This window comes from Ambystoma mexicanum, chromosome 8 (assembly GCF_040938575.1).
Source record: "Ambystoma mexicanum isolate Mex_15411 chromosome 8, UKY_AmexF1_1, whole genome shotgun sequence".
NCBI lineage: Eukaryota > Metazoa > Chordata > Amphibia > Caudata > Ambystomatidae > Ambystoma > Ambystoma mexicanum.
The window spans coordinates 807,012,822-807,084,910 of NC_090929.1; positions in this window are offsets into that span (position 1 = coordinate 807,012,822).

Below are 72,089 nucleotides of genomic sequence, written 5' to 3' on the forward strand. Positions count from 1 at the left end.
GACCATCTCCACGCTGTTATTACACAAGCCTTTAAAGAAGCAACCATCCATTTGGAAAAGGCTAAGGAAAAATACAAAAAGGATGCGGATCAGCACAGAAGTGAAGCTCCTCAATACCAAATAGGGGACCAAGTATGGTTAGCCACTAAGCACTTACCACTCAAGGGGACTCGGACCTTTAACCCCAGGTATTTGGGACCTTTTTCTGTCAAGGCAATTATTAACCCAGTGGCCGTCAAGTTGGACCTACCTGCTCATATGCGAATCCATCCCGTCTTCCACGTGTCTCTTTTGAAGCCAGTGCAATCAGGAACTAGGCTAACCACTCCACCTGAACCTATCCTCATAGACGGGGAGCCCGAGTTCGAAGTCAAGAATATTTTGGAATCAAAAAGAGTGAGATCAAAACTCTTTTACCTAATTGACTGGAAAGGTTATGGTCCGCAGGAAAGGTCTTGGGAACCTAGTGACCACGTGCATGCACCTCGTTTAGTGAAGAGGTTCCATCGGGAATTTCCAGACAAACCAAGGCCAAGGGGGAGAACGACTTTAGGAGGGGCCTTGAGGGAGAGTGCTGTCATGATGCCTGCACCCGGAAGACCAGACCAGGCCCAGCAGCCCCGGAAGCAGGCATCATGCCACTTGGAGCATGCCCAAAAGCCCCAGTTAGGGGCTGTTTGGGTACAGTCCTGGCGCCTATGGCGCCAGGCTCATAAAGATAAAGACAGTCCAGGCGCAATGGGCGCCAGGTTCATTATTGATAACTTACCTGAAGCAGACCATGCTGCATACTCACCTGAGGCAGACCATGCTGCATGAAGACTCAAGCCAAATGAGGCTTAGGTGGGACTATTTTACTGAAGGGACTATTTTGTTACTTAGGTGGGGCTGTGGAAGAATACTTACCTGGATCTGCTTCCAAGGTTATTTAAACCACGCCCGGACAGCCACACTTGCTTCGCGTTATTCTGCTTGCTGCAGCGTAACGCTCACCGTGTTTTCAGCAGCTCCAGTCTTCAGCCACGCCTGCTTCAGTCCTGGGACTCCTGAAACAAGAAGAAAAGAAGGATAAAGGTTAGAACAGGAGTTTTAACTTTAATCCTTACCTGAATCCTGATCCATTTCGCCACAGAACTGAAAGACAGAAGTCTTTGAAGCATCGCTTCGCATTCCTACGGCGCCGCGCTGAACTCACCTGCTTGGCGGTACTTCAGCATTCCATCACGCTCTCTCCATCTCGCGGCCGCCCTCCGACACCTAAGGAGACAAAGACAGCAAGGTGAGCAAGGGGAGAAAACAAAGACAATACCAGTTACCCCCCACAAAACTTACCTGATTTACCACGGGGGTCTCACCTCATCTCGGGTCGGCACAGTCAACTCTGCTTCATCGCCGTACCCCGGCCCCTAAGGGGAAAACCACAATAGACTTACCTGAATTTTACTGAGTGCCATTAGGAAATCTTCGAGTGGATTAATCGGCAACCTGCAAGGAATCGGACAGAGTGAAGAGCAGACATTTGAACTCTTATGAACAATTGGACTTTAGAGTCAATACTGGAACTCACCAATTCCTCTACGCCAGTGAAGTCACTGGTCATCAACGCGCCCCTGCGGTCGACATTCAAGGCCTGGAGACATTACCTTCTTGGGGCGAGACATATGGTCACTGTCATCACAGACCACCGTAACTTGCAATACTTGAAAACCGCCAAAGCACAATCCTTGCATCAACTTCGTTGGGCTCTCTTTTTTGTGGAATATGATTTTATTATCACTTATAGACCTGGAGTACTCAATGGGAAAGCAGACGCTCTATGACGCATGAGTGAAGAAAAAAGGCTTTTACAGCATCTGACCCCATGGCCATAATTCCGGAGGAAAGGATTCAAACCAGAATAGCTGCCACCACGTGTGTGGATGACCAAAGAACCAGTTTGTAATCCCCGATGGATCAATCAACACAACAGGAATGGCTGTTAAAAGGTGACCATCGAAGACAATCTACCGTATTTCCAAGGACGATTATTTGCCCAAGACGAAAAACTGCAAAAGCAAATCATTACAAATTACCATGATTCATTAGTGGAAGGACACCCAGGAATAGCCAAAACTCAGGCTAAGGTAAAACAAAACTACTGGTGGCCAACCTGGCGAAAAGACATCACCCAATTTATTGAAACCTGTGGTGTCTGTGCACAACAAAAGTCTCAGAAACAGAACCCCGCTGGCTTACTACATCCCCTAACAGTACAGCCAGCACCTTGGCATACCCTGTCGATGGACTTCATCACGGATCTTCCACCCTGCAATGGATACAACATCATATTAGTCGTTGTGGATTTATTCTCCAAAATGGCCCATTTCATCCCTCTGAAGGGACTCCCAACTGTGTCAACTCTCACGTCTGTGTTCCTAGAGCAAATTGTTCGATTGCATGGATTTCCATCAATATTAGTATCTTATTGCGGAACTCAATTTGTTTCTGCCTTTTGGAGAAAGTGTTGTATGATTGCCAAAATCGAACTCCGGTTCTCCACAAGCCATCACCCTCAAACTGAAGGGCAAACTGAACGAACCAACCAAACTTTAGAGCAATATCTCAGGTGTATGTTGCAACAGTCTGAGGATTCTTGGGAAAATATACTCTGGATAGCTGAGTATGCTTACAACAACTCAGTTCACACAAGCACAGGGCAAACTCCATTCTACACTGTGCACGGAAGATATCCGAGGACATAGGTATTTGATCCACCCAATACCCTGGAAATGCCAGCTATAGAAAAACTTTCATAAAACCATCACTCAGGTTCTTAAGGAGGTGACAGAGCATCTGACCAAGGGTAAGGAAAGACAAAAACTGTTTGCTGATCGACATCGGAAAGGAAGCTCCCGCCTACCAGATTGGGGAAAAGGTGTGGTTAGCATCCAAATATATTCCCCTGAAGGGGCCAAGAGCTTTCCGCCAAAGATACCTGGGCCCCTATACTATAAAGTCCATAATCCATCCTGTCGCAATGAAATTGGAGTTACCATCTCACATGAAAATTCACCCCGTATTTCATGTCTCTCTCCTCAAACCAATGAAATCCAATACATGGCTTAGTTCTCCGCCAGAGCCCGAAGTAATAGATGGAGAACCAAAATATGAAGTCATATCCATCCTGGACTCCGAGGTGGTTTGATCAAAGTTGTATTACCTAATTGATTGGAAAGGTTACGGACCTCAAGACCAAACTTGGGAACACAGTGAACACGTCAATGCTCCGCGTTTAATCAGACAGTTCCATCACAATAATCCCACCAAACCAGGAACAGGAGGAGAACCACCCTTGAGAGGGGCCTTGAGGGGGAGTGCTGTCATGGTCATGAAGTCAGGGGCACAGACATGCAGGGGTCGCATGCACAGGAGACCTGGGTGGACACTGTCCTGGCACCTTTGGCACCAGGCTCATGAACAAAAGTAAACAAGAACATCCATGTAACACCAAAAAGCTTTTACTAGGGACATAGCACTTCAGATGCATTAACCTTGAACATTCCATCCATTAAGGAGGATGCATTAACCTTGAACATTCCATCCATTAAGCAGCCCCAAGTGTATTCTTGGGTGTGGCTGCTAATGGATTGCCTTTGCACGTGCTCACTCTCTAGGAGTGGCATAGTGTGGCTGGTAAGCTGGACCTAATGGGCGTGCCCACGATTTCATCTATATAAGCTGCCCCAATCCTCAAGACAGACGCTTCGCGTTATTGTGCACTTGCAAGCAGCGTAACGCTCACCGTCGCCTGAGGTCAGACTTAACTTTGAAGATCCTGCTTCCTGGACATCCTGCTTTCTGCCAGCATACTTACCAACTGGGGGAAGCTGTTCGTACCTCTACATCTCTTCGGCGAACCAAGTATTCATCTTTACACTTTCCGTAACGCCGAAATCTTCATATTGGCACCGCAGCATGACACGCTCAATCGTCGACAGCAGCGCCTGCAAGGAAAAACAGAAGACAAGGTTAGACATTGAAAATACAGTCAGTTTAAGGATGCACTTCGCCATACTTCGTGCTTTTCCTTAAACCATCACTTACCTGCTGTCGAACATTGCGGTAGCATCCATCTTCCATCTGGAAGGACTGGACTAATCCTTATCAAGGATCAGTGAAGGAACTAGATCCCATTCGACGCGCCCCTGCCAGAAGTAGCAGGACGGAGAGTTTATCTTCGATAATTCACAGGTGAGCTTTATGGGCCGGCGTATGGTCACAGAAACCGTACTTTGGGGTGAAGGGTTCGATAGGTACAACAATCACAGATTGGCGCACTCACATACTCTGATCTCCACGCAGGAGCAGTATCACCGCGTACCACCGCTCACAGCTTTTCTACTGAGGGAGAGGCCTGAAGGGGGTGATTCAAGTTCAGGGAGGGCTGCAACCGTGCCCCAACGCCTCCGCAGAGACCAGGTGAGCGTAATAGGGTCCCTGGAGCCGGATATCCATGGAGGAAGCCTCGGGATAGAGGAAGGTAGAGTCCACAGGACCAAAAAGGGGGGGGAAAGGCAGAAAGAGACTTGCAAGCAAAAAAGAGAGCTCCAGATGACAGGAAGGAAATCTACAGTCTTGTGATGTACTTTGTTTGCCGGCGAGGCCTGTGTCCATGTCACAAACTATTTTCAAGCTGGGACCAGCATTAGGCCTTCTGATGGAAATGTCACCACCAAATCCCAAAGATGATTTTGATTTTTTTTCTCTATTCTTTCACTATGATTCTTGCATAGTAGTATTGTCATTTCTATTTCTATGTTTTCTGTTTTTCCTTTAATCTATGCACAATTGTTGCCAATTTCGATGAAAAAGTCATTTTATGACAATTCGATAATAAGCAAAACACATGCTTGATATGATATGAAATTTTATTTATATTGCGCTTGTACACAAGTGTTTCAGAGCACGATCAGGCAAAGGGAAGGGGACAGGGGAGAAAACAAAAACAACAATCTTACTAGGCCCAGGGACATTGAGGACATGCAAGTGCATGGGGAAGGGAAAAGGGGGGAAAGTGCATGGGAGGGGGGAGAAATTGGAAAGTGCAGAGCATAGGAGAGAAAAGATAAATAATAAGTAAATAAATAAGGTGATCAAAAACAGTGGTAGTGCAGCCAGTGAAAGCAAAGTGTAAGGTAAATCAGATAGGGTTTATCTGATAAGTGCAGAAGAAGAGTGGGGGGGGGGCTGTATGGGTACAGATACAGGCCCCGGTGCAAGGGGTGGCCAGGAGGCAGTGCAGGGGGGGCGGCAGGGTGAGCAGGTACCTGGGCCCAAAGGACAGAGGGTGGCCAGGTGCATCAGTGCCGAGAGAGGAAGAGGTCAGCAGTGGAGAAGAGGGGCAAAGGCAGAGGCAAAGAGGAAGGTCTTGATGAGCTTCCGGAACCATAGATGGTTCTCATCAAGTTTGAAGGTGGCAGGGAGGCAGTTCCAAAGGGAAGCCCCAGCCGAAGACAGGGATCTACCCCCAGCTCGTTTCTTTGAAAAACGACTGACCCTGTGGGAGGGAGAGGAGCGAAGGGCTCGAGAGGGGAGGTATTTACGGAGGGATAGTTGAAGGGATTTTTTACCCAGGCCCCAGAAAGCCTTGTGGACAATGCAAAGGGTTTTAAATGTAATCCTTGCATCCACTGGGAGCCAATGAAGGGATTTTAGAGCTGGAGAGATATGATCCCAGGGCTTAAGGCCAAGGACAAGCCTCGCTGTCCTGTTCTGGATTAGTTGTAAAGGGCGAAGAGTGGAGGCAGGTAGATTTTGAAAGGGGCTGTTACAGTAGTCCAACCTAGAGAGAATCAGAGCTTGGGAAACAGTGAGCTTCTGAGGGAAGGAGAGGAAAGGAAGAGTACCTCTAAGGAGGTGCAGTAAAAGGTTTGACTTTTTAGAGAAGTCAGAGATGTGTGCGCAGAAGGAAAGTGTGAAGATGACCCTGAGGTTCTTAGCTTCGCAGGTAAGGGCAGGAGGAGAGCCAAGGGAGGCTGGCCAGAGAGTGAGGGCAAAGGATGGAGAGGGTGTACCAATGAGGAGGATCTCAGTCTTGTTGGCATTTAAACAAAGATCATTGGCAGCACACCAATTTTGAATGGTGATTAGACATTCAGAAATGAGGGAAGGAGAGGAGGTGGCTGAAGGAAGCCTGAAAATGAGTTGGGTGTCGTCAACATAGTACTGGAAATTTGAGCAGAAAATTGAAATGCAGTAGGGGAGAGTTGCCAGGTATTGGTTGAAAAGCCAGGGTGAGAGGTTAGATCCCTGGAGAACACCACAGGTAGAGAGGGAGATAGAAGATAGGAAGGACCCAAGTTGTACCTGGGAGGGTCGATCAGAGAGAAAAGAGGTCAGCCAGGCCAGAGCCTGATCGGTGATACCCAGGTTGTCACAGAGAGGATTGAGCAGGGTGGTATGGTTGACCGTGTCGAAAGCAGAGGAGAGATCAAGTAGGATGAGGACAGAGGAAATGTTAGAGTCAAGGTTGGAGAGCAGGTCTTCACAGATGTTCAGGAGAGTAGTTTCCATACTTCTGGCAGCTCTGAAGCCGGATTGGTGGTCATGGAGAGAGGTAACAAAGTCAGAGTGAAGGTTAAGCTGAGAGATGCAAGCTTTTCCAGGAGCTTACCCAAAAATGGAGTAATGGAAATTGGGCGATAGTTAGCCGGACAAGAGGGATCAGCTGTGGGTTTCTTGAGGAGAGGATGCACAAGGGAGTGCTTCACAGGGGTAGTGTTACAGACTTGATGGTCGTGCAGAGTAAAGATACCTCCGTCCCCAAGTACCACACAGACAACACCAGAAATACTGCCTGTGTGGTCTTTGAGGCCACAGGTGAAGTGGTTCGTAGGCCTGGATTCGGGAACAGCCGGAAAAGGACCCCTCGAACGCTGTAAGGCAATAGGTTATAAGATAAGCACAGAGCAGTTGGCAAGAGTAGAACCCCAGGGAAATGATCCTAAATGGCTTACCTAATGTGTTGGCAAAGATGTTCAATGACAGCAGAGACGTTGGGAGTTCCCCAAGTGGTTGAGGGCAGATGGTGGGTATGCAGACAGGCAAGCGCCCAGTGTGAAGGCCAGAGGCCAAGAATCCAGGACAAGAAACAAAATCCGTAAGGCAAACCAGGGACAGTCCAAGGGTCAGGCAGCGAGAAAACAGTTCCAAAACGAGGTAACAAGAGGCAAAGGCACTAGGAATCCAATGTAGCAAAGGTAGTCCGGCAACTGGTGATCCAATGTCAATACTTGGGCAAGGCAAAGGCAATCCGTGGTACAGAAAAACGTGGTCGATAATATCCGTAGAGTCAGCATAAGAACGAGCGTCACGGGATCCAGGTTGAAACAGCTGTGAAGCGACGCTCATTGACTTCCGGACTCTTTTATCCATTGACGGCGTATCACGTGATGGGGAATGACAGAAATCACGTGATACGGAAGTATTGCTGCACTGGAGAGTCACGTGACGCGTGACGCGCGGATCCTCCGAGGTCCATTCAGGGCACCCTGGTGACATGGAAGCCTCCAGTGTAGCTGCCAGGAGCGGGAGGGAAGGTAAGTGCCAGGTGTATGAGTAGACCCCCGGGTATGATGACTGAATGGGCGCCTGAACATGCATGCAATCGGGTGTGTATGTGAGCGAGTGGGACGGCAAGAGGCCGAGGGTGGGGGCGTGGTACCCGCAGAGGGGTTGTTAGGTGTAGGAGACGTAACAGAGTCCCCCCTTAACGGCCCACGACCTCGTGGGCAGGCAGGGCAGTCCCTATGAAATCGAGCAACAAGGAGAGGGGCATGGACATCAGATGAGGGAACCCAGGAGCGATCCTCAGGGCCATAACCCACCCAGTCAACGAGATACTGAAGGCGCCCCCTGTGAAGGCGAGAACCCATGATGGCATTGACCTCGAACTCATCAGGAGTGGATAGGGAAACGGGAGCAGGAGGCGTAGTGATACGGGTAGGAGCAAGACAGGGCTTGAGGAGGGAAGTATGAAAAACCGGGTGGAGCCGCCAGGCAGAAGGGACCCCAAGGCGAAAAGCAACAGGGTTCAGGACGCGAGTGATTCTGTAGGGACCAATAAAGCGAGGCAACAGTTTGCGACAACCGGGGATGCGTAAATGCCGGGTCGACAACCATACCCGATCACCCACGTGATAATCAGGGGCCGCTGTCCGCTTCCTATCAGCCTTTGATTTCATAACTGCCTGTGCCTCATGAAGATGGACAAGGGTTTGAGCATGGACCTCGGCCAGATCGCGAACACAGGCATTAGCAGCAGGAGTGGCAGAAGTGAGGTCATGAAATGGGAGAGTGCGGGGATGCTGACCGTACATAGAATAAAAGGGAGAGAAACCCGTAGCAGAATGTCGGGCATTATTATATGCAAACTCAGCGAGATGGAGTAGGTTAAACCAGGAATCCTGATACTGGAGGGTCAAACAACGCAGTTATTGTTCCAGGGCCTGGTTTACTCTCTCCGTCTGCCCGTCGCTTTCTGGGTGATAGGCAGAAGAAAAGTGAGCATCAATGCCTAAGAGCTTGGTGAGGGCACGCCAGAAGCAGGACGTAAATTGTGACCCACGATCCGATACAATAACCTGCGGAAGACCGAAAAGACAAAAAACAGCCTTGAAAAACAGACGGGCAAGGGTCGGGGCTGAGGGAATGCGGTACAGGGGATGAAGCGGCCCATTTTGGTGTAGGAATCTACTATAACCCAAATGGTATCATAGCCCTGTCTGCGTGGTAGGTCTGTGATAAGATCCATGGAGATGGTATGCCAAGGCCTGGGGGGAACAGGTAGTGGTTGGAGTAACCCCAAGGGACGTCCTCTACGAGCCTTACATTGAGCACATACTGAGCAGGTGTTAACATAGTTATCTACGTCACGTCTCATGGATGGCCACCAACACCATCGGTGTAACAACTCATGAGTACGTTGCTGCCCTGGGTGGCCGTTGATAGCCGCGTCGTGGGACCAAGCAAGCGCCTGATTGCGGACGTCGCTCGTGGGAAGGTACAATCGACCCTGGACGAATGGCAACCCCTCCTGAAGTACGATATCCCATTCATTGAGTATGTGTGGATGTTGGGAAACCCATTGCTTGATGGCCGTAAGCATGGGTGGGGATGGTGTACATAGACATATGACATGGCCCTTTCCTAAAACCGTGTCTGGGAACAGAGGCAGCGTTTCCCCCCCAGGGGAGCGAGAAAGAGCGTCAGCTTTGCCATGGACTGAACCCGGCCTGTGCTTAACCACAAAGTCAAAAGCAGCGAAGAACAAGTGCCAACGCACCTGTCTGCTATTTGCGCATTTAAGCGAGGCCAAGTCCTGGAGGTTCTTATGGTCTGTGTATACTATCGTCTGGTGCCTTGCCCCCATGAGGTGGTGCCGCCATACCTGGAGGGCATCCTTTATGGCCAAGAGTTCCTTCTCGGTCACCGTGTAGTGGGATTCGGCTGCGGAGAACTTCCGTGAATGGTAAGCAACCGGATGTAAACAACCCGTGGCAGGGCATGGTTGGGACAGCACGGCACCTAGGGCAAACGAAGAGGCATCTGCTTCTAGTACATACGGTAGATCTGGATCGGGGTGCTGCAACACAGGGGCTGACACAAACCTAGATTTGAGCGTGTCAAACGCCATCTGGTGTACGGAGGTCCAGATAAAGGGGACAAGAGGGCTAGTTAACGCTGTCAAGGGAGATACAATGGAAGAAAACCCAACTATAAATCGTCGGTAGAAATTAGCAAAGCCGATAAAAGATTGTAATTGTTTGGTGTTGCCAGGGATTGGCCATTCCGTGACAGCATGGACCTTGGATAGATTCATCGATAGCCCCCCAGGAGAAATGTGGAAACCCAGGAAGTCCACCTCTCTGACATGGAACGAGCATTTTTCAGGTTTGGCAAACAATGCATTCTTCTTTAGGCGTGAGAGGACTTCCCTGACATGAGAGACATGGTCCTCCAAAGAGGAAGAAAAAATCAGGATGTCGTCTAGATAGACCACCACATATGTATCCAAGATATCAGAAAAGATGTCATCGATGAAACGCTGGAACGTTGCTGGTGCATTGCAAAGCCCGAAGGGCATCACGGTATACTCGAACAACCCCTGTCGGGAACAAAACACGGTTTTCCATTCGTCACCGCGTCGTATTCGGACCAGGTTATATGCCCCTCTTAGGTCTAGTTTGGTATAGATCGATGCTCTAGTTAGCCTATCCAGGAGCGTGGAAATAAGAGGGATAGGATATCTGTTCTTTATTGTGATGGAGTTCAGTCGCCTGTAATCAACGCATGGGCGCAAATCACCCTCTTTCTTTGGTACAAAGAATATAGGACTAGCAGCCGGAGAGCAGGACGGCCGGATATGACCCAAATGCAAGGCCTGTTGTATATAGTCCTTTAGGGTTTGTTCCTCGGATGGTGATAGCGAGTAAACCCTTCCCTTGGGTATGGGAGCTTCTGGAAGAAGGTCGATAGGGCAATCATAGGGCCTATGTGGAGGTAGGCCTTCCGCTACGGTCTTATCAAAGACCATGTGGTAATCTTGGTATTCCTTGGGAATGCCTGCCATAACGGCTCCCACGGTGTGTGCTGACGTACCGTCAGGTGCCGTGTCGCTGATGTGGGAGGAAGCCATAGCGCCGAGAACAGAGGCAGGAGATGAGGGTGACTCAGGTTCTATGAGACAGAAATGTTGGCATTCTTCTGACTCAAATAGTACTTGTCCCGTACCCCAGTTGATTAACGGGTTATGGTGTTTCAACCAGGGTATTCCCAATATGACCCCGAACTGGGGTGTGGTAATAAGGTCGAACGACAAGTTTTCCTTGTGGGTACCTTGTATGACCACCTCCAAAGGTGCGGTTTGATGTTTAATCGGGCCAGAGGCTAACGAAGTGCCATCAACAGCCTGTACCGGTTCGGGGTGATCCTTTTGGATCAGAGGTAGGTTAAGACGATGCGCTAGCGCAATGTCCATAAAACAACCCGTGGCTCCGGAGTCTATCACTATCTGGACAGCGTGAATGATGTCTCTAGTGGGTTTCAATAGGGCTTGTACTGTAACAGGTCTGATAGGACCAAATGCAGGGTCAGCGGGGGTCGTGAATGGGCTCGCCGGTGCCCCCGGTATCATGGGCGAGCCTTCTGAAAACCCGGCACCTTGTTTCTCGGTCGGCGGGGGCATTCTTTTACATAATGTCCGTTTAGACCACAATAGAAACAAGCATTGTTGGTTCTTCGACGTTCACGTTCTGACTGTGTTATGGGACTGCGGATTCCGCCTATTTGCATGGGCTCGGAACCGCCGGAAGGTGGCGCTGGAGATGGCTGCCCAAACGTGGATTCCATCCTTCGTTCGGATTTGCGGGCGTCCACCTGTAGGGCAAGGTCTACAAGGTCTGTGAAAACAGAAGGAAGGGCAGGGACCACTGAAAGGGCGTCCTTCATAGCACCACTGAGTCCTCGGTAGAACACGATCGCCTTCTTTTCCTCAGGCCAAGAGGTCTCAGCGGCGAGTTGGTTATACCGGGTGATGTACTCAATCAATGTTTGTTTACCCTGTGTAAGGTCCAATAGTTCCAGGTCCCTTGCCTGGGCCTTGTAGCGGGTATCAAACACTTTAGCCATTTCTGTGACCAGAAGCTCAAAATCATACAATACAGGATGGTTGCCCTCCAAGAACGGATTTGCCCAAGTGGCCGCTATGCCTGATAGATGAGATAAGAGAAAAGCGGCTTTCGTAACCGAATCAGGGAAGGCCTGAGGTCTGCACAAGAAATGGAGTCTGCATTGGTTTATGAAGGTGCGGTAGGTCCGTGGGTCTCCCTGAAAGCGTTCTGGGGCAGCAAGAGGAGAGGAGGTTGGGATCAATACAGGGGCAGGAGCGGGAGCAGGTGTGACCTGGACTGGAGGGGTGGCATCCCTAAACTCGATGTCCGCAGACGGGGAATGATGTGCGCTTTGTAGGAGGTCTAGGCGGTGGTGAATGGTGGCTGTGGCTGTGGCCATGTCAGTCCTGAGAGCCGCTACGGCCTGCATTAAAGCGGTCACGGGGTCCCCGGCGGAGGGATCCATACTCCGACGGCCAGTGGCTTCACAGTCTGTTACAGACTTGATGGTCGTGCAGAGTAAAGATACCTCCGTCCCCAAGTACCACACAGACAACACCAGAAATACTGCCTGTGTGGTCTTTGAGGCCACAGGTGAAGTGGTTCGTAGGCCTGGATTCGGGAACAGCCGGAAAAGGACCCCTCGAACGCTGTAAGGCAATAGGTTATAAGATAAGCACAGAGCAGTTGGCAAGAGTAGAACCCCAGGGAAATGATCCTAAATGGCTTACCTAATGTGTTGGCAAAGATGTTCAATGACAGCAGAGATGTTGGGAGTTCCCCAAGTGGTTGAGGGCAGATGGTGGGTATGCAGACAGGCAAGCGCCCAGTGTGAAGGCCAGAGGCCAAGAATCCAGGACAAGAAACAAAATCCGTAAGGCAAACCAGGGACAGTCCAAGGGTCAGGCAGCGAGAAAACAGTTCCAAAACGAGGTAACAAGAGGCAAAGGCACTAGGAATCCAATGTAGCAAAGGTAGTCCGGCAACTGGTGATCCAATGTCAATACTTGGGCAAGGCAAAGGCAATCCGTGGTACAGAAAAACGTGGTCGATAATATCCGTAGAGTCAGCATAAGAACGAGAGTCACGGGATCCAGGTTGAAACAGCTGTGAAGCGACGCTCATTGACTTCCGGACTCTCTTATCCATTGACGGCGTATCACGTGATGGGGAATGACAGAAATCACGTGATACGGAAGTATTGCTGCACTGGAGAGTCACGTGACGCGTGACGCGCGGATCCTCCGAGGTCCATTCAGGGCACCCTGGTGACATGGAAGCCTCCAGTGTAGCTGCCAGGAGCGGGAGGGAAGGTAAGTGCCAGGTGTATGAGTAGACCCCCGGGTATGATGACTGAATGGGCGCCTGAACATGCGTGCAATCGGGTGTGTATGTGAGCGAGTGGGACGGCAAGAGGCCGAGGGTGGGGGCGTGGCACCCGCAGAGGGGTTGTTAGGTGTAGGAGACGTAACAGGTAGTGCGGTCAGCAAGTGGCAAGTGCTGTGTTTACGGCGGCAGAACTGGGTAAATCTGATAAGTGCATAAAAAGAAGAAAATGGGGTGTGGGATAGATAGATGATAGGAAGGACCCCAGTTGGACCTGGGAAGGTCGATCAGAGAGGAAAAGAGGTCAGCCAGGCCAGAGCCTGATCAGTGATACCCGGGTTCTCACGGAGACGGTTGAGCAGGATGGTATGGTTGACCATCTCAAAGTCAAAAGAGAGATTGAGTAGGATGAGGACAGAGGGAATGTTAGAGTCAAGGTTGGAGAGATGATCTTCGCGGATGTTTAGGAGTGCAGTTTCCGTGCTTCTGGCCGCTCTGAAACCAGACTGGTGGTCATGGAAACAGCCAACAGAATCAGAATGAAGGTTAAGTTGAGAGACGGCCAGCTTTTCCAGGAGTTTTCCCAGAAAGGGAGTAATGGAGATGGGAAATAGTTAGCAGGAGAGGAAGGATCCGCTGTGGGTTTCTTGAGCAGAGGATACACAAGGGAGTCTTTCAGATGGGAGGGGAAGGATCCAGAGGCAAAGGAGAGGTTGCAGAAATCAGCAAGAGCCTGAGCGAGGGTATCGATGTGGTCCTTAATGGTTTTATAGGAACAGGGATGAACCTGTTTTGATGAGGCTTTCATAGATCAGACTTGTCTTGCAACCTCATCAGGGGAGAAAAGAGGAAAGGCGGAGAAAGAAGGATGGGGCTAGCTGAGGGTGGGTCAACAAGCAGAGAAGGAGAGGGGAGAGGAATGGGAGAGGAGGAGAGTGTGGACAAGATGTCCCGGGTTTTAGAGATAAAGTGTGAGGCAAGGTCATTGCAAAGTGCCTGAGAGGCGAGAGGAGGGGTGGATACTGCAGCAGGGTTGGCCAGCTCCTTGCAGATTTTAAAGAGTTTGGCCGAGTTGTTAGATGCCGCTGAGAAACAGGCTTGAATATGGACTTGCTGCTTGGTGCGTACAGAGAGTCGGTATTGCCTTTGGAGCAGGCAGCAAGCCAGTTTGTCAGAGGATGAGCAAGAGGCCCTCCATTTCCTCTCTGCTGCCCTATAATTACGTTTCCAAACACTGCACACAATTTTGTGAAAATAGTTCTGAAGGTGCAGCGACTGCTCCGTGTCCAAAACCTGCTTCCCCCTTTTCCCAACAACATCCACACTAGGCACAACTCCCCCAACTCTTCGTGTCTGAGCCCCGCCTGCCAATGCAGGTGTTCTTGGGCTGGGAGAGTGCCGTTTATTCGGGGGAAGCTGAGCCCTCATTGCTACCAGCAGACGCACCCGCTGCTTAGGCTGCCAAGAGGCGCTGGTCCCGAGAAGAGCAAAGACCCTTCTGGCTTTCCCGTGGCTCATTCGGAGTCTGTCTCTTGTCACTGGTCGCCAAAACACTGCCTACCCAAAGGTGGGTTACTGCCTACCGCGGCTCCCCCCTTTCCTACTCCCTAATTCCAGTGGCTTCATATTAAACATCCATGCCCAATACTGACAAATGCACTTAGTCCTTCGCATAGTCTACCGGGGTCTACGACAAGATCAGGTTGTGCCCGATCTGGGGAAAGCTCAGCCCCTGCCCCTTCTCCCATTGCCCCATTCTGCTTCCTCCTTTCCTACTGCTGAATGGCTTTCAGCGCCCATCCATTCTTGTCATGGAATAAACTCAACCAGGCTCTCGGGTACCCCCAACTGTGAGGTCCACTCGTTTGTCCTACTTCACCCTCAATATGTTTTTCTCCAAGCTCCCCAACCAAATCCTCCTTGCTCTGCCTTCCCTTGCAGGAGTTACCATGCTGGGAGAGTGCTGTTCCTGTCAGGTGAAGTTAATTTAACCCATTGTTAGAATATCTGAACCAACCTTGCCTTCCTTCCCCCTTCCATCAGTCCTCTCCCTTCTTTATTCGGCTAAACTCTCCCCTCACAAGAATCTTCGGGCTGCCAACCCTTGCTGGAGATCTTGTGCTAGCTAAGCACCATTTCTGACAGCGGGAAGCTGACCTTTTGATTCCTTTATTAAAGCCCCCCTTGCTGTTTGGGCTTCAAAGAGAGGTTCCCCACCTCCATTCTTACTTGTCATGTAGATCCAAGCTCCCCCCCTAATCCTCGGCGGATTGCCTGCCCTTGCCAGAGTTCTAACGGGCTTGATGAGTGCCGTTCTCGACTGATCGGAGCTGGGCCATCCTCTTTTTAAATAGACCTCCTTCCTCGCTTCTATTCCTTATGTAGGCCACGCCTGTCATACTGCCCCCTCAAATTCTTCGTCTCCATATTTTAGTAGGCCAAAGCTCCCCAACCCATACTCCATTGTTCTGCCTGCCCGTGCAGGAGTTACCATGCTGGGGGAACGCCGTTCCTGACGGAGAAGCTGAGCTTTATTCCATTGTTAAAATACTAGGAACCACATTAGAATTGCTTCCCCCTGCATCAGTCCTTTCCACACTTTATTAGGCTAAACTCTCCAGCCACGCCACTCCTCGATTTGCCTGCCCTTGCAAGCGATCCTGTGCTGGAGGAGCCCCGTTTCTGACGGGGGTAGCCGACCTCTTCTTCCTTTATAACTGTATTGCTTACTACCTTTTTTCTGAGAACGATGCCTCGCTGCTCTCGGCTCATAACGTTTGACCCTGAATTCACTCTGCACCCCCAGCCCTTACTCCCACGTTAAGTGAAGCATTGCTACTACATGGCCCATGGCACCCTAGTCATAAGCTCCAAATCTTGATATTGATTGATTGATTTGTTTATTTATAGAGCGCCTTACATCAAGGCACTGTACAATGGAACAACTCATACAGTGAACAACAGTAAACATTGGGAAAAAAATTACATAATGAATCATTCGACAACAAAACAGTGCAAAAAGCAATTAACTGAGGGGGGGGAGTGGAGAGGGAGTAGGATTGGTGAGGGGGAACAGACAAGGATAGAACGAGTGAAGAATAGAAGGGAGGGAGAATGAAATGGGAGTGGGGAGAGAGGAGTTAGAAGAGGGAAAGAGGGGGGAGGAAGAGAGAACAGGGGAGGCCTTCAAGGAGGAGAGTGGAGGAGAAGGGATTTAAGGGAAGTGCGAAATGAGTGAAGGGTCGTGGAAGAGCGGATTGAGAGGGGGAGTGAGTTCCAGTGAAGAGGAGCAAGGAGTTGGAAGGAGCGGAACCGGGAGGAAGCACAGGGGGAAGGAGGTACAGTGAGGAGGAAATGGTCAGCAGAACGAAGTGAGCGAGAGGGGGAGTAAAAGGTGAGAAGGGAGGAGAGATAGGAAGGAGCAAGACCATGTAGGGATTTGAAAACAAGGCAGAGAAAGCAGAATTTTAACTGTAAGTGGAAAGGTAGCCAGCGAAGGTGAGAGAGCGAGGAGGAGATGGAATCACGTGAGGTAAGGAGACAGAGTACGAACAGCGGAATGGTAAATGGATTTGAGGGGGGCAAGCTGGGATGCAGGAAGTCCAAAGAATAAGGGGAAGCAGTAGAATAGTCGGGAAAAGATGAGAGAGGAGATAAGGAGTTTGGTCGCATGGAATGTGAGGGAGGGGAAGATTTTGCAAATGTTATATAGGTGGTAACGGCAGGAGCGAGAGGTAAGTGAAATGTGTTGTGAAAAGGTGAGAGAGGAGTCGAATATACCGCCTAGACTACGAGCATGGGAGAAAATAGGGAGGTTGGAGGGAGGAAAGTGGATGAAAGGGGAGGAGAGGGAGGAGGAAGTGTGTTAGAAGGGAAGAAAAGGACTTCGGTTTTATCAGTATTAAGAGAGAGGAAGCGGGAGGACATCCAGTTCTTGATGGCTGTGAGACAGGAGGAGAGTTTGAGATGTAGGTCAGGTGTGAAGGAGGAGAAAGAGAGAAAGAGTTGAGTATCATCAGCGTAGAAGTGATGGGAGATATCAAAGGAGGAGATAACAGGGGCGATGAGTGAGGTGTAAAGAGAGAAGAGGAAAGGACCAAGTACAGAGCCTTGCGGAACACTGTATATGAGAGGGAAGGAAGAAGAGGTCTGACCCCCCCATGAGACGGTAAAGGAACGAGAAGAGAGGTAGGAAGATAGCCATTTCAGAACAGGGCCTTTGAATCCGAAGGAGGAGAGAGTGTGTAGGAGGAGTGGGTGATCGACAGTGTCAAAAGTTGCAGAGAGATTAAGGAGAATAAGGATGGAAGATTGCTTGGCATGCCGAGCAGAGAGGAGAGAATTGAGGATAGAAGTGAGAGCTGTTTCAGTGGAGTGTTTGAGTAGGAAGCCAGATTGGAAGGGAGGAAGGAGGGAGGAGGAAGAGACGAAAGAAGAGAGTTGAGAATAAGCGAGATGCTCAAGGAGTTTAGAAAGGAAAGGTAGTAGGGAGATAGGTCTGTAGTTAGAGGTGAGGAGTGGATCAGCAGAGGGTTTCTTTAGGATAGGAATAATCGTTGCATGTTTGAAGGCTGAGGGAAAGGAAGAAGAGGAGAGGCAGGAGTTGAAGAAAGTGGTAAGGTATGGGATAAGAAGAGGGTAGATTTTGGGGATGAGAATGGAGGGGAGAGGGTCAGAGGGAGCGGATGTGGGGTGGGCTTTGGTAAGAAGGGAGGAGACATCCGAAGCAGAAACAGATAAGAAGACAGACATAGTAGGAGAGGGGGAGGAGAAGAGAGGGAGCTAGAGGAGGAGTTAATTTTTTGGCAGAGTGAGATGATTTTGGAGGAAAAGAAGTTAGCAACGTCAGAGGGAGAAAGCGTGGAGTTGGATGAGGGATCGGGAGTAGGAGGAGAGAGAAGACGGGTAAGAGTTTGAAAAATTCGACGAGGATGAGATGCTTGAGACTGGAGAAGGTTAGAGTAGTAAGAGAACTTGGTGGTTGCAAGACAAGAGTTGTAGAGAGCGTGGTACGAGAAGTAAGAGGTTCGATTAGAAAGCGAGGGAGTTTTGAGCCAGAGTCTCTCTAATCGCCTGAGAAGGCGTCGCATAGAGCGGAGATGGGAGTTAAGCCAAGGTTGAGAAGGTTTCCGAGTAGGGCGAAAGAGAGAAAGGGGGTAAAGTTGGTCAAGGGCAGTGGAGATAGAGGATCAAAGGGAAGAGAGAGCATCATCAGCAGAGAGTAATGCAAAGTCTTGGTGAGATGGGAGAGTAGAAGAGCAGGTGTCGAAGAAGAGGGTAGCGTCAAAGTCCCGGAGGTCCCGACGTGAGTAGATTGGGGAGAGGGATTAGTAATAGTAGGTGTAGAGAGAGGGGAAAGGGAGAAAGAGAGTAGGGCATGGTCAGAGAGATAAACAGGGAGAGAAGAGACGGGAGGAGGGGTGGGAGGAGTAAAAGATGAGGTCAAGAGTGGAACCAGAGGAGTGAGTAGAGGGTGAAGGAAGGAGGGAGAGGAGATAGGAATCAAGGATGGAGATGAGAGGAGAAGATTGTGGGGGAGAAGGCAGATGGATATTAAAGTCACCAAGTACCACTAAAGGAGAGGCAGGTGGAGAAATAACTGAGAGGAGGCGATCCAGAACATCAAGGAAGGAGGAGAGAGGACCAGGGGGTCGATAGACGACCAGGAAGGAAATAGTCGGGAGAAGAGAAGGACTTGTAGAGGAATTCAAAAGTAGAGAAAGAGGGGAGAGTTGGAGATGAAGAGGAGGGAATGAATTTAGGGTGGAATAGGAGACCAACGCCGCCACCTTGACCAGAGGAACGAGGGGTATGGATGAAAGAGGAAGACGAGGTTGTTAAGGAAGCAGGGACAGAGGTGTTGTGAGGTGGAATCCATGTCTCAGTTAGGCAGAGGAAATGAAGATTTAGGCGAAAGAAAAGATCAAGGGTAGCTGCGGTTTTGTTACAGATGGATCTGGCGTTCCAGAGAGCAGTGTTTATGAGGGCAGACTGGTTGGCAGTGGGGGGGTAGAGAAGGTTAGGGCGATGAGAAAAGGAAGGAGGATGGGTAGGAGAGTGGGGGGGAATAGTGGAGAGGACTAGGCATCAGGAGGAGCGAGTAGAATAGGAGGGAGAGGAGGAGATGGTGGGGGGGAGAGTGGGGGGAGAGCGAGGTGAGAAAGAGATAAGGAGGATTGCATACCAAGGACTTGGTTACAGACAGGTAGGTAGGAGCAGAATAGTAGGAACGGGAATGTGGTGGGTAGAGACCAGCGTGTTCTTTAAATAAAGGGGGGGAAGTAGGGGGCAATATGGAATCAGGAGTGAGGAAAATTGGGAGGAGAAACAATAGGAGGAGACCAGGTGAGGATGGGGTTGACGGTGGAATTCAAGTTGGAGGTGGAAGGGAGCCAGAGGGAGTCAAAAGAGTCAGAGGGCTCAGGAACTCAAGAGTGTGGATGGAGGAGTCCAGAGGTGCTTGAGACAGGACAATGTAGTTACACCAAGTTATCACCACAGAGTGAGCCAGAAGGATCCAAAAAAGTCAGATGGTGCAGGAACTCGATAGTGTAGATGGTGGGGTCAAGTGGTGCTTGATGTATGACAAAGTAGGTGTCCAAAGTTATCTCCGCACTGCCGAAGGTGGTGACAGGGTAGAGCTGAGAAAGCGTAGGAACAATCAATGAAGAGGGGGGAGAAGAAGCATACAAATCAAAGTCAGAGCCGGGTAAGCCAGGAACTGTGGGAGTAGAGTTGGAGCAAAGCCAGTGGAGCGACAAGTATACAAGTGGAACAAGTGTAGCGCAGAGGCCCCAGAAGGCAGTTATATGGATCAACCGGGAACCAGCGTAGTGCAGACGGTGTTCCAGGGGTGAGTGCATTACAGAGGCCCCAGGAAGCAGTGAAGCAAATCCGTCGGGATTGTGCGCAGGAGGAGGGGACTCGAGCCCTGTGGGAAGAAGAAGGGGCTCGGAGAGCTGAGTGAAGGCAGCTATGTGGAGGGAGCCGCAGGATTCAGCCAAGTGAGTCCTCCAAGAATGCACGCAGGAGGAAGAGGCTCCAAGCCGTGTGGAATGACGAGAGGGCTCGGAGAGCAGTGCGGAGGCAGCCGTGTGGAGGAGGCCCCAGGCCGCAGCGAAGCAGGTCAAGGGCACGGTGAGCTGTGTGGAGTCAGCGGCGTGGAGGGGGCCCCAGGAAACGAAGGAAGAAGGAGGGGACTCTGAGGGCCGCGAGGAGCTCAGCGGTCAGATGACTGCTCAGCGGTCAGATGTCATATTCCCTGTGACAGACGCAGCGTTAAGAGAATCATGGCTGCCTTTAGATGAAGGCTGAAACTATCCATGCTGCTTTATTAGCCTTGTAGAGAAGCTGCTATGGAACCCAGCAATCCTTATCTTATTTTCATTCCTGTTATGCTGTACAAAGATTAACCTTTAATCACGCACTAAACGTGTACAACCCTTTATTATATCCCCTTGGCGCTATGTTGTTACAGTCCGCCCAGCCATCAAGCACAAAGAACGGTAAGTTAAAATCCACCCTCCGCATTAAACCAGGTGTTAATGTAGAATAAAATCCCTGATTATGCACTCCCTAAATTGTAATCTGGCCTTTGTAGTTACCGCGGCCAGCTGCTCCTGCCCGGAGCCGATCAGGTGTTTTTTCCTTTTAAAGTCCTACGTCCCTCTGGGCCCCTCCAGCTCTGCACTGATAGTGAAGAATTACAAACCCTACCCAAAATGTCCACCCCAACATCATCCCGGAGCAGTGATGCAACTACACAACCTATGTTCAAAATCTGTTGAATCTCCCGTTGACTCCCCTCCATTTCTGTAAAGACCCACCTGCCCCTTAGCAGCATGCCGTGTTGAAACCAGGGTCTGCCGCCCTGTGACCTTCAGGGGCATCACGCTGCCACCGCATAAAAGTGTGGGCTAATAACCCAGGAGCCCACTTAAACCTTCCATAGCACAAATCTCAAGCTCACTCTTGTCCCAGGCCCAGTAAGAAGCCCCTAATATCTGGAAAACGAATCTGAAAACAAGGCTGTAGCGTTTGTATGCTGAAAGTACCAAACATTTAAAGTAACTCATTCACCAGGGGGAGGGAGCTAAATGCTTCTTCCAGCCACATGGGTCTATATCTACCCATCCTTTTTGCGCCATCCTTCTTCCCGCTGCAGTGCCTTAACCCTCTATAGCGTAAGTACCCATATTGAAACTTCATATTGACTCAGGGCTCTGCCCTACTACACCATTACTTTGCCCAACCTCAGATACTTCCCTTTGACCACTGTGTTATGTAACACACCTATTTTGAGCTTATGCCTTAGAGTAACATCCCATCCTATCTTCCTTATATCCCCACGCAAGTCCCCGGCCACTTCCTAAAGGCCTATCCGCAGTGCCTTTCCGTGCGCAGCGACGACCTCGCCACCATGCCAGTTAAAACAGCCAACCGACACCAAGCCACTCTGAAGTTTGGGATGCAGTTTGGCGCACTGCGAGCACTTCGTAAAAACAACGTTTCCCACAACAACCCCGCCCCCCCCCCTCATCCCCCCCCCAATACAGCTTAAAGTAATGCGCTTCTGGCACGCGCACTGCAAACTCCTAATATGCATCTCAGGAAGCGATGCCACTTGACCCTACACCGTAGTGGCCTCATGGGATGCGACCCTCCACCCCTTGGCAAAACAAGTGGCATCACCTAGCATGGTTTCCAAGTACACTACACATTTCATACAAACTTGCTCACCATATGTACAGTTAAAATCATGCACATCGCAGCAGCGGTGCTGAGCCCTTGAGCTGTCTTGATGGCTAAAGCTATCAGCAAACCAGCCACCCCGAACAAAGAACCACATGATGCCACCCTGAAGAGACACCTGCGGCTCACTATTGCAAATTACGCTGCATAAGAACCACTTGGATACCTCGCCACCTGTTAACACATAACACGCAGCAGGTATACCACCTCTTCGACCACTTCGCAATGTACGCCGGCCCTATCAACAAGCCGGAAGGCAAGCACAACACCATTCTCAAACAAACTAATTCCAAAGGAGCTAACACAAGAAGGGCCTTAATTACTAGAGATGTCTGGAGGGCTTGTTCAACTGTTCACCACGTTCGTTAAGCGTCTACTCTTGTTTGCCCGTGGTGCTATGGACCCAGCCCTCTGTTGGGTCCCCGCTTCGTGTTGAAGCGGGCCCACGCAGCTGATCTGGCACACGCCGGAATAACACGCAGGAGCCAGTCTACTGCACAACCTTCTTTATTGACGATACCGGCGGAACTGCCGAAACTTCCCTCGTCCCTCCCCCCTTTTCTGACGTATCGTCCGGGACGTCATGTCCTGAGGACCCAACCGGGGTCCGCCCACACAACGATGTGGGCAACCTGACATCTCCCCCATTTTTAACACGTTAGTTGAAGGGCCCCTCTCTTACCCCATCTCCTCGATGAGTCGCATCGGTTTCATGCGACTCCTCTGCGGTCGGATTGTCTTGCTCGGGGTCGACTCCTCCCTGGCGGGTGGGGAATGGGGCGCTTCGCCTTCTGACTCTTCACCGTCTCCCTGATATGCTTCTTCGCGTGAAGTGCGAGCTGTTCCGGGTTATTGTTGAGTGGTCATTTCTTTGTGCAGTGACCATAGAGCCCTTCTTGTGTGTCACGACCAGCGGTGTGGGTGCGAAGGTGGCTTCCTCTTTCCTGTTCTTGGGTTGTCTTAGCCATACTTCGTCTCCTGGTTGCATTGTGTTCTCCCGAGCCCTCCTTTTCCTGTCCGTGATCTCCTTTGTTTTCGCTTTGTTCGCGGTGTCATTTGCTTGCGCTTCTTGTTCCAGCGGTGTTGGGCTTTGTGGTCTCGGGTCCTCGGGTAGTCGTGTGACGATCGGTCTTCGGAACATTAGGTCTGCCGGGCATACGCCCGTGGTGCTGTGGGGGGTGTGCCTGTATTCTCGTAGAAGTTGATTGAGGGCCTGTTCGAATGGCTTGTTATGTACATGGGCTATTTGTAGGGTCCTCTTTATGTTGGCCATAAATCTCTCGACCATGCCGTTGGCTTGTGGCCACCGGGGGTGTTGCGTCAATGTTGAAACCCCATGTATTTTGCGAATTGTTGAAAGTCTTGACTGATGAAAGTGGGACCGTTGTCGGACTTTATGATCTTGGGGATACCATAGGCAGAGAGCATCCTGTCTATAACTGGGATGACACACGTCGTGGCGCTGCTCTCTACTATCTGAGCGTCCGGGTATCTTGAGTGCTCGTCCATGAGTACAACCACGTGTGTCCCATTGTTGAGTGGTCCGAATAGGTCTACTGCCAGCTCTTCCCACACTTTACTGGGCAGCGGTGAGGGTTGTAGGGGGTTTGGATGTGGCGGGGGTGCCACTTGTGCACAGACGTGGCAGTTGCCCACTATGTTTTCCACCAGGCGATCGAGTTGGGGGAACCAGACTTTCTGGCGCAGGAGGCGCTTTGTGGCGACTACGCCCCTGTGTCCTTCGTGGGCTAGGTGTATTATCCTTTCCCGGAGAGTTCTCGGGACGATGACCTTGCAGCCTTTTAGTATGATGTTATCCTCCACCACGGTCAATTCGTCGCGGACTTGATCTAGCCACTTGATGTCTTCTTTCGTGGTTTCCGCTTCATCTCTGGCCTGCTGTCTCATGAGGGCCATCTTGTCTACCTGAAGGCAGTGCCGGGCGATTCGCAGTGCTGGGTCTGCTTCTGATTGTATGGACAGCTCCAGCCATCCTACCGGAAGTGGTTGTAGGTGGTGGATGATATAGTTGATGTACGCGTCCGCTATGGACGTTTGGGACGTCGTCGTGGGCATGGGATGTCGTGAGAGATAGTCCGCAGGGTTTTCCTCTTTTCCTGGCCGGTGTTGTATGGTAAACTTGTAGTCTTGCAAGCGGAGTCCCCACCTGGCAATTCTTGGTGGCATCCTGGCCTTCGGGCTGCCGTAAATGGTGAGTAGTGCCTGGTGGTCCGTGACGATAGTGAACTCCTTGCCAAAGAGGAATAGATGAAAGTATTTGCAGGCCCAGACAACCGCGAGGCTCTCTTTTTCCGCCTGGGAGTATGTCTGTTCTGTGGTCGTCAGGCTCCTACTGGCGTATGCTACCACGTGCATGGACCGTGGTTCCATGTGGTCTTTTTGCGTCAATATGGCGCCCAGTCCCACAGGGCTGGCGTCCACTATCAGCTCGGTATCACGGTTGGCGTCAAAATATGCCATGTCCTCTGCCTGTGTGATGGCTCTTCGTATCGCTTCGAATGCTGCTTGGCACTCCTTTGACCACGTGAACGGCGTGTCCTTCCTGGTGAGAAGTCGTAGGGGATTGCTGACGGTGGCATAGTCCTTCAGGTATCTGGAGCAGTAGCTGGCCAGTCCCAGGAACGATCTGAGGTCGGTAGTGTTGACGGGGCGTGGCTGAGTTGAGGGCCTCCACTTTCTCCGGGTCAGGCCTCATGCCTTTATCTGAGATGTGCCCAAAAAACCTCAGCGATCCTTTGGAGAATTCGCACTTAGCTTTGTTTAGGGTGAGCCCTGCATCGTCTAGCGCCTGGCATACTCTGTGCAGTGCCAGGTCATGTTCTTCCTGTGATTTGCCGTATACCAGGACGTCGTCCGAATAGTTTAGACAGTTGGGAACGTGCCTGATCACCTTGTGGATCTCCTCCTGAAAGATCTCAGCGGCCGAGGATATGCCAAAACTGAGCCTTTTGTATTGAAACAGGCCGAGATGAGTGACAAACGTGGTGATGTAACGGGATTCCGGTGCTATTTCGATCTGGTGGTAGCCTTTCGTGAGGTCTAATTTGGAGAATATCCTCGCCCCGTGGAGTAGGTGAATCATGTCTGTGATTCTCGGCGCTTGATGTCGCTCCCTTTCGATGGCTGTGTTGGCTCTGCGCATGTCGACGCATAGCCGTATGGATCCTTCTGGTGATTTTTTTGGGACGGGGACGATGGGTGAAACCCATGGTGTCGGGCCTGAAACGGGTTCTATAACGTTCATCTTGATGAGCTTGTCCAATTCCTCTTCTACTTGTCTTTGGATGTTGAACGGGATGCCTCGGTAGTGTTGGGCTATCGGTTTGATCTGAGGGTTGATGTGGAGGTGCACTTTTCGGTTGCGTAGTTTTCCTAGACCTGTGAAGAGTCTGGGGAATGATTGTTCAATTGAGTCCGGTTTGGCGAAGTACTTGTGGGCCATCAACTGGTATAAGATGTGTACCAGTCCCATGTCAACTGCTGTCCGGAAACTCAGTATGCACCCGCTGTTGGCTTCGGTGTCTAGGATGTATAGCGGGATCTTCGCCGAGTGTCCTTTGTGTGTGCATGTGGCCGTGATCATGCCTTTGCATGGCAGGGGTGTCCTGGACCCGTAGGGGTATATGTCCACTGTGGCTTTTCGGATCTTTGGTGGGGCGGTTAAGGACTGATATGCGCTTTCGCTGATGATGTTGACCGTCGCTCCGGTATCCACGAGAAACTTCAATGGAGTGTCGTTCACTTGGAGTGTCAAAATGGGGCTGTGTTGGGTGGCCGTCGCGTTGTCCTGTAGGGCCCACACGTACCCTTTTCTTCTCTGATCTTCCTCTGACGAGAGGGTATCAGTGCTGGTGGGGGATCGGGTCTCCACGTACCTTACGAAGCGCCGCCTGTGTGATCTTCTAGTGTACTCGGATGACCTTTTGTCTTCGCGTGTGTAGCGACTTCTGCGGTCTCCTTCGTCTTTCCTGGTACGCCGCCTTTCGCTGTCCGCTGGCGGCCTGGGCGGGCTCTGTGGTGTGGGCCTGCGCCTTTCCTGGTATCGGTGTTTGGGCGTTGAGTGGGTCGGGGCGTTCTTGAACATGGCCCTGTAATGGTCCATCCCCCCGCACGCGGCGCACTTCTGCCCTATGGCCGGGCATGTGCCAGAGTGTGGATATTCGTAGCCGCATTTGAAGCACGTGGCATCGGGGTGTTTGGTGGTCTGACTTGGGTGGGTGTATATCTTGTTGATTACTTCTGCGTTGTCGCTGGGTTGGTGAATGGACACCTTGCCGAGGTTGTCCAGTTGTGAGTCCACCGCTGCTTCCATGCGGGCCAGCGCCAGGATTTCTTCTAGTGACCGTTGTTTCTGTAACAGTTGCTTGCGGAAAGGCTGTGAGAGGCATCCAGCTATCACTTGGGACCTGAGCGCCTCTTCGTTGGAGTATCTGTGGAATTCACAATGTTTCAGTTTGATGCGTAGTCGCATCACAAAACTGTCTATGGACTCCCCTTTTTCCTGTCTTGTTGTGTGGAACATGTGGCGCTCATAATCCACGTTTATATGCGGTGCGAAGTATTCAGACAGTTTGGCATGTAGTTGGCCATATGTGACGGTGTCTACATCCAGCAACTCCCCCGCAATGTCTCGTACCGCCGGTCCCACTGCCATGAACAACGTGTTTTTCAGCCTCGTGTCGTCCGTCAATCCTATGGCCCCTGTGTAGAACTTGAAGTCTCGTAACCATATGTTCCATCTGGGCCCTAGGTTGGAGGTGTCTCTGATTTCAAATGGGTTGGGCATATACATGACTTGGGCTGCACCTTCCTGGTGTGCCTGCAGGTTGTTGTCCCGCGCAGTGTCGGCGCTCCCAGATGCCTGTCCTGCTCCTACTGAGGAGGACACCGGGGTGGTTGCGGTGTCCGACATGACTGTGCCGCCGTGAGGGTGTGGTGGCGCTGACTTTTGTGCAAATGTGAGATGCACTGTGGGCACCTACGTTGGTGCTTCCTTGTGGTGTGGCCTTTGGCCTGTGCTGTGGCCTCTGGCCTGTGCTCCTGCTGGGTGCTGGATCCTCGCACGTCTTCACTTGAACTCCCACGTGTAGGGGCAGGGCCGCTTGTGATGGGGTGCCTTCGCGGGTTCAGAGCGCCCGTGTCCTGTGGGCGTCTCTGCGCGGGTGTTTGCCGTGTCACGCGGGGCCGGTGCCGCGCTCACGCTGCGCTTATAGTGTCGGGGCGGGGCCACTCGTGACGAGTGCCCGGCGGTGCCGGAGCGCCTGTGTCTCGGCTTGCCAAATAATGTCACGCGGGAGCCGGGGCCGCTCTCCCGCGGTGCACCCGTTGTAGCCGAGGGTGACGGGCTGAAGGTGAGGCCTCTGTCACGCGGGAGGCGGGGCTTTGCCGGGTGGGCACCCGTGCCCGAGGCGCGCCGACGCGCTAAACTGCTCGGCTGCAGACCTCGGCACGGTGCCTGCGGGGTCCGCGCCCGCTCGTCGCCAGTGTTGGGTCCCTGCTTCGTGTTGAAGCGGGCCCAAGCAGCTGATCCGGCACACGCCGGAATAACACGCAGGAGCCAGTCTACTGCACAACCTTCTTTATTGACGATGCCGGCGGAACTGCCGAAACTTCCCTCGTCCCTCCCTCCTTCCCCTGACGTCACGTCCGGGACGTCATGTCCTGAGGACCCAACCGGGGTCCGCCCACACAACGATGTGGGCAACCTGACACCCTCCTATTCGCTTACCTCATTCAAAACTATAGCGCCAAAGACCTCGTCCCGTAACTTGTCCTCTTCTCTGTGGCAATTGTACCCCTGACTTAACCACGCCTGGCGTGTTGGAGGCTCGCACTAGGTCTCCCTCCCTCTCTCTCTGTGAGACCGCCAGTTAGCAAGCAAACCCCCTGCAAGAACTTGTCCTCCCCCTCCTCTTGGAAACACCCATGGTTTGCCCCCTGCAACTGATTTTGGCAATCCTTATTGTCTATGTCCCCTTTAGACCTTGGAAGCGCAAAGTATGCTGCCACAAAACATTTTCCCCAGGCACAGCCCCCCGCCGAAATTCGACCTAACTGCTAACGCATTTTGCCTTGAAAGGCGCCCCCATTTTATTGAGCGGGACTACCTAACCCGTAAGGCATCAGCGCCACAACTCAAGCTTGAAACCCAACTTCCAAGCAATGCGACCCCGACTCAACTCCCCTACATCCCATGTGTTTCCCCATCATGCAGTACTATCCGCATTAATCCCAATTATACTACAAGCCCACTACATTCCAATTGAAATTACCTACAAATTACTTTCAAAACGCCATATTGCGCCCGGCTCCCTAATTACCCATGCGTGGCTGCTCTTGAATTGTTCACTTAACCATGCTGGTGGCTTTGGATAGAAAGCCTGCCCACCATTTACGCTGCCTAGAACCTCCGTCCTTTTTATTCCCGGCAGCAAATATCCACTTGTCAGTTTCTGGACCTCAACATTACTGCCCTGTGCCCCCTCCCCTCCCCATATGTAGTATTTGCTAATGGGAACCTAGCAGTCCGGAAGAGTTGCATCTTGGTACTTGAAGTTTAAAATTCCGACAAAAGATTTTGTTTTGTTTTAAACTTCTCCCCTACAGTGGACGCGATCCGGAGCGGTGCGGATATGAGGCCAGTTTAACTTTGTGAGCTGTCTCACACTTAACCATGAGCACTTCAATACATTATGAACCTATGAGGCCAGTTTAACTTTGTGAGCTGTCTCACACTTGACCATGAGCACTTCAATACATTATGAACCCTAAAGGGTAATGTAGCACGCGTTCACAATCTAACTTTTGAATTTATTTGGGCGTATGCATACCTGGAGCTCTGCGCTTGTGTGTGAGGAGCATGTAAACCAGGCAGAACGCTGAAAGCTGACATGATTAAGCAAATGGGTTGCTTTGCATTCCTCGGCTCTCAGGAGACGTGGTCTGTTTCTTTAAACACAACCTCCACTGTATTGGAGGACTATTTTTCCATAGACCGCATGAAACGATGTCCCTTGATATCTCGCATTGCAGCCGATCCGTTACCGACCAGCTTCCCTGCGCAACGCGGCTCCCTCCATTACCCACTGGCGCACGCCCTAATGCCGATACCTACGCCCCCACCTTTCCAAGCCCACTACACTGGCTCCTGTAAACTGGAGCGCACAATGCCCTACAGTGCCCCCTTGCTCGGATTTTACCTTCTAAAATGTCTCATTCTGCACCTTTCTATGTGGGAGAGGAAAGGGGCAAAGAGGAATGAGCAAGTATGATGTATGATGGTACAGTGGTACAGAGATGGACAAATGCACAGGTTATGAAGGTGATGAGGAAGAGCAAGGGAGGAGGCGCCCCGATAATCTGGGCAGGGTCCTCCTCCCTCCCCCCCTGGGTAAGGGGGAGGGTTGGTACAAGTGCACCAAAGCGTGAGGAAAGCCTGCTAAAGGCAACAGAGGATGGGGACGTGTTAAAATTGGGAGTGTGACAAAGGGGCTGGGGGAAGGAGGTGACATGGTCAGAGAGGTGGATAGAAATGTGCAGGATCCATAGGTCCTGGGCTGGTTTCTGAGAAAGGGATATAATGGACTGTAAGCTAGGGGCAAGGCTTTTGCCTGTTGATGATTCCACAAGGCTTTTGGGCCATTGATTTTTGCATGGAGCACTTTTGATCCAGGTTTTCCGCATACATCTGTGGCCTGGATTTTGACGGAGCCTGCTTTGCCCAGGGAATTGCTGAGATTTTTAAAAGAAAAGGGTTTAGATATCACAAGCTTTGATTGCCAACAAAAGAAATCTGGGGCTGCGTTTTTTCGAATTTTGCAAGGCTTTCCTCGAGTGTGAGAGCCGGGTTGTGCTGTCTGAGCATAAAGGCATTGTGCCAACTCTCACTGGGCCTTGGAAGCTCCTGGGTGCAGAGTTGTTATCTGTTTGCCAACCTGCAGACAGGACAGCCCAAGCTGAGATTCAGAGCCAGAAGGTGGGGCTGCAATGACTGGTGCTGAGACAGGGACTGAAATTGCAAACAAGTCAAGAGCTGGTTGTATAATAGTCGCAAGTGAGTATGGGCAATGCTGCATGGGCATCCCACAAGCAAGGCAGGGTAACTGCTGTTACCATTGGCAGCTGGGAGAGGGGCAGCCCCAACCTCCCTGCGCCTGCTCCTCTCCTCCCCCCAGCTACGGAGACACACAGTCTCGGCAGCACAAAAGCCACGGAAGGGTAAGGTGCGAACAGTCATCGCACCCTTCCTCCAAACAGCAAGGTGCTAAGCGCCATAAGGAAAACAACCATCAGGCAGGGCCCAGGTTCAAAGATCTGCCCCACCAGGGGGTCAGACAGTCGGCTATCCGGCTGGGGGGGCTGCGACAACAGCAGCCCCCATCACATACACAACAAACACCCAGGGCCTCCTTGGGTCCTATAAATGAGAGCAGCATGCTCAGAGTAAACACAATCTGTTTGTGGACCCTGAACGGGGACCCAAGCAAACAGGAGGTTCACTGTTTACTCAGTGTCTTCCAAATCTTCTTGCTTCTTTAGCAATTCTTGAAGTTCGCTGTACATCGCAGTGTCTTTTTCCTTCCTGAACATTGTACTGTTCAAAGCAATTGCAATGCAGCTTTAACGAAGGAAGAAGCGGCAACCGAACGGCCAGCGCGGACGCTGTCAACTTCAACATTTTCGGCATAGAACGAAAAGCGAGCGGCGAGCGTGTCCAAAACAAAACAAACAGACGCATGCTGCAGAATCATCCCCAAAACCAGTGCGAACGAAGGAGTGGAGTGGCACTCGAACAGCACGGCGCGGACGGCTCCCGATTCAACAACTTACAGGTGAGCCACCGCGCTGGGGCTACGAGGGAGGAAAAATAGACATTTATGAGATACATTTTTATTACAGTGGACCGGAACCCTCGCATTAGAAGGCAGACGGTAGCACCAGCTTGGTAGCACGGCGAGCCGGGAACTCGTCTTTTCTTGACAGCCACGCAGAGCTGGCGAACATAGTTTCAAGCTCGGCGGGTCCAAACACTGCAGATTTAAAATAATTTCTGTAATATTGCAGGGCGATCTCACAAGCGAAACCAATTATTTAAATCCAGTAAATCAAGCCTGGGGCCTGCCCAATTTTCTGAACCCGGTCAAGAAGGCACCAGTCAAGTTACCCAGCACGGGCAACAAATAGAACAGACACAGAGAACTCGCCGATAACAACAGTTTAACTCCTTGATAAAATCTTTTTTCCTTTTCCTATAGCAGGCATAGAAGAACATGGGGCCCAAACGGAAAGCACGGGGACCCCCAACATAGGTGCAGAAGCCCAAATCACCACAATTGCTAGCAGCCATTGAAGCGGCAGAGCACTACGGATGGGCATGGGTTAGAGAAAACATGCATGGCCTACCCAGGGAAGGAATTACCAGCCCACCCAGCCAGGAGGGGGTTTCTGCACCATTAAAAAGGAGAAAAATATCCGAAGGCGCCAGAAAAGGTACCAAAAAATTGTCAAAACTATGTGAGAATGTAGCGGAATTCCAGCAACTAATGGTAGAAATAAGGGGGAAACAGACACCGCCCACAAAGGAAGCTGGGGCCTCAAACCCTACCATCGCAATAGAACCTACAATAACGGTTGTCAACCCACCCGTAACACGACCTACAGCAAACCCGCCACAACAAATACAACATTTTCCAATAGCGCCCACAGCTATAAATACAACAGCCTCCACAACTCTAGCAACAGATTCAGCAGGTGCCCTAAAAGTATGGGCAACCCCAGGCACAAACAACACGGGCACGGCAGGCACATCCAGTAACAATACAACTGACATTGTAACAATCTGTAATGCACAATTAGAACAAAAAATGAAATCTTTCCAAACAGAGATATTAAATAGATACAAAAGATGCCTGGCATGGAACATCGATACCACAATCAAAGAAGCCATATGGGACAAAGAATTTATAGAAGCCCAGCGCAAGGGGAAAGATGCTTTCAGAGACCCCAAAAAAATAGAAGAAAAAGCTATTGCCAGAAACGCCCAGGTCAAACAAAACTGGGACAACTGGTTACAGGCCTTTGCCATCTTAGCAACAATATATGAAGAAAAATTCCCCATGGATGGTAGGAAGATCTGGGCATACGTTGATAAAATAAGGGAAGTAAAAGTAACACAGAGGGGGAAGACATGGCTGGCATACGACATCAGATTTAGGAGGAGCATGTCAGAAAGGCCAGGCATTGAGTGGGATGAAGTCCAGAACGATTGATACACCCTCAACGCCGAACCTCGCCAGGAAGAAGATACCATGCATTCTTCTTCCAAAAATAGCAAAAATTTGCAAGTAAGCAAATCCCATGACAATGATAAATCCAAGAAAGGGGAGCAGCCCTTTCGGAGGAACGAGCCTTGGGCGGCGAAAAATAATGCCCACAGACAGAACAAACAGCAGGCTGCCAAATCCAACATCCCATGCAGAAATTTGGGGAAAAACCAGTGTACATGGGCCAAAGAATGCTGGTACAAACATGCCTGCACAAACTGCAACGGCGACCATGCAGCAAGCAACTGTACCAGACTACCAGCCAAGAAAGAATGATATCCCAATTTTAGAACCAGGACGAATGCCCATCAATCCGGGCAATTTTAGGGAAACCCTAAACAGCTACCCAGACAAGGAAACCAGCAGTTTACTATGGCAGGGTTTCACCAAAGGTTTTTTCATCCCATTTAAGGGCACTGGGTCACAATACATCCCGATGAACCTAAAGTCAGCCAGGGACAACCCCCAGATAGTAGAAACCAAAATCAAGAAAGAACTGCAACTGGGCAGGGTAGCAGGTCCTTGGGACGTCGTGCCTTTGAAGGACTATTTAATATCCCCACTAGGCCTGGTCCCCAAAAAAGAACCCGGGAAAATGAGACTAATCCATCACCTCTCCTATCCTAAAGGCCAGTCTTTAAACGACGGCATCCCACACACAGAATACGCTGTATCTTACACGCATTTCCAAGAGGCGGTAAGGCTCATACAAGAGTGCGGCAGAAACGCCTTGATGGCCAAGCTGGACATCGAATCTGCTTTCAGACTCTTGCCAGTCCACCCAGAGTCACAGCAGTGGCTAGGTTTCACTTTTAACAACAAATTCTACGTGGATAGATGCCTCCCCATGTGGTGCGCAGTATCCTGTGCACTATTTGAGCAATTCAGTTCCTTTTTTCAATGGGCTTTCTAAAGCAGAGACCAGGGACAAAAATAGTGCATTACCTAGACGATTTCAAGGTCATAGGGCCACCAAACTCCGAGGAATGCGGCCAGGCTTTAGCAAAACTGGAGCACATGGCCGCACAGTGGGGAGTTCCCCTAGCGAGAGAAAAAACCACCAAACCAGAAACAAACATAATTTTTCTGGGCATCGAAATAGACTCAGCAAAGGGGCTCTGCAGAATCCCAAAAACAAAAATATCAGAACTCCTGGCAAAAATACAAAACCTGATAATGAGAGATAAGGGGACTGTAAATGAAATACAATCCTTAGCAGGCAGTCTCAATTTCGCATCCAAAATAATACCTCAAGGAAGGATATTTTCCAGAAGCCTGGAGTTCAAAATCAAATTGCTCACCAAACCACACTTGCACATCCGGCTAGGCAGAGAGGTGAAACAAGACCTGGAAACATGGGGAAAATTCCTCAGAGATTTCAACGGGTCTTTACTTTGGCGAACGCCTTTAAATACCCGGTCAAACAGGGTCCTATACACCGACACAGCTGGGAGCAAGGGGTTTGGAGCCATACTAGACTCCGAATGGGTGGCAGGACACTGGCCCAATTCATGGCAAGCAGCAGGGTGGACAAGAAACATCAGCTTACTAGAAATATTCCCCATCTGGCTACATTACACATCTGGGGCAGGCGACTAGCGAATACGGAACTTTTGATCTGGTGCGATAACATGGCTGTAGTGGGCTCCATAAACAGAAGGTCTACGAAATGCCCTTCAGTACTAAAAGTATTACGAGCCATTACAACAGTCACTTTACAAGTAAACGTTGTACTCAAAGCAAAGCAAATTTCAGGTGCAGATAATAACATCGGTGATGCCTTATCTCATTTCCAGTGGACAAGATTCCGAGAGCTAGCGCCGCACGCCCAAGAACAGATGACGCCAATACCAGCAGGATGCTGGGCAATAATGGGAAGACAAGAATAACGGCATCAATGCCAATGCCAGAGAGCACAGGCCGGGATGCCCAACGAAAACCAGGCACCTCTAAAACGGGTGCCAACAACACATTGGCATCAACGCCAACACCAGAGAGTGCAGGCCGGGATGACCAATACAAAGCAGGCACCTCTAAAACGGGTGCCAACAACACATTGGCATCAACGCCAGCACCAGAGAGTGCAGGCCAGGATGACCAATACAAAGCAGGCACCTCTAAAAGTGGTGCCAGCAACACATTGGCATCAACGCCAACGCCAGAGAGCCCAGGCATGGATGCCCAACAAGAATCAGGCACATCAACAACGGGTGCCAACAACCTCACAGGCTTCCTAAAAGAGATTGCAGAGAGGGCAGTGGCAAGCACCACTGCAACGCAGTACAGTAAGTGTTTGCAAACAGTATTTAAGGCCACAGGTGTAAACCACGTAGAACTAATAACGATTAAAGATATAGAAGTATTTTTAAAATGGGCCCGGGAACAAGGTTTCAAAAGGGATTGGGCTAAAAGACACCTGGTGGCAATTTCATACTTTACAAAAATACGGGGCGATTCAGACCCCACCCAGAACACCCTCATCTCTTATGCAATGAAGGGATGGGGCAGAATAGAGGGTCCACAAGTGGACACCCGCCGACCCCTTAATTTCAGCAAACTGGTGCAGATAGCAAGCCATGTGGAAGCCATACATTGGCACCCATACGAGATAATGTTATTTAAAACAGCTTTTTTCCTAGCCTACTTCGGGGCTTTCCGGGTAGGAGAACTCATCGCTTCCAGCACCAAGGCCACAAACGGCCTGGGCGTCATGGAAATCGGGGTGAGACAGGAGAGTGTTAACATAGAAATGCAACAGTCGAAAACGGGTGCAAAAAGAACCATCAATATTTGTTGCATCGATGAGGCAACAAACTGCCCGGTTTGCATCACCAACCTCTATGACGCACAACCACCCAAAGTAGGGGGGAGTCTTTTAATCCCCAAGGATGCATCGGCCCTAAGCCGCTACCAATTTAAAGGAGTGCTGATAAAAGAAATCAGCAGAGCAGGGTAGGATCCCAAACATTTCGGCACACATTCCTTCAGGATAGGTGCCGCCACTGCAGCATGGCAAGGAGGTTTAGCACCGCAACTACTAAAAAACATAGGGGGATGGAAGTCAGACTGTTATAAAAGATATATCCGACCAAAATTGATATAGCCATCCGCCCTAACATTTTCTATCTTTTCCCCACCTCCCACCACCACAGAAACAACAGGCGAATCGAGGAACACACTCCGATCAGCATGGATAGTTGGCCACTCATTCGTTTTCAGGACAGGCATATGGGCAGAAGAGACCAAAGAAGGGCCACCTTTCAGAAACACCATTACTTCATGGTGGGGATACAGAGGCCTACGCTGGGCTGACGTCCACAAAACACTAGCAGAACTGGTGGCATACAGGGACCCCCCAGAATTCCTGATCATCCATCTAGGGGGCAACGACCTAGTCAACACAGCTAGACACATCCTAGCAGGCATTTCGCACAACTGGAAGGGGACTGAAATATACTTCTCAGCCATCTTACCAAGAAAGAAATGGCTAGGGGCCAACTGCTACAAATCTATAGACATATCCAGAAGAAAACTTAACAGGACGATAGAGAGATTCTGTATGTCAAGAGGACTGGGTTTCATAAAACACCCAGCCATTACACTAGGCAACCCAGACCTTTTTCTCCACGACGGCACCCATCTGTCTAGCCAGGGCATGGAGCATTTATTTCGGGAAATCAATACAACACTTGCTCACAGGGGCTGTCTTTAAGGCATACTCTTGGGGGAACACGGTCAGCCGGCAACCTCCCCGTGTGTGGCGGCACGGGTCCGAGGGGGTAACCTCAGGACCCGGTGCCCAAAAGTATGATACCATCATGATATGTGATATTGTTATTGCCATAACCCATGTCTGTACAATAAAATCCTACAGCCTTTTATTGCCAACACTTGATACAAGTTTGTGAGCCTATCATTATGGGTGAGGGTTTGGGGTTCGGCCATTACTAATGCATGCATATGGGTTCAGCAGTTATGGGCAATGCTGCATTGGCATCCCACAAGCGAGTAGGGTAACTACTGTTACTATCGGCAGCTGGGAGAGGGGCAGCCCCAACCTCCCAGCGCCTTCTCCTCTCCTCCCCCCAGCTACGGAGACACGCAGTCTCGGCAGCACAAAAGCCATGGAAGGGTAAGGTGCGAACAGTCATCGCACCCTTCCTCCAAACAGCAAGGTGCTAAATGCCATAAGGAAAACAACCATCAGGCAGGGCCCAGGTTCAAAGATCTGCCCCCACCAGGGGGTCAGACAGTCGGCTATCCGGCCGGGGGCTGCGACAACAGCAGCCCCCATCACATACACAACAAAGACCCAGGGCCTCCCTGGGTCCTATAAATGAGAGCAGCATGCTCAGAGTAAACACAATCTGTTTGTGGACCCTGAACGGGGACCCAAGCAAACAGGAGGTTCACTGTTTACTTAGTGTCTTCCAAATATTCTTGCTTCTTTACCACAGAACCCGCCCACCCTACAAAAAGGGGAGAAGAGCAAAAAGAAGTACAAGGCACTGTAGGGTGCCCACAACAAGTCGTGGGACACAAGAAGGCAGCACAGGTCCGAGGGGGTAACCTCAGGACCCGGTGCCCAAAAGTATGATACCATCATGATATGTGATATTGTTATTGCTATAACCCATATCTGTACAATAAAATCCTAGGGCCTTTTATTGCCAACACTTGATACAAGTTTGTGAGCCTATCATTATGGGTGAGGGTTTGGGGTTCGGCCATTACTAATGCACGCATATGGGTTCAGCAGTTATAAATAAGGATCAAAAGAATTGGATTTTCTAGCAATGGGTGATTTTAACCAGAACAAACTGATCTAAAAAGACAACTCCCTCTTTCTCCATGGTACCTGGAGACCAAGGAGGTGGGGCTGGTTCCTAAAACGCAACTGCTTTCATAACCAATTGAAGTGCTTACCAAGATGTGTCTTAACTTCATCTCCAATCTACTAATAGTATACAAGGGGAAATGGTAAAAGATGTTAATCCATGGTACATACTTTAATCAATTAATGCTAGTTTGTTTTTAGAAGCCAAAGAAAACTGTCAGTGTGTAATTGCATGTTCTGCATTCTTTTTATAACAAAATGCACGGTTGAACTGAGGTTTTGGGCAATGATGCAGGGCCGCCCAAATCGAGGCAGAGTAAATGATGTTACCATTTGGCAGGCTAGGAGAGGTGCAGCTCCCGCCCCCACACCTGCTCCTCTCCCCCCCAAGCGCAGAGACACACAGTCTCTGTCACACAAGGCCGAGGAAGGGTGAGGTGCGAACATGCGCCTCGCCCTTCCTCCAAACAGCAAGGTGCTAAGCACCTACAGAAAAAAACCAACAGGAACAAAGGGCCCAGCTTCAAAGACCTGCCCCCTCCTAAGGGGGCCAGACATGTCGGCGATCCGGCCGGGGGCTGGCGCACAGCCCCCACTACTATACACTTCAAAGACCCAGGGATTCCCTGGGTCTTTTAAATAAGAGCAGAATGCTCTAACAAAACACAATCTGTTTGTGGACCCTGAACGGGGACCCAAACTGACAGGAGGTTCGCTGTTCACTCAGCGTCTTCCACACTTTGCTTCTTTAGCAATCTTAAAAAAAGTTCACTGCGTATGCAGCGTCTTTTCTCCCCTCTTTGAACATTGCCCTGTTCAGAAACTCTCAACGACAGGCGAGCAGCGAGAAACCGCGCTGAAACAGAGGACACCCCGGGGAGAACACGGTAGAAGCAGGATCCAAGGCCGACACGAACGAGAGTGAAGGAAAAACAAAGTGCACAGACGCAGACATCCGTGTCTTTTTCAGCTTTGCAGACCTAAAAAACATGGGTCCCAAGCGAATATCACGGGAACCTCCAGCACAGGTACAGAAACCGAAATCACCCCACTTGCTTGTAGCCATGGAAGCAGCGGAGCACTACGGCTGGCTCTGGGTCTGAGAAAATATGTACGGCTTACCTAAAGAAGGGGTCTCCATACCAACCAGGCATGAGGACGAGACGACACCGGCAAAGAAAAGGAAGTTGTCAGAAGGCATGAGGAAAGGTAACAAAAAACGGTCTAAATTGTACGAGAACATGAGTGAGATGCAGCAATTATTGCTTGAAATTAGGGGTAAACAAACATCTCACACAGCCGAGTCCAGGCAGGCAGACCCCATCTTACCACTTGTACCAGATATCACAGTTACCACCATTGCCAGCAACAACAATAACAAAGGTGCCATCAACACCAACATCAGCCGTCGCAGTTGTAACTACGCCAACAACGACAGCTCCTGACACAACGGGTGCTTTAAAAGCATAGTCAGTCCCCAATACAAATACCCCAGGCCAGGCGGGAGCAAGCAACAACAACCCACCGGACATGGGAATGATTAGTAGTTCCCAATTAGATCAAAAACTTAAATCTTTTCAAGCAGAAATATTGAACAGATACAAAAGGTGTTTAGCATGGAACATTGACCAAACAATCAAAGAAGCCATATGGGGACGAAAGAATTCATCGAGATGTTTTCACTGATAGAAACCCAACGCAAGGGGAGAGATGCTTTTAGGGATCCCAAAAAGATAGAAGAGAAAGCCATAGCCAGAAACGTCCAGGTAGAACAGAATTGGGACAACTGGCTACAGGCCTTCGCCATTTTTGGCAACTATCTATGAAGAAAAATTCCCCCATGATGGCAGAAAAATATGGGCATACGTGGACAAAATCAGAGAAGTTAAAGTTGCTCAAAAAGGGAAAACTTGGCTAGCATACGACATTAGATTCAGGAGAAGCATGTCGGAAAGGCCATCAATAGAATGGGACTAAGTACAGAATGACTTGTACATGTTAAACGCAGAGCCTCTTTCAGAAGAAGAGACCGCGCAGTTAACCCACAAAAATAACAAAAACTCACAGGGCCCCAGACCCTCCGACAATGAAAACCACAAAAAGGGGAGCAGCCCTTTCGGAAGAACCAGCCATGGGGGGCTAAACCTAATACTCACAGGCAGAACAAAAACCATTCTCAGAAAGCCAACACCCCTTGTAAAAACTTTGGGGAAAAACCAGTGCGCATGGGGAAAAGAATGCTGGTACAAACACACGTGCACAAACTGCAACGGTGACCACGCAGCGATTAACTGCACCAAACTACCAGCCAAAAATACAAAAGAATAACATCGCACCAACCCTTTGTCTAACCCTGGGCTGCTCACCCATCAATCCAGACAATTTTAGAGAGGCCCTCATGAATTACCCAGATAAAGAAACCAGTGAAACAATCCGGCAAGGTTTCACCCAGGGTTTTGTCATCCCCTTCAAGGGCAGCGGATCCCAGAATGTCCCAAACAACCTAAAATCAGCCAGAGACCACCCACAAATGGTCGAAAGCAAAATTGAGAAGGAATTACTACTAGGCAGAATTGCGGGACCATGGGACCGCATACCCCTCAAAGATTTCATAATATCACCGCTAAGTCTGGTCCCCAAAAAATAACCTGGGAAAATGAGGCGAATTCATCATCTATCCTATCCCAAAGGCCGATCACTAAACGACGGCATTCCGCACACAGAATCAGCGCTACTAAACGACGGCATTCCGCACACAGAATCAGCGCTAACATACACACACTTTCAAGAAGAGGTAAGACTCATACAGGAATGCGGCACGAACGCCTTGATGGCCAAACTGGACATCGAATCCGCTTTCAGACTACTGTCGGTCCATCCGGACTCGCAGCAATGGCTAGGTTTCACATTCAATAATAAATTCTATGTAGACAGGCGCCTCCCCATGGGATGCGCTGTATCTTGCACCCTATTTCAACAATTCAGTTCCTTTTTTCAATAGGCCTTTCAAAAACAGAGACCAGGGTCCAGGGTAGTACATTACCTCGACGATTTCATAGTAATGGGGCCGGCAAACTCTGAAGAATGCAGCAGAGCCCTGGCGATGTTACAAGAAATGGCCGCGCAATGGTGCATCCCCCTGGCAGCCGGAAAAATGACCAAACCAGCCACCAACATAATTTTTCTAGGCATTGAAATAGACTCCGCGAAAGCCCTCTGCAAAATTCCAGAAACAAAATTAGCAGAACTCCTGGAAAAATTACAAAGCTTGACAACAAAAGACAAAGGCATAGTGAAAGAAATCCAGTCACTAGCGGGAAGCCTTAACTTCGCAGCCCGAATTATTCCTCAAGGGAGGGTATTCTCCAGAAGTCTGGAACTAAAAATCAAACCTTATACCAAACCCCACCTACACATCCGACTAGGTGCAGAGGTGAAACAAGATCTGGAAATTTGGGGAAATTTCCTTAAAGATTTTAACGGGACAGCACATTGGGGTACGCCATTGAAAAGGGTCCTTTTCACCGATGCAGCCAGGAGCAGGGGTTTTGGGGCCATACTCGAAACAGAATGGGTGGCAGGACACTGGCCCATAACATGACAAGCTGCAGGGTGGACAAGAAACATCACCCTCCTAGAAATGTTAACCATCTGGCTCACTTTACACATCTGGGGCAGGCAGCTAGCAAACTCAGAACTCTTGGTCTGGTGCGACAACATGGCCGTGGTAGGCTCCATAAACAGAAGATCCACTAAATGCCCTTTAGTGCTGAAAGTCCTACGAGCCATTACAGCGGTCACACTACAAGAAAACATTGTGGTTAAAGCAAAGCACATTGCAGGAGCAGACAATAATATTGCAGATGCTTTATCTCACTTTCAGTGGCCAAGATTCCGGGAGCTAGCACCGCACGCCCAGGAACAGATGACGCCAATACCAGCAGAATGCTGGACAATAATGGGAACGCCAAAATAACGGCATCAACGCCGGCGTCAAAGAGCAATGGCCGGGGTGCTCATCAAGAATCAGGCACCTCAAAAATGGGTGCCAACGAAACAAGGGCATCAACACCGGCGCCAAAGAGCAATGGCCAGGTTGCCCATAATGAATCAGGCACCTCAAAAACGGGTGCTAACAAAATAAGGGCATCAACGCCGGCGCCAAACAGCAATGGCCGGGGTGCTCAACAAAAAGCAGGTACCTCAAAAATGGGGGCCTCAAACATTTTGGCATCAACGCTGGTACCAAAAAATAGGCACCTCAAAAACGGGTGCCAACAAAATACCGACATCAGTGCCAGAGAGTCTAGGTCGGGATGTCCAACGTGATACAGGCACCTTTAAGACGGGTGCCAACAACTCCCTGCCAATAGAAAATAAGAACTCTGGCACAGGTTTCTTAATAGAGATGGCAAGGAAAGTGTTTGCAAACAGTATTTAGAGCCACAGGTTTAAACCATGTCGAGTTAATAACGATAAAAGACATAGAAACATTCTTAAAATGGGCGCACAAACAGGGCTTTAAAAGAGACTGGGCTAAAAGACACCCACTGGCGATCTCATATTTCTCAAAATTACGGGGTGACTCAGACCCCACCCAGAACGCCCTCATCTCATACGCGATGAAAGGTTGGGCCAGAGCAGATGGGTCCGAGGTAGACACCCGCCGCCCCCTTGATTTCAACAAACTGGTGAAAATAACAGATCAGTTAGATAGCATATGCTGGCACCCCTATGAAATCATATTATTCAAAACAGCATTTTTTCTGGCCTATTTTGGGGCTTTTCGGGTGGGAGAGCTTATCGCCTCCAGCACCAAGGCCACAAACGGTTTAGGTGTCACGGAGGTCAGGGTCAGACAAGACAGCGTCAACATAGAAATCCAACAGTCAAAAACCGGGGCCAAAAGAACCATTAATATTTGTTGTATCGACGATGCAACTAACTGCCCAGTATGCATCACCAACCGCTATTACGCACAAAGGCCCAAGGTCGGTGGGAGGTTCCTGATCCACAGGGATGCCTCGGCACTAAGCCGCTACCAATTGAAAGGGGTACTGATGAAAGCAATCAGCACCGCAGGGTGGGACCCCAAGGACTTTGGCACCCATTCCTTCAGAATAGGTGCAGCCGCCTCAGCATGGCAAGGAGGCCTGGCTCCTCTTCAATTAAAAAACATAGGGGGATGTAAGTCAGATTGCTACAAAAGATACATCAGACCACAGCTAATATAGCCATCCCCACCTTTTCTCTTCCTTTCCCTCCCCCCACTGCAGAACCTACAGACGCCGGGAAGACCTCTCTCAACACAGCATGGATTGTCGGCCACTCATTCGTTTTAAGAACAGGCCGATGGGCAGAAGAAATCAAAGAAGGTCCGCCTTTTAGAAACACCACCGCTTCATGGTGGGACTACAGGGGCCTACGGTGGACCGACATCCACGAAACATTTGCAGAGCTGGTCGCATACAGAGACCCGCCCGAATTTCTCATAATACACTTAGGGGGCAATGACCTGGTGAACTCAGGAAGGAGAAACCTATTAGAGGAAATCTGCTCCTCATTGGCGGGCATTTCCCAAAACTGGAGGGAAACGGAAATATATTATTCGGCCATTCTTCCCAGAAAGAAATGGCTGGGAGCCCACTGTTACAAAGCCGTAGACATTGCTAGAAGAAAACTCAACAGGGGTTTAGAGAAATTCTGTACTGCGAGAGGGCTGGGTTTCATAAAACACCCGGCCATTACCTTGGGTGTCCCGGATCTTTTTCACAAAGACGGCACCCACCTATCAATCCAAGGCATGGAACATTTCTTTCAAGAAATCACATCAACTCTCAAAACTAGAGGCTGTAATTAGGAGATACTTTCGGGGGAACATCTTTCGGGGGAACATGGCCAACCGGTAACCTGCCTGTGTGTGGCGGCACGGGCCAGAGGGGGTAACCTCGGGACCCGGTGCCCAAAAGTATGATAATATTATGATATGTGATTATTTGTGTATCTGCATAACCATATCTGTACAATAAAATCCTACAGCCTTTTAATGCCAATACTTGACAAAATGTTGTGAGACAAATCATTTCGGGTGAGGGTCGGGGTTCGGCCTACTACAGTATGCATGCATATGGGTTCATCAGTTATGGGCAATGATGCAGGGCCGCCCAAATCGAGGCAGAGTAAATGATGTTACCATTCGGCAGGCTAGGAGAGGGGCAGCTCCTGCCACCATGCCTGCTCCTCTCCCCCCCAAGCGCAGAGACACGCAGTCTCTGTCACACAATGCTGAGGAAGGTTGAGGTGCGAAACATGCGCCTCGCCCTTCCTCGAAACAGCAAGGTGCTAAGCACCTATGGAAAACCAACAGGCATGCAGTGCCCAGGTTCAAAGACCTGCCCCCTCCTCAGGGGGCCAGACATGTCGGCTATCCGGCCGGGGGCTGGCGCACAGCCCCCACTACTATACACTTCAAAGACCGAGGGCTTCCCTGGGTCTTATAAATAAGAGCAAAATGCTCTAACAAAACACAATCTGTTTGTGGACCCTGAACGGGGACCCAAACTGACAGGAGGTTCACTGTTCACTCAGCGTCTTCCACACTTTGCTTCTTTACCACAAAACCCTCCCACCCTACAAACAAGGGAGAAGAACAAAGGAAAAGAAGTAAGGGGTACTGTACGGTGTCCACAACGAGTCGTGGGACATGAGAAGGCAGCACGGGCCAGAGGGGGTAACCTCGGGACCTGGTGCCCAAAAGTATGATATTATTATGATATATGATTATTTGTGTATCTGCATAACCATATCTGTACAATAAAATCCTACAGCCTTTTATTGCCAACACTTGACAAAATGTTGTGAGACAAATCATTTCGGGTGAGGGTCGGGGTTCGGCCTACTACAGTATGCATGCATATGGGTTCATCAGTTATGCTGATGTTTTTTTAAATATGTTGTGTATGTAAATGTCTCTGCTTGTGTTGACAGATTTTTAAAATGTCCATATAAAGATGTGGAATTGTAAGTCTGCATAGTAGTCTGTCATTGTGTGGCCTGGTCATTTTTATAATATACAGTGTGAAAATGTGATGTGCCTAGTGTTGGGATGGAAATGAGTCTATCCCACCCCCCTTGGCACATTTAGGTGAGGCATATCCTATATGAAATCATGTAGTGTACAAGGGGGGAGAGGACAATGCTTTGAAATTCGGCACAGATATAATATAGCGTGAATATGAGATGCATAACTCTAGTGTGCACATAGAAAGAAATGCCAGTTTGTAGTTATGGCGGATACATAATCTAACAGGGCCACGCTGCATAACTCTTAGCTCCTCGTAAGGACTCGACTAGACCCAGATCATTAAGACGGGATGAGCCCACATAACCAGTTCTCATGGAAGCGGCCTCTTGTGCCTCCATTGTTGCAATTACTCAGTATCACTGGGAGGAATGCGACCTGCAAGGCCGTGAGACAACACCAGGCTCCTTGCAGTGCCTATTCATCACAGCCAAGCTTGCAGCAGGCCTCCAACCCCCACCCAGCCTACCCAGAGCCATGGACCACACCACTGACCTGGTCCTCACACCCCTACATTCTAAGATTGTAACCCCAGCCCAAATCGTAAACCCACTGGCCATAAAAGATCTAAGCATGTTTAACTGCTCCACCTTGTCGCATAAATACATCCTTTTTAAAATGAGGTACAGGGAGGGATACATTATAGATCAAAACGAGGGTGGAAGCCTTGGGTGCGAGAGGAGCGGTATCAACAAAGCACAGAATGTGTGGGTCATTATGACTGTATTTCATCCTCCATTCCCCCTGGCACCAGTCCTCGAGCCTCCCAGGTGCATGCCACAGTGATGTAGTAGTAGGCTTTGTGTATCATAGCAGTTTTTGATAATGTAACTTATGAGCGGCCTGACCCTCACTCCACAGAGAGATGAGCCCAGTTGACCCATGTGGGGACTGACAGACGGCAGAAAAGCAAACCAATTGTAGCCTGGCATCCCCTATGGAGTAGGCCCATGTATAGGGCCTCACCAATCAGAGGCACTAATTTTTACTGTATACTGATGATGCGTTAGTGACTTTTAAGACTCTGTACTAGTTTGGGCTAGAACGTTTTCAAGCAGCAGAGTCCTTTGCTGATATTTTGTATTCTGTACAATTAAACCTTGTTCTCCATGCAAGTGATCTTTTGGCGTCTTTCCCTAGAGGGTTGTATTCATTCTGGCGTGAGCGTAAACAGGGACTTGCCTTCATTTGGTGACCCTGCCGACGTGATACCATCATCCCCGTCCCCGATGAGGTATCCAGGCGGCCTTTCCAGAAGGGCCACACCCACCTACAGTGACCAGTCCCAAAACGCATACTCAGATTGGCCTTGTGGGAGCTGTCTTTGCAGAATCCCATCTGCTCTTTGGAGCGGCCCCAAAGAGAGGTGCAGGCTGGTTGTGGAACCCTGTGAACAGAGGTCTTCGGGAGAACGCAAGCAAGGAATAACAAAGTAGGGTTTGGTGTATGGAGCAGTGTGTATGGTGTGAACACTAAGTGACTGAAATTAAAAATGTGGCATGTTTATGGAGTGTGTTGATTTTATTTTTTATTATTAACTTTTAAGGACATTAAGGTAAAGGAAGACGTAATAGAGGGAGCCCCTCCCCCCCGAGTGAGGGTGGAAGGTGGTGCCACGTGCACTGTCTTGACCAGTGCGGGAAAAATATAGGAGCTCAGCATAATTAGAGAGCTCGGGAATAGTAGTGGTTGTTGTTTTAGCTTGTTATTTTAGTTTGTTATTTTGATGTATTTTAAAGTGTAAGGAGGAGGCCCAGGAGCGGCGTGTATGTGGTGTGTGTGCGTGGATGTATCAGGAAGGTGTGAGGTGCATGTGTAAGAAGCTCTATTGGGGGATAGTGGGAGGGGGAAAGTGAATTGATGATTTTTGCTCTGTGAACTTGTTGACAGTAATAAAATATCTTAGAGACGAAACTGAACTGTATATCCATTGAACTGAACAAATTACTGTTTAACTGTGGCACAGTAGCTTAGGCGTAGCCCCAAAGACAAAACACACGAGAGACACGACTATAGGGGTAGAAAAGCCCCTAGATGGCATATGCAAGGCCCTTCCCCAGTATTGTGAAAATATTAAGAAATATCATAATTAATGGGTGACTGAGACTAGAGAGGGGAGGGGTGTCCCACTCCTGGCCAGATCAGGGCTCCTTTGACAGAAGTGTATTGGTACATATGGCGACATACCTGACAGCAAAATACACAGGGAGACCGTTGCTAAATAGATGGGAAGTATTGAACCTCTGGAAAATGTTTGAGGACAAAGAGGATCCAAAGGGGGAAGGGGCGACACACGACAGTGGCAAATAGACAGGCTCAGGAGAAAATGGAAAGACTATGGAAGTGAGAAAAGGCATATATACGCTAGCAACCAGCGGATTGTATATGAACCCAATGTATGTTTTGGAAGGCATGATGGTAGCAGCACCAGGCACTGCCCCACACCCGCCAAATGTCTCACCCCCAGAAGTTACTGTCCATACTGAGGTGACATGTGATGCCACCAAGGTAGATACACCTGGCACACCGGCACAACCAACAGGGGATGAGTGGAATTTGGGTGATTTCCTATACAGAATAGACAGCGCACACGTAAAAACCATCCATGTAGCGCTTGCCGGAGAGACAGACAGCTTAGGCTGCAAGAATGTAGGGTCCAGGAGAGGGGATGAGGAATACTGGAGTGATGAGACAGAGGATGATGGGGAACATACACCAAGGTTAGAAAGTTTGTGGGACGGGGGCGCTGTTGCCCTGCACGCAAGATGGCCACCATCCGAGAGCGCTCCGTCGAAGGCTGCAACATTTGGTTAATAAATCCGCACTTCTGTGACCTACTTGCCTGTCTGTGAAGGTGTATAATACAGCAGAACACTTTCTGTGCCCGCCGGGGCGGCGGTTGACCCGTGCGTCACTCGCATTCCCGGGATACCAGCGGCATTTGGAGGGCCCGCGTGGTGCTGGGGAGTCCACCCCCCATCGGCCGATTCTTCAGTGGAGCCTCAGACCGGGGCTGTCCCCGCCCGGGGCTCGGGAGTCCTCCCACCTGGGCTTGCAGCGGTGGGGTGCACCCGCTGTTGGGTTCCCTGCCCGGTCCTCTAGGAGCTGTGAAGACTGCTCGCCGTCGCGGCCCCCCAGTGCCGTGACATTCTGCTACTGTCCGGGTCGTTGCGTGCTGTGGCGGCCTGCAGCGGTGTGGGACTCCAGCTGCTGGGCACGACCGGAACTGTTGGCGTTCGGAGAGGCCTGGCCCGGGCTCGGACACACGGTGTGGGAGGGGCCCGGGACCACGCGCCCTGACCGGCAGGGAGGTCCAGCTGCTCCGCCTCCTGTGACGACAACATGCCGGTGCCGACCCGTGCAACGTTGAAGGACTCTGCTTGATCTGAGTGAGGTGAACCTGCATGGACGGGGGGAGGTCATCCGTGTGTGTCCCCCCACTCTCCCCTTCTTCCTTTTTATTTATTTTTTTGGACACCAGCCTGCATCAGGAGAGCCGCCCTGTGCCGGGCACAGAGGAGAGGGAGAGGGGGGCTCCCACCCGTTCAGGAAGGATATCCAACTGTGAAGACCCTGCTCCTGAACTACGCCCTGAGTGCGGGTCTTGGGGCCCAGCTGGTCCAGCATTGGTGGGGCTTGCTTTATATATACACCCCCTGGCTGTACAGTTCATGTTTCTCCACACCATCATCAGTCACATCGTCTGCATATCCTGATTTTGCTATGGAGAAAGAGGTCTAGGTTTGATCTGCTAAGGGCAAACGTGCCTCTGAGTGACGTGCTGTGCCACTCTCGACCCTGCATTGTTGCCCCTCGCCGGAACACTTGGCATTGTGTGGATCCCTGGTTGTTATTGGGGGGTGCGCCGTTCTACTTGGACTCTGGGTGCCATCCTTACCAAGTCTACTGATAGCCGTTTCTGGCCCCCCTTGGTCCCCCACGGGGGCGCTGCCGCCCCTTCGGTCCTGAGGATTGGCCATCCCAACACTTGGTGCACTAGGCCGAGCGGCCCCACGCCCTGGTCCAATAATTGGAAAAACAGTGTTGAGACACCTCAAGAATACTAACCCGATCCTCTCCTAGGGTGGGGTTCTGGAAACTCCGGCTGTCACCCTGAGCACTACTCCTGTCTGGCCGTCCGAGGCTTTCGCCGGGATGGGAAACCAAAAGAAGCAGGCTAAAATGGAGCAGTTCGCAAGATTAGATTGTGACTCGCCTCCAGGAGAGGAGTCCCCAGGCCCCTTACAGCTGGATATCACAGCACTTAATCAGAACCTGCTAGCATTGAAAGGCAGCACAGACAATCTTGGCGCAAAAGTCTATGCATTGACCTGCAAGGTGGATGTTTCAGCTGTCCAAATAGAGAAGTTATGCGGCAGGATGTCTGAAGCTGAACACAGGCTTGGTCTGGGCGAAGATAATATAAGCGTGCTTCAACGCGAGGTTGCTACCCTAAAATAATCCGTGCAAGGAGTGGTTGCCAAGAACGAGGATCTTGAAGGGAGATCCAGGCAAAACAATATACAGATCACGGGGGTTGCGAAGAGTACCCCCATTGACAACATGGAGCAATTCTTCGAGAAGCGACTTCAGGAAGTACTTGGAAACCCACCGGTCATGCCCCTATTCATGGTGGAGCGGGCCCACCGCTCGCTGGCGGTTAGATCTCCCCCGGGTGCCCCAAAGAGGGCCATCATAGCTCGAATCTTCAACTACCGTGATCGAGATATACTGCTACGAGCTGTAAGGGAGAAAGGGTCCTTGAAGTGGGGATCCGCGACAATCCGCTTGTTTCCGGACTTCAGTCAGCAGGTACAGGATCAGAGAAAACCATTTCAAATCGCCAAAAATGTCCTCAGGAAGAAAGGAGCATGATATGCAATGCTATACCCGGCCAAACTTCGAATCGTCCATGATGGCAAGACGTTTTTCTTCACATCCCCGGAGGCGGCGGAGTGTTTTGCTATGGAGCTTCCAGACCTGGGGGATTCGCCCCGGGAATCTTCTTGAACAGAGTCAGACTAATTTCAGGTCACCACTCCTACCGGGCGATCCTCCCCTCTGCGGGACAGGTTTGCCACCAGTACGGCTACCTTTGGTGCCATACTATATCTAAGGAACATAAACGTGGATCAATAGGCATGGTAACTGGCCTCTCGACAGCAGGAGCGCAGCGGCCGCCAGCACACCCCCATGCTCAGTGGCAAGTTTCTCTATCTTGGGGTTGTATTACAAAGATACGCGGGAGGCGGGTGGGAAATAGCAGCCGGTAGATTGGAGTTTCTGGCGTGGGTGGGGGGAGGATGGGAAGTTTTAAGTTATGCAAAGTTGGCGCATGAAGCTTTAAGGGGAGGGGTAAGTGGGAAGCGTTTCTTAGGTACCTACTTCTTCATGCATTTGGGGCACTCACTGCAACATAAGTTCACCACAATGCCACATATGGTTCCGAGACCAGAGATGGGAGGATTTCCATGTTTGGGGCGCAGGGGTTTCTCCTGTTCACAACCACTACAAATTCTTAATTCCTTATACACTAATCAGCCCGCTCGGAGCATATCCATCAGACTCCACCTTCGGCCCAGCGGTGTCGTGACGGATCTCCAGAGAGCTGCTCCCCAATCTAACATGGCCATTACCCTTGCCAAATGGAACATTGTGGGGTTCACCAACGGGAAAAAAACGTGTCTTATCTCCAACTATGTTAGGGGCCATCAGGTGAATGTTCTGTGAATTCAGGAAACCCACCTGGGGAAGGGGCACAAGTTTCCCGCTCTGCCCGGATGGGGGTTCCATAGGTATGGGTCATCATATACTACTCACTCCAGAGGGGTTGCAATATATATTCATCGCCAGCTGGAATTCAAACTCCACAAAGTAGTAACCGATGATGAAGGCCGGTTTGTCCTGGTGGCGGGGGAAATTGTGGGGTGGTCTGTGCTATTGGTAAATGTATATGGTCACAACTACGACTCCCCAGAGTTCTTCCAGTCCTGCTCTGACCATCTACGAACTTTCTCCGTATACGAGATAGTGTGGGCGGATGACTTTAATTTGGCCATATCACTGTCACATGATAGATCCACTTCTGCGCAACTGTCCCTCTCCCAAGCGGCAAAAAAATGGTTAGCTATCGCTGCGGATTACTCCCTGGTTGATATATGGCGTCTCCACCACCCGGATGGCTGCGAGTTCACCTTTTACTCAAGCCTACATGGGAGCTCTTCCAGGATTGACTATATTCACCTGTCCCCGGGACTGGCCCGTACATCTGTCAAATCCTTCATCCTCCCTCGTACCCTATCTGATCACTCCCTAGTCCTCGTGCAGCTCATGGGTCCATCCCCCCATCTAGGCATCTCAGTTGGAGATTCAGGGCCCGGCACTTGAAGATGTTGCATTTTGTGGAGGAATCCGACAAGCCATTTCAGAGTTTTTCCAGATAAATGCTGGTTCTGTCCCGGACCCCAGAGTGGTCTGGGAAATGTTTAAAATGTATGTTCGAGGATGGTGTATCTTGCAAGGAGGGGTGGGGGGGCTGAAGTGTATTCGTAGATTGATTATGTCCAAAGAAAAAGACTTGAAAGGTATGGAGGACCTTTTTGCCCGGAATAAGTCTCTGGAACTCCTGGCCAGGTTGGAGGTGACGAGACAAGAAATCCGCTTGCTTATGGCTGACGAGGAGAGATTCTTGGGTGATCCGATTGCTGCCATCAGATACGGCGAGGGCGACCGCCCAAGTAGAACTTTGGCATGGGCTATAAGGCAGGAACGCCACCTAGACCCTATAATCGAGGTGGAGATACAGGAGGGGGACCTCATCAGGGATTCTGTGGGGGATAAATAACACATTCCGCCACTATTACGAGACATTATATACGTCCCAGAGTACAGCCGATATTGTTCAGTATCTAGATAAAGTTGCCCTGGGGTGGCTGGACCAAGCAGTAGTCTCCTTGTTGAACGATCCCCCACGGATGAAGAATTTCTTAGTCATTCAATCCCTACCTAACGGCAAAGCCCCAGGGACAGACGGTATTACCGCAGAATTATATAAAGCCTTTCCCTCTCTCCTTGTTCCTCATTTATGCAGTATGCTTGAGGCGACTAGCTCGGCAGGTGTGCTCCCTGAATCCACCAGGATAGCCATGGTGACGGTGTTACTTAAACCGGACAAGGAGCCGCGACAATGTTCGTTTTACAGGCCATTGTCATTGGTGAACACCGACAATAAGATCCTGGTGAAGCTCCTTGCTGACAGACTGTTACCCCACATGCCTGTTCTGGTCCTTCCAAATCAGGCAGGCTTTAATCCTGGCCGTTCCACACAGAATAACCTACGTAGTTTGTTCACTCTGATGCACAATGTGAACACAGAGGTGCCAATAGTAGTGGCCACGCTTGACGCTGAGAAGGTGTTCGATTCGGTCGAGTGGCCTTTTCTGTTCGAAGTCCTTCATCGGACCGGTTTGGGCACCACATTCCTGCGCTGGATTCACCTGCTCTATACAGCTCCACGGGCACTGGTGTAGACAAATGGTGTCCAGTCCATATCTATTTATCCATCCCCAGGAACCAGACAGGGTTGTCCCTTATCCCCTACTCTGTTCGCCCTAGCCATTGAACTATTGGCATGTGCCCTGAGAGAATATCATGCCCACAGGGGGGTTACACTTCACTCACACACGTCCATGGTTTCTCTATACGCGGATGACATGTTAATCTTTATCAAGAACCCACAAACTAATCTAGAACCCGTGGTGGGAGAGATCACTAAATTTGGTGCATTATCTGGTCTCTGTATAAACGGGTCCAAATCCGAGATGCTCCCCCTCACCGCAGGTGTCTCACCGCAAGATGTAGGGGATGCCTTTGCTTGGCGCCCGCAGGGTATTCGTTATTTGGGTGTTTGTGTGTCCACGTCTCCGAGTAAGCTATACGAAGGAACTTATAGCGCAGCGCTGCATTACTTAGAGCATAGATTGTACACGTGGGCGCATCTCCCTATCTCTCAGGCTGCCCAAATATCGCTTTTGAAGATGGTGGTTCTTCCGAAGTTATTATATATCTTTAACAATGTCCCGGTATGGCCCCCCACTCTCTTCTGGAAACGGATAAAGAGTTTGATGCTCAAATTAATTTGGGCTGGGAAGCACCCTTGTGTCTCTCTGGACACTTTGACACACCCTTACTCCCAGGGTGGGTTGGATGTACCTGACCTCTTTTTGTATTACCTGGTAGCCCAGGCTCAATACACTGTATGGTGGTGGTCCCCCTCGCCTGATCTGCCCCATGTGCGACTCGAGAGAGCTATTACCCACCCAGATGATCTCAGGGTACTCTTGTGGGGTACGCGGGAGAGGTGCCCGAGGGCTGATGTACAACCCTTAGATATTTCCCTTAGGGCTTGGGAGCATTTGGCAAAATGGGCCGGAATAGCACAATGGTACTCTCCTGACATGGCTATATCTCATGTCCGAGGTAAACCGCTCACCCATGAAAATATATTCAAACAACACTTCACCGGCCTACAGGTGCACGCACTGGGCGACCTCACCCCAGAGGGCGCTTTCATACCCTGGGATGACCTTGCTTCTAGAGGGGCATGGACCCCAGTCACACAGCTTCTCTATTACCTGTTGCGAGGGATGTTGAAGGCCAGCTGGCCGGACTTCCCGAATGCCCCTCCACTATATCCGCACTTCTGACGTACACCACCGCACCACCGTCCACTAGGAGGTTAATTTCAACAATGTATGGCATGGCTCGAGCGCTCGGGCATTCTCCCTCGGACCAGTACAGGGTTAGATGGGAGGACGCCTTAAGGAAAACCTTGTCAGATGACCAGTGGGGGCTGATCTGTGCCCAGACCAAATCCATCTCCTCCAATAATAGACATCGCCTAATTCATTTTAAAATCCTACACCAATTGTATTACTCTCCTCTTACCCTGCACAAACTGTTTCCCTCTAAATCTTCGTAATGTAAACAATGTCGCCAATCTCCAGCTGACTTTTACCACGTGGCCTGGCTATGCCCACAGATCCAGTTCTTCTGGTCCAGCATCATAGAGGCGGTGGCGAAAATGCTTGATGTTCCAGTTGATCCTTCCCCTGAGGTGTGGTTACTGGCCCTAATTACAACTGGTTCCCGGAACGAGAAACGCTTAGTTGGTATGGCCTCTGTGGTGGCTAGGACACTACTAGCGCACGCATGGGGGGCGTCTGCATCTCCTCAGTTCCACCACTGGCTTAACCTCATGGCGAGCTGTGAACGCAGAGAAACCCAATACAATCCAACTCTTCGGTCAAACTCTAAGCCAAGGGACTATTGGGTGGCCTTTAGGAGCTTCCAGGCCATGGCAGAGGATCAAGTTAACGGGTCGGATGTACAGACTTCACCGGGCACGCTCCCCGATGCTGGCCCCCATTGAGGGCCTCTACAAGTGGTTTTCTGGGCTGGTAATATTTGGGATATGAAGGATGGAACTCATGAACTTAAAAGGAACTGTCCGGTGTGGCGTAACATGTGAACTGTTTCATTCCAATGGTATTCAGTGATGTTGAGTTGTGGTGGGATAAACAATGGAAGTAGGTGGGGGTTGGGGGAAGGAGGGTGTTTTGGCTCTGTGGGTCCTAAGTTGAGTTCTATTGCCATGTTTAATTTGTCAAAAGTTAATAAACACAGTTTAAAAAAAAAAGAAAGTTTGTGGGACGGAAGGTAAAGGGAAAGATTTGGCAGGATAGCGTTAGCAAGGAAAAAGGCAAGCGCGACTAAGGGGGGGAAAAGGCAAGATGAAAATGCTGTTGATACACAAGGGAGTAGGAAGGCCTCACTGTACATTGTGTACCCTGGGCCCAAATGGACAAGAATAACCTCCTTAAGGCACTCGCACAACTCATGGCGGGGGCTGGGAAATTGATTTATCTGTTTGAAAAGAAGACAGCGTGGGTGCCCTTAGCAATAGAGGATATTAAAAGCCTGTTGGTAGCAGCGGTTGGGGACCAAGCTGAAATGGTGTGGTTCAAAGCAGGGTACCTAGGAGTAACGCTGAGCAATATCGCCCATGATGGAGCATCATTTAACAAGATTAGAGAAAGGGTATGGGATGCGTTGCAGCGAATGTTCCCTGATACCCCAGATTTACAATCAATCATGCAGTACACAATGGGGGATGATGAAGTTGCAGCACAGTACATTCTCAGGGTCCAATAGATGTGGAGAGCAGAAACAGGCAGTGTCTGGGACCAATCAATGTCACTTTTCTATTTTATAGTAAAAAGGGGCCTACCAAAAGAAGTGCAGAAAGTACTTAACAAAATAGCTGGGGTAGAAGTGAAAGGATGGCCGAAATTAAAAGTATTATAGTTCACCACTGTAGGAGAATGAGAAGGAAACGATTCAGAGGCGACAAGCGGAGGAAGCAAAACTTGTCCAAAATAAGTTAGTGAAAGTAGCTGTGGTAGCGACGGGGCCAATGCCGGCACCGGCGGAGGAGGAAGGGTACACCCCTAAATAAGCAAATGCGGGAATAGTGGCAGTGTGGGCCGAAGGAGGACAAGGACAGTGGGGTGGTAACCCGCAGTTCGCGGGACCACACTGTCACGACTTCTATAGCGCCCGCCTCTCCAACTCACGACTCACATAGAAGAACCCCTGCAATCTCTCTTGGGGCTCATAGAGTTTCACTACACATTCCAAAATGGGGAACTAAGAAACCGCTCAGTTGGTCCAGGGCATGGTATACTTGGAACACTAACATGGAGGAACTTTATTCCAAAAGAACCAAGAGAGTAGTCTAGTTGCTGGGTGTGGCTGACTATATAAGCCACACCCAGATAGAACTCCGTGCTTAGCGTTATCTTGCCCAGAGGCAACGGCACGCTTACTGCAGCTCCGGAGTAGCATTAGCAAAAGTTGGACTCCCGCTGCTCTTCACGCAACCGTGCAAGCTCTGAATCCTGTCGAGCCTATTACTTACCTGACTCAAGCCTCGCCGTCATCCGCGGCATCTGAAGGCGCTCCAGTGCTCTCACGGAACGCCTACTCTTCTGCAGCTCCTCCAGGCGCTCTGTGCGCGCACGAACCGCCGGCCCCTTTTCAGCCTCTTCTGGTGCTATGGCGCTTACACGGACCGCCAGCTCCTGCTCCCGCGGCGTCGGCCCCTCTCCAGTTTCTTCTGACGCTCCGGTGCTCACACAGACCGCCGGCTCCTTTTCCCGCAGCGTTACAGCTCCACGCCCAGCCTACACGGCCCGGCAACTCCCAGCCTGTTGGAATCTGCAGAAAACAAACAGACACACGCGTAAGACAATGCACAGATGTGCAAAGACATTATACAGCGCATGCTGCATTGAGGGAAACTTCTGCAAAGGACATTCGGAAGGAAATCCATAGAGACAGCTTAAGACAGGTGCCACAATCAAGGACTACCAGCCCAAGCAAGTCACACCCAATCAGGGATTAAAGCAAGGGATTGAACTTGTTAAAAAATGCTTCAGCGCCATCAGTGAAGTAACTGCTGGACAAAAGAGCCCCTGCTAAGAAAGAGAGAAAAGCAAGCCGGAGAGCCCACCAATTAATCACCCAAGGTGAGCGTACACACAGTTCATACACAGTGGGAGGTTGCAGAAGGGTGGCTGGGAGAGTTAACTCACAGACCCTAGTTATTTACCATTACCCTATGTTTAATTCCTGATTTAGACACAGTCATCCAGTCCTCCGAAGAAGCGGCCCAAGAACAGACCTAACACAGAGGATCCTGATACTCCCGCAGAGCTAAGGTGAGCGTGACACACAGTGGCAAGGAGGACAGCAGCGAGCGCGAGTTGGGTTCTGAGGTTCAAAGGATGGCGGATTTGGGAGTACAGGGCTAAGAGGAGATGGAGACATTTTTTGACAGAGTGCCGGATTAGACAGGGAGAGGGTTATAGCTACAACCAGCCGTACTATAGCCCTCCACACCAGGGGAACCACCAAGGTTTACCTCCTAGATGACTTTGATACCATATGAGATTCACCAGGCTTACACACAGCTACCCCCACAAATCCACGGCCCCTGTCATCCACACTAACAGCAGGCAATGCAACAGTACCAACCCCGCCCCAATCCACAGCCAGCGGAGAATAGCAACACTTATGGCACTGCGCCTAATGGCACAGTGGCCCCATTTCAAGGCGCTACAGTGGTAGGAGGAACCCCTTTTTCGTTGCCTGGGATGGATGAGCTGAAGCAGGCATGGGTAACACCTTTGTTAAATTTGGATCAGAATGTTCCTACCCAACTATAGGCCTATTACGAATACCCCATTTATGCTTAAAATTCTGAATCGGGTTGCCAGTTCCCAAATAGCCCAACACCTCAATCTTCACCCTATCCTTAACCCTCTTCAATCCGGATTAAGACAAGGTTTCAGCACAGAGACCTCTATTGGATCTCAAGTCACAACTTCTAAAGAAACTGGACAATCAGCAGATTTTGCTACTCATCTCTCTAGATCAATCCACGCCATTCGACTTAGTCAATGACACCATTCTGGCCGATCGGCTTATGTCAGTGGCAAATTGTTCCCAGGCCGCCACAGGCTCCTCTCATTTCTATCCAATAGAATTATTAGGGTTTGTGCGAACGAGGCAAATGCGCCTGCCATACCGGTGCTCTTCGGAGTTCCGCAGGGTGCTAGCCTTTCACCTTGCATTTACAATATCTTTATGGTTCCCTTCTTTGCACATCTCGCTCAAGAGGGAGTGCTTTTTTCTAATTACGCTGACGCCACGCAATGGGTCATTCCCCTTACTGTACAGCACAATCTGGATGAAGTCGAACTTAACCGAATATTTGCCATTATCGAATTTTGGATGATGCAGAACAATTTGGCCCTTAACCGGGGAAAGACGGAACTTATGATAGTGGGCTCTGATGGTATTTTAGCAAAAATTGACTCGGCCTATAAACACTTCCAGCTGGGAGACTTTGAAATCCCCACCATCCCGAAAGTAAAAATCTTGAGTGTGGTACTGGACCAATCTCTAAATATGAAGGCCTTTGTGGGCAGCATGGTCGCATCTGCATCTTACTATATCAAACTGCTGGCTCACCTGAGACCATTCATCTCCCAACTGAACGCAGAGGCAATTGCACGAGCTATAATAGGCTTGAAATTAGGCTACTGTTGTAGTCTATTGGCGGGGGCCAACAAATCCCTCATCAGTACACTTCAGGTGGTACAGAATGGAGCAGTGAGTTTCGTAGCGGGTCTTTCTTCTCGCTCCCATGTGACGGAAGCATGGCGGGCACTTCATTGGCTCCCTGTGGAAGCTCGCATCTCCTTCAGACTTCTGGTCATTACCCATAAGTGCCGTACTGGTACTATGCCCCTATACTTACAAAAGCACATCAGTGAAAAACCTTGTTATAGAAATTACGATCTAACAATCAGGGTCTCCTCTTTCAACCCAGATGCAAAACTAAGAAGGCTCAAGTGGGAGCTTTCTTTAGTGTGGCCCCTATGTTCTGTAACGCACTGCCAACTCATTTAAGGAATTTATCATCTCTGAGCACCTTTAAAAAAAGAGCTCAAGACCCTGCTATATAATTAGCAACTTTTCTTTGTTGCCCGCCAACCTCTCTTATCCCTTCTGGATCATGAGTCAGTTCTCTGTTTCTGTGTTAGTCCTCTCCGCGCCCTCACACTCTCGGGTCTATGGCTGTGCAGTACAAATGTATTAAAGTAAAGTAAAGTAAAGGACACATACCTTGACTCGGACAGCCCACAGAGAGCACTTGCGTATCCAGTCCTGTCAATGACCCTAAATCCAGAAGAGGAACCTTTGGTGGGAGCAGAGATAGGGAACAAACAATGCATCTTTATGGTGGACTCAGGAGCGGAGAAGTTGTGCATCAGTGAAGGTGAGTTCACGCTATCAGGAAAAACTCTAGACACACACAGATTCTTTGGGGTTGTTTTGACAGTTCCATTAACAAAAGACTTAGGGCCTCCTCATAAGTTGGGCGGTATCCCTGCAATGTATTACTGCCGGGATATCGCCTACACTAATAGCGTTACCACCACCCAGTCCGGCGCTATTAGAACCGGATCAAGTGTTGGGCGGTAATGGGTATTTCCCATTGGGTCCATTCGACCCAATGGGGCATTTTCGGTGCAATTAGTGCGTGCTAATAGCGCAACGCTAATTGCACCCAAAAATAGAATTATTCCGGTGCAGGGGGTAAATGCTGCCAGACTCATGTTTGGGCAGAACCTTAAAAGCGGAGGTAATAGCATTACCGCCACATTTAAGGGCTACCACCCAACTCATGATGAGGCTGTTAGATGTGAAGGTGGGAGGGACGGTCGTAAGGGCCCCCCTCTTATACTCTGAGAGTTCTCCTGTCAACTTGCTCGGTAGGGATCTGCTAAGTAAGTTAACCATGACCATCTCTTTCACAGACAGCGGTATCATCTGCGTCATGCCTGGCATGTGTTCACCAAGGGCAATGCTTGTGATCCATGCCAGGGCACGTGATGTAGCGGTACCGGGCATCCCTGTCAATGACAATATGTCCATTTACGGCATCACAGTGATCGCATGAGCCGTCCCCCAGATTACCAGAACTTGCTAGAGAGTACCCACTGATTTCACCTTTCGACCCGTGGTGCCCCCAGAGTTAGTTACAGGAACGATACTCTCCCTAGACCTAGAGGGCCTACTAGTGTCAGCAAAACGAATTGTAGTTTTAGGCACTGACGCCCCCGGATACCAGTGGCGCACCATGTTATGTATAGATCCCACTGTGCCCCTCAAAGAATTGACCGATGCAGAGCTCTTTGAGGATGACAACAATGATGGGGAGATCATCCTCGAAATTTGCATACTCTGTGAGATAATGGTGCAATACGGAAGAGTTCAGAGCCCCCTCATGGCTGTGGTCACACCACCCCCATTCAGCCAAGCAGACTTGCAACATGTTCCCTCACACTTATGGACAACTAACCCACGTGATGTAGGGATGTTAAAAGAAGTAACCCCTGTAAGAATCAGACTTAAGTTGGGGGCAGTACTCCCCCGGGTGAAGCAATATCCATTGTCCAGGGAAGCAGAGGAGGGGATCAGGGAAACAATACAGGCCTTGCTACACCAAGGGATCATGGTACCCTCTACCTCACCATGCAACAAGGCGATGTACCCTATAAAAAAGGCAACAGGGGGCAGTTGGAGGACGATCCAGTGTCTCTACCCCCTTAATGACAAAGTGCAGAAGGAATTTCCACGTGTCCCAAACCTGGCACCAATTTTGTGCTGCATCCCCAAAGAAGAAACCCATTTACCAGTTGTATATTTAAAGAACGCCTTTTTCTCAGTACTGCTGCACCGCGACTCACAGTACTTCACTGCATTTAGCCTGGATGGAAAGTCCTACGAACACACTTGTTTGCCTCAGGGGTACTGCAAAAGCCCCAGCATATTCAATAGTATACTGCACAAAAATGTAGGTAACATCCAGGTACCTAGCACGATAATTCAATACGTTGATGATTTACTGGTATGCAGTGTTAGGCAGAATCACATGCAGTACCCTTTGGGAACACTACATGCAATTAAGACTACACGTGTCAGTACAAATTCATCTTTGGTACAAGCCTGCACTACACAGTAAAGTGGTAGCGATGGCTGAGCAGCCAGACTTATCCCAAGAGTTGAGTGAGCAGTAGAACAAGTTACACATAGGACCAACAAATACAGTGATTCAAACAAACACTTTACTCAAGGTTTCTTGGTAAAAGAATATACATTTATTCACAGTCAGTTTGAAAACATTACTCTAGCAAGAGCAGCTCAATATCATATACTAATACACCACAAATACACAACCAATAAGTAACTGAACAAGTTCAGGTCGCCTGAAGTGGGAGCAAAATGGCACTTCACAATTCGAGGTCATACTACAATCTGTGGATCTGGCAGAGAGGAAGAGAGCAGTTCTATATCATCTTTACTTTTCAGATAGCTACAGAAATCTGTCCACACATTTTTCAGACGAGAGTTTGTGGGGAGGGAATTGATGTAATCTTCTTCGCACATTTGAGTCCAAGTAAGGGCCTTCAACCACATCTGAAATGAGGGGGGAAATCGGCGCTTCCAGCACTGAAGTATACATTTTTTGGCCACCATGGCACCAATATTAAAGAACTTAGACACTTTTTTTGCCCCATCCCCATTGCACAGCCCGAACAGTATAGCCAGTGGATCAGGATCAATCTGGGTCATGCATCTGCATCTCGGGCAAACGTGGACTGGTTCTGTGCAAATTTCCCCACCCTATAAGGCGTGTAATATAGTCGGTTGAGGAACTTATATTGCATACATCTGCATCTGGAATTAAGGGAAAACTTGCGTGTGTGTAAGCACATTTTTCCCCACATGGCATCTGTGATTGCCAAGCCCAGTTCATCGCTCCATGCGTCCCGCGATTTCTGAGGTGCATCTTCCGACTTTACCATCAGCATTTTGTACAGGGAGGACGTTATACCCCTACCGCCGGCTGTATTGGATATGTAGCAGATCTCAGTGATTCAGGGGGCTCGTTAGGGTAAGTGGGCCACATAGAGCGAACTGCCGCTTTTTGTTTGAAGTATTGCAACAGTTCCAGCCCCGATCGCGGGTGACCGGGGCGCCATGTCTGCAGGGTGATGAATTTTCCTTCGGGGTACAGATCAGACAGCGCCCGATACCCTAGGTCAAGCCAGTGTCGTATGAGGAGTTTGACATGAGTGGGTGTGAGACCCGGGAGGTGCCAAATGGGTAACCACTTATAGTATGGATGATGTTCGGGGTGGGATTGCAGTAGTCGTCTACATGCCATGATCGTGGTAGCTACGGGGTCTGCAGGGGCATCGGTGTGGTATGTGCGACAGAGGATTAGGGACATGATATTTACCTCCTCACTTGCATGTTTCTCAAGATTCACGTGGGGGGGTGGATCTAGGTGTTTGTACCAGTGTGTGGCATGCTGGGCTTGTGCGGCAATCCAATATCGGGTAAGGTCAGGGGCATTAAAGCCCCCTCTCTCGTAGGCAAGAGTCATATGTTGCCACTTCTTGCGGACCGCCCCGGAGTGCCATAGGATTTCGGCACACGCAGAGTGCAAGTTTGTGAAGTACTGTTTCCCCGGCCAGATCGGGACGTTTGCAAATATGTAGAGAAGCTTGGGGAATACTATCATTTTGATTAGGGACAGCTTGCCCGATAAGGAAAGTGGAAGGTTGCGCCACCTTGACATCTTAGACTCTACGAGTTGCGCAGTAGCGGTGTAATTGTCGGACAGTAGCGAGGATCTAAATGGAGATACCTGAACCCCGAGATATCTGAAACCTCCCGGGAACCAGCAGAGGGGGAATTTGCATGCCGGTTGATGGGTTGCAGCAGTGAGTGGGAATATTTCCGACTTGGAGTAATTTATGGTAAAGCCCGAGAATGTGCCAATTTTTGTTATATCGCGGATGATCGGGTCTAGGTGTACAGAGGGGTTCCTGATATAGAAGAGTACATCGTCTGCGTATAGTGATATTATTTCCAGTGTGTCTCGCAGTCGTATACCCTTGCAGGTGTGTTTGTCTCTGACACTGTCAGCCATGGGCTCAATAGCTAGCGCAAATAATATAGGGGAGAACGGGCAGCCCTGGCGAGTGCCCCTGTGGAGCGTGAAGGGTAACGACGTTAGGGAGTTGACCAGGACTCTGGCCACGGGATTTGTATATAGTAGTTTGATATAGGATATGATGCATGGGCCGATTCCCATCTTCTGCAGTACTGCACACATATATTGCCAGGATACCATATCAAATGCCTTTTGGGCGTCCAGAGTAACCGCAACCGCCTTAGCTTTAGGATCGATTCTGGACATAACATTAAAAAGCTGGCAGATATTGAGGACTGTTGAGCGACCGGTAACATAGCCGCTTTGGTCTGGGTGGACCAGGTGCGACATTATGGGGAGGAATCTGTTTGCTATTACCTTTGCAAATATTTTGGTGTCTATATTTATAAGTGATAGGGGCCTGTAGGATCCACAGTCGTCCAGGGGCTTACCTGGCTTGGGGAGCACAGTTATAAGGGCCTCTCGCAGGGAATGGGACAGGGTAGCCAGGGGCGCGATTTGGTCCAGGCTTCATGTAGTCTTGGAGCCAAGATGGCAACTTGTTCCTGATAAAATTCTGAGGTGAGCCCACCGGGCCGGGAGCCCTGCCCTTCAGGAGGCTAGAAATAGCCTCAGCAATCTCATCAAGAGTGATCAGGGCATCTAACTGCTCTCTGGTGGCTCGGGAGATATAGGTCATGGGAATTTGGTCAAGTAGGAGATTTATGTCCTGGGCATTGTGCTCCCGCCGGGGGGCATACAGGGCCGCATAGAATTCAGCGAAGGTCTCCAGGATGTGCTGGTCCGACCAGTGTTGGGCACCACTCGCATCTCTGATACTGTCAATTTGGGTTCTACCCCCTCCATGCGGGCCAGTCTGGCCAGGGTTCGCCCCGGTCTGTCCCCCTCACCGTACTTCCGCGCAGCCAGGGGTCGGGCGTAGTATTGTACCTCCCTGAGGGCATGGGGTTTGAAGGTTTCCAGCTCCGATCTTATCTGTGCTAGTTATGGTTGGGAAAGGTGTGGAGGTGTATTCCCGCTCGAGTTCTTTAAGCTTGGTTTCAGAGCGTTGTAGGCTATTTTTAATATCCTCGAGTACCCTGGATTCCCTGGAGATGCACATACCTCTGATAAAGACTTTGAATGCCTCCCATCGGGTCCCCTCAGGTGTATTGTGCCGCTTGTTACAGTCGAAAAAGGTATTGATATCGGCCAGGATCTCAGCCTTAAAGACTATATCCCGCAGTGCCTCTGATTTGAAAGGCCAGGCAGAGTAAGTCAGTGGGCCAGGCCCCAGCTTGATCAGTAGCGTTACAGGAGAGTGGTCTTAAAGTGTGCGTGCCAGTATCTGTATGTCTATGGCCTTTCCCATTAAGTCGCTCGATGTGAGGAACAGGTCTATCCTAGATGAACTGTCATGTATAGACGAGTAAAAGGTATAGTCTCTCGTGTGTGGGTAAAGTGTTCTCCACACATCATATAGGCCAAGTGAATCCATGTGTGTGCGTAAGCGATTGGCAGCCCGTGATATGGCTCTACGGGCTGTGCCCGATCTGTCTAGGTCATTATCTAGGATCAGGTTCATGCCCCCCCATATAATTGGGACTCCAATATATCTTGTGAGTAGATTGGCCCCTTCGTTGCAGAATTCGGGGGCATCAGTGTTCGGGGCGTATGTGTTCACCAGTAGACATTCTTTGTTGGCTAATAGACAGTGCGAGGATAACGTATCTACCCCCCAAGTCTATGTAACTAGTGCGCAGTGAGAATTCCACTGATTTGTGGATCAGGGTCAGCACCCCTCTGGACTGGGTGGAATACTTTGTGTAGAACCTGTTGGAGCCCCAAGTCGGTGCCAGGCATGCTGCGAGGTGCCCAAGGGCGTGTGTTTCTTGTAGGAGGAGTATTTTGATTCCGTGCCTCTGGGCGTATGCAGTTATCCTGTGGGCTTTTGTGAAGTTGCTTAATCCCAGGACGTTCCATGTCATTAGTTTAATGGACATGATATAGCATTATGGAACATTACAACAGTGAAATCCGCCACCTCTCAGTGCCGTACGTACTGCTACAGCACTGTCATACCACATCGTAGCCGCGGCCACTGCTTTCCTGCCATTTTCAATATAACAACCCCCAACTTGGCCACCCCCGCCCTCACTGCCCTCCCCAACCAGCAGTGTAGTGATACCCACCCAGGTAACCTGCACCAGCATGCCGTACCCAACGTGACAGCACCTGCACACATGCCTAACAGGGGCACAACTGAGAACAACCTGCCAGAATAGGCATTGCAGCTGCAGCGTGGGTCGCCGCTGCCGTGTACCCAATTTAGCTAATCACTTGGTCCAGGAAACACCTCAATTCACTCAGTTTATATCCAAGGTTGCAGGATAAGCATTGTGATGCATAGTAACAGACAAAGGGCGAAGTCATAATGGTTGCGGCACATATGTTAGTTAGGGGCCTGAAGGAGAGTCTGGAGGCCGAGGCACCGCATCCACTAGTACAGTTGTGGGAGTGAGGAGTGGGGTGCCGTCCGCCTCAGGCTAGGATAACCACAGACTGCAGTATGTCGGACTCAGTTAGTGTACCATGATGTCGGACTAGAGGGAGGAGGATCTTTTGTCGGTGGTCATGGTTTCGCCCAAGAGGCCCCACTACTAATAGCAGGTGTCAGCAGCCTTATTCATTGTCCATTAGATCATCTGCAGGATCCCTAAGCGGAATCTGTGATTCGATGAATTTCACTGCTTCATCTGGAACCGTGAAGAAATAGAGTTTATTGCGATGGGTACATTTCAAGCATGCCGGGAAGAGCATTGCGTATTCAATTTTTGTTTCCTTAAGCATTTTCTTCACTCCAGTGAATTGTTTGCGCTCCATCTGGACCCCCACAGAGAAAACTGGGAAGATTCTGATGATTTGCGAATCAAGTCTCAATTCCCCTTTCTCTCGTGCTAGGCATAGAATGTGATCCCTATCTCTATAGCTAAGGATCTTAGCAGTTATAGGTCTGGGAAAGTCACCCGGTTTACGGCGGGGGGGCTAGCGCCCGATGCGCCCGTTCAGCTGTGAAGAACGGGGAGAGTTGAGGGTTATCAAGGAGCTCCTTGAGTAGGTTTTCGACAGCCAGTTCCATCCTGCCCTTGAGTGCGGACACCGGGACACCCATTAGACGGATATTGTTCCTGCGTGATCTAGACTCTAAGTCGTTGCACTTGGCCTTAACTTGCTTCATGTCTCGCACCACTTCCGTAACTGTGGTCTGTAGGGCGAGCACCCCATCCTCATTTGCCTCAATTCTGGTTTCCGCCTCGGTTAACCTAGGCCCGTGCTGGTCCCATTTAGTTCTCAGTGAGGCCACATTCGCGTTGATGTCATCCAGCTTCTCATGAAAGGAAGCAAAGTTCTTTGCCATGGACTCCATCATCACTGTTAGATCAGGCTGAGGGGAGTCTGACGGTGGTTCTATGTCATCATGGTTCGAGGAGGAGCCACCCTGCTCAGGCCTGGGTGTTGACTTGGTGTACTTGTCCATAGCCCCAACCTTATTGGCACCGCGTGATCTGTTCAACATCCTGTGGGTTGGTGATGGTGTAGCCCGGGGCTGGTAGATATCACCCGTGTAGCTGGGGAGAGCAGGCTCTCACCGCGCTCATGCCTCGGGCAGACGTTGGGGAGGTGCAACGCCAGGTGGGCGGATGGGTGCCCCGCTATTTAAATGACGCTCCAACCAAAGAACCAGTTGAGTATGGGTCTTCTGTGCACAGCCGACAGGGGGACCCTGCTGTCGCACCCGGGGCACACACCGGGGCGTGGGGCTGTTAGAGCAAACAGGTTACAATGCGGTGGCAAACGCAGGTGTGGACTGTGCTGTCGGAGAACGCCGACGCTCCGGATGCTGGTATCGGGCACCAGGGCCCAGGGAAGGTCCGCTCTAGCTGGGCCACAATGTAGGATTTGGGGAGCAACACTATGGCTCAATAGCCCTATGTAGAGCTTCAGGAGATCCGCCAGATACGAGGTGCAAGAGAAGGGTGCAGAGATGGGGTGAATTCAAAGCTTAGGCAAGGGCGGCACAAGGTGGGGATATTGAGGATCTTGTGGTGCAAGCCAATGCGGGCTTGCGCAGAACAATCCAACCGGTCAAGTAGAGGGGTCTCTTCACTTCAGGGAACCAGGGTGTAAGACCAGGAGGGGATATCCAGCTCACCACAGGTCTCTCCGAGGGCCGTCCACAACAACTTGGGCGGCCTCTGATCCGTACCCGCAGACAAAGTCAGTACCAGCCTGTGAGCATGGGCAGCTTATTGCTTCCAAGCAGTGGTTATTGCAGAGGTGATGGGCGGTTCTGAAGCCAGGTCCTCAGTAGGGAATGCTAGCGTTGAGCGCAGGCACTCCGCCATGTGATTGCTGTGCTGTAGGCGCGGGAGATGGAGGGTCCCTCCGGGAAAACAGGCCGCACTGCAGGCGTGGATGGGTGCTGAGGGAGAACAGACCTATGTCAGCGGACCACTCGGTGCAGGCTGGGCCCCAGGCTCAGGGGGGCAAGGTGCACACACAATGATTGTATGGTGTTAGCTGGGGAGCGAGGTGAGGGACCATTCAGCCAGTCATCGTGGAGGGACACGGAGAGCTCAGCAGGCAGCCCCCTCAGCTCCTCACCTGCCGCGATGATGATCCAGATCTTGATGTAGTATGGGGAGGAGCCACGGGGAGGGCCACAGAGTCCTGCTGGAAGCTGCAGGGCCAGTAGGCGGGCGCGCACCCCCAAAGTGCCCTGCTAAAATGGGACGCGGGCTGCCAGCCCCGCGCCACTCCCCCGCGTCGGGGTATGGATGTCACAGTGCAGGCGAGTGATCAGTTGGCGGTCCCACAGAGCAGGAAGGGCTGCTCCACGGCAAACAGCTTAAGCCCCAGCAGCCGCCCCAGCAGGAGGCGGGCACAGCATCCGCCGCAGCAGAGGCGGGCCCGGCCATGCAGCACACAGCGGGCGAAGGAGGGCATAGGCAGGCGAGCTCCACGGGGCGGCCTGACCCAGTGCAGACAGCCGCCGCTCCAGTCAACACTCGGCCACGGCGGGTGGAGTGCGCCAGCGGCCAGCAACACCCCAGCAGGAGCGCAGTGTCCACGCAAGGCCCGGCATGGAATTGGCACAAACCAGACCACACACGGAGGAGCAGGAAAACAGTTGTGGTATGGCTGTGGGGCTCTGATTTTCTTCAGGAATTTGTGCACATGCAGCCTTGGACATCCGCTACACAGGGTGGAGGGTTCAGGTGGAGGATTGTGATTTGAACCGCTGATGGTGACGGATAAACGATGGCTGGGCATGGAGCTCAGAAGCTAGGCAGCCATTTTCCAGGCTGCTCAACAGCACTCCCCAGATCTCGCTGTTCCTGAGCTTCAGTCGTGGGGACAAGAAGGACGATGTCGGGAGGTTCCTGCACTGCCCAGGGATGAGGCCACAAACTTGGAAAAACGTTACTTTAACGTGGGAGTGCATTAAAGACCACAAACTGGTATCCTTCCCACTGGCTATCGGGTTTTCCACAGCACTCTGCAGAAAATTCGACCAGGAGGGGACAGTGTTCAGGCGGCTTATGAGTTGGTTGTTTCCACCAAACTCAAGGGAAGAAGTTAACCTTGAAGGTCTTCTCTGTCGATGCAGTTTCAGGCAATTCGGACCTGCAGCAGGGCTTCACCGGTCGTTCAGGAGTTGCAGTAGTCCTCTTCCTTCAGCTCGTCTCCGGTTCTTTCGTTCCAGTGGTCGACTCTGCTTTCCAAGTCCCAAAGATCTGTATTTAAGCAGTTTTCTCCCATTCATTCCAGCCTGGCTGTCACTCACACAGCAGGGTGGCTGTCCTTGCCAGACAACCAGCCAGCCAATCACACCAGAGTGCATTCAGGTACCTAGGAGACTAAGCACAGGGAGTTTTGGGCACCTCCCTTACATCCTGTCCATCCCAGACACTCAGGCACCAGAGGAGGGCTTCAGCACTGAAGCCCGCAAAAGGCCACCAAACAAAGGGACCAAACCTGGTTTGGCACGCATAGACAAACACAAGAAGGACCTTTCCTAAACGAAATGGTAAAAAAAGATGACCGGAGACTGTTTTTACAGATAGGTATTGGGCGCCATATTGAAAAACATGGCTGACCCGATTTTTAGCTACTGTTGTTAGCGGTCGGGAAAAATCATGGTAGTTTGATCTAAACCACTGCCACCAGCCATTTAAAGTAGGAAAGGGTAGCATCTGACTGTTATATGAGTGTTTTGACTCAGGGGAAGCTAGGCAACCCCTACAGCACTCTATAGGAAGATAGTGTGTGCTGGGTCTGTAAATTTAAAGAGACTAGTAAAGTCAATTTAACTTTACATGCTCTGGGAGACGGTAGTCAGTCCCAGAGAAGGTCTTTAAACATTGGGAAGTCTGAAAAACATCCCTGTGCCACTGCACAGAAGGTGCTGTGTGACACACAGGAGAAGATGATGCCTATGCAGCTGTTTAAAAACTCCATAACCAAAGAACACAAAAGTAAAACACACATCAAAATACATGGAAGAGTGGGAAAAAAGGCTCACACTCTTTCCAGGTAAAAAAATCAAACCTATAAATCCAGCAAAGTTGCTGGGGGTCTCAAAAGTTAAGGGAAATTAGCACATTTTGAGAATTCTCCCTAACACTCGTCCCCCCCCCAGACTAAGGGACAGGAGGATTTAATCCACTCCTGGACGAATCTCCTTACTCCAGTCGGTCAAACATCCTGGAGAGACCATCAGCATTTTGGTGCTGACACCCAGACCTGTGTTCAATGGTGAAAACAAACCCTTGCAGGCTGATTGAACATCTCAGTAGTTTAGGGGTTTCCCCTTTCATTTGCATCAACCATCTCAAGGGTTGGTGGTCAGTCTGAATCACAAAAGTAGATCCATACAGTATGGTCTAAACTTCTTCAGTGACCACACAATATCAAAGCACTCATGCTAAATGGTTGCCCACCTTGTTTCTGGGTTCTTCAGCTTCCTGCTGATGAAGCAAATGGGGTGCTCCCTGCATTTCCTATCCAGCTGACTCAGAATTGCACCTATACCTGTATTTGAAGCATCTGTCTGCACAATGAAGGTTTGGTTATAGTCAGGAGCTCTTAGGACTGGAGCTTGACAAAGGGCTTTCTTTAGGCCTTCAAATGCTTGAGTGCACTCCGCATTCCACCTGACCTTTTTAGGGAATTTGGGAGAGGAGACCAAATTCAAAGGAGAAGCTATGGTCCCATAGTTCTCTATGAAGTTCCTATAGTAACCAGTGAGGCCTAGGAAGGCTCTCACTTGGGTTTGAGTAGTAGGGGTGGCCCTGTTTTGTACAGCTTGTACCTTACTAGGAAATGGCCTGATTTCACCTCCTCCTACCTCATGTCCAAGGTAGACCACTTTGCGCTGACCAATTTGACATTTACTTGCCTTTATGGTCAGATGGGCCTGCTCAAGAGCCTGCAAAACATATCCTAAGTAGTCAACATATTCTTTCGAGTTCGGGCTGAAAACTGCAATGTCATCCAAGTATGCCATGCAGAAGTCCTCCATCCCATTCAGAACTTGATTAACCATCCTTTGGAATGTAGCAGGTGCATTCTTTAGTCCAAAAGGCATTACCTTAAACTGGTAGAAGTCTGCTGGGGTTGAGAATGCAGTTTTCTCCTTGGCATGGGCTGTCATTGCTATTTGCCAATAGCCTCAAGTAAGATCAAATGTACTGAGGTACTTGCCTGAACCAAGTTTATCTACCAGTTCACCTGTCCTTGGTAAAGGGTGGGCATCAGTCTCGGTGACTGCATTAAGAGCTCTATAGTCCACACAGAATCTCAACTCCTTGGATCCTGCTTTTGGTACTAGAACAACTCGACTAGACCCTGGACTTGTAGAGGGCTCTATTACCCCGAGATCAAGCATCTTGTTGACCTCCTTTATGTGGGATCTTAAATGATCTGACATCCTGTAACTTCTGCTTTTAACAGGCAAACAGTCACCAGTGAGAATATCATGCTGGCCCCAAGGGGTCAAGCCTGGTGATAGTGAAAACAGGGAGGCAAACTGATTTAACAGAAACTTGCACTCCTCCTGTTGTTCAGGTGTCAAATAAGAAAAGAGATTAACTCCTATTTTCTCATCTAAAGGCTAGCCTTTGAGTAGGTCAGGTAGAGGTTCACTCTCCTCCTCCTCTTGGGCTGAAGGTAGACGCAAAGCTCCTACTTCTGGTCTTGACACATAAGCTTTTAGACGGTTAGTGTGAAGGACTCTGGGAGCCTCCTTAGGATTGCCTAAGTCCACCAGATAGTTGACCTCTCCAAGTTTACCCACAACCTTGAAGGGTCCTATACATTTGTCCTGTAAGGCCCTCTGCCTTGTAGGTACCATAACTAGAACTAGCTGGTCTTGAGTAACTCAACCATGTTGGCCTTCAGGTCATGTCAATGCTTTACCAGAGCCTGACCTGCTTTCAAGTTATCTGATGCTTCTGCCATCATGTGTGACAATCTCCTCCGGAGACCTATCACATAGTCAGTAACTCTCACTGGCTTGGGGGAAGGAGCACTCTCCAATCCCTCCTTAATCAGGGCCAAGGGACCTCTAACTGGATGGCCATAGAGGAGCTCAAAGGGACTAAATCCTACTCCCTTCTGAGGGACATCTCTATAAGCAAATAGAAGGCATGGCAGAAGAAGGTCCCACTTTCTCCTAAGTACCTATCATGCTCTTCATTGTACGGTTGAACCTCTCTACCAATCCATTTTTCTGAGGATGGTAGTTTAGAACATGTAAGTTACTCCACAGTTTTTCCACATGGCCTGCATGTAGTGGGACATACAATTGGATCCCCTGTCAGAGATAACTTCCTTAGGAAAACCTACTCTGGTAAAAATACCAAGTAGGGCCTTAGCCACAACCTGAGCTGTAACAGTCCTCATAGGTATGGCTTCAGGACACCTAGTAGCATGGTCTACTACAACCAGGATAATCCTCTTTCCTGAAGATGTTGGAGGGTCTAAGGGACCAACAATTCCAATTCCTACCCTCTCAAAAGGGACTCCCACCACTGGGAGAGGCACCACATTCTTGGCTCCACTCTTGCCACAGGTTTGGCAAGTGTGACAGCTCCTACAGAACTTATCTAAATCAGACCACAACTTAGGCCAGTAGAAATATAAAGAGAGCCTTTCCTTGGTCTTCTTAAAACTTAAGTGACCAGCCAAAGGTATCTCATGGGCTAATTGTAGGAAATGGAGTCTGCTTTCAAGAGGCACTACAAGTCTTCTGTAGTCTTGTGGGATAGACTCAGTCGGTTCACTGTAGAAGAGGCCATCTTCCCAGTACAACCTATGCATTGTGCCGCTTGTTACAGTCGAAAAAGGTATTGATATCGGCCAGGATCTCAGCCTTAAAGACTTTATCCCGCAGTGCCTCTGATTTGAAAGGCCAGGCAGAGTAAGTCAGTGGGCCAGGCCCCAGCTTGATCAGTAGCGTTACAGGAGAGTGGTCTTAAAGTGTGCGTGCCAGTATCTGTATGTCTATGGCCTTTCCCATTAAGTCGCTCGATGTGAGGAACGGGTCTATCCTAGATGAGCTGTCATGTACAGACGAGTAAAAGGTATAGTCTCTCGTGTGTGGGTAAAGTGTTCTCCACACATCACATAGGCCCAGTGAATCCATGTATGTGCATAAGCGATTGGCAGCCTGTGATATGGCTCTACGGGCTGTGCCCGATCTGTCTAGGTCATTATCTAGGATCAGGTTCATGCCCCCCCCATATAATTGGGACTCCAATATATCTTGTGAGTAGATTGGCCCCTTCGTCGAAGAATTCGGGGGCATCAGTGTTCGGGGCGTATGTGTTCACCAGTAGACATTCCTTGTTGGCTAATAGACAGTGCGAGGATAACGTATCTACCCCCCAAGTCTATGTAACTAGTGCGCAGTGAGAATTCCACTGATTTGTGGATCAGGGTCAGCACCCCTCTGGACTGGGTGGAATACTTTGTGTAGAACCTGTTGGAGCCCCAAGTCGGTGCCAGGCATGCTGCGAGGTGCCCAAGGGCGTGTGTTTCTTGAAGGAGGAGTATTTTGATTCCGTGCCTCTGGGCGTATGCAGTTATCCTGTGGGCTTTTGTGAAGTTGCTTAATCCCCGGACGTTCCATGTCATTAGTTTAATGGACATGATATAGCATTATGGAAAATTCCAACAGTGAAATCCGCCACCTCTCAGTGCCGTAGGTACTGCTACAGCACTGTCGTACCACATCGTAGCCGCGGTCACTGCTTTCCTGCCATTTTCAATATAACAACCCCCAACTTTACCACCCCCGCCCTCACTGCCCTCCCCAACCAGCAGTGTAGTGATACCCACCCAGGTAACGTGCACCAGCGTGCCGTACCCAACGTGGCAGCACCTGCACACATGCCTAACAGGG